The sequence below is a fragment of the Myodes glareolus genome, chromosome 19 (genome assembly GCF_982192425.1).
Source record: "Myodes glareolus chromosome 19, mMyoGla1.1, whole genome shotgun sequence".
NCBI lineage: Eukaryota > Metazoa > Chordata > Mammalia > Rodentia > Cricetidae > Myodes > Myodes glareolus.
The window spans coordinates 3,293,057-3,365,145 of NC_142044.1; the positions used below are offsets into that span (position 1 = coordinate 3,293,057).

Genomic DNA, 72,089 nt, shown 5'->3' on the forward strand with positions numbered 1-72,089 from the left:
AGAGGGCAGCCATGTCTGTGGAGAAACACTTATTCTGAGACTCAAGTTAATATTTACTCTGAGGAGTTAAAGGACCCAGGTGGTCAAGTCACATCTTTACCCTGGCATGCTCAGCATGTCCACGAGTGCTAGCACATGGGCTGTGTTCCGAAGGGTTGCTTTGTGGTGCTCCACTCAAGGGGCACATTCTAACCACCGGTGCCTAGTCAAGACCAGTTCAGAGCAGTTTGGCAGTAGAGTCTGGGCATCTGTGTTTTGCTGCTCAGGGACTTCTAACGTGTAGCCAGGGCTGAGCGGAGAAAGAGCTGAGAGAACAGGGCTGAGCAGAGACCAGGGCTGAGCGGGGACCAGGGCTGAGCACGGACCAGGGCTGAGCGGAGACCAGGGCTGAGCACGGACCAGGGCTGAGCGGGGACCAGGGCTGAGCACTAACCAGGGCTGTGCGAGGACCAGGGCTGAGCACGGACCAGGGCTGAGCGGGGACCAGGGCTGAGCACGGACCAGGGCTGAGCGGGGACCAGGGCTGAGCACGGACCAGGGCTGTGCGGGGCACGGACCAGGGCTGAGCGGGGACCAGGGCTGAGCACGGACCAGGGCTGAGCGGGGACCAGGGCTGAGCACGGACCAGGGCTGAGCGGGGACCAGGGCTGAGCACGGACCAGGGCTAAGCAGGGACCAGGGCTGAGTGCAGACCAGAGCTGAGCTGAAAACAGGGTTGAGCTGACGACTGCTGTACTAGAGCTGGCGAGGGAAAAGATGGAAGAATGCTCAGGGCAGGATTTTCACACAGGAGGTCCTTCTTATTAGGGGACATAAGAGTCTGGGCTGTGTTGATTAAGCCTTTTTTCATGGTCTCAGAAAATGCAGAATACTTTTGAAAATACTAATGATACTGATTATTAGAAAAACACAACCATCTGGTTGTTACAACCAGTTCTCTGTGCAGAAAGAGATGCACTTAGAAAGGGGGGGGGGTGTTTTTAAAACACGACTTGGAAAAGAAGAGGCCCATCCTTAGGTAGATGTGGTGGCGTATACCTTTAGTCCCAGCTATCATGAGCTCGAGGCCAGCCTGGTCTATATGTGAGTTCCAGGGCAGCCAGAGCTACATAGAAAGCCCTCGTCTATGTTCCAGGTCGTCTCGTTTCTTGTAGTACTGCTGAATGACCAGGAGAGGGAGACATGCTCCTGAAAAGAGTAGCTCCCACAGTGTTATCAACCCTGAATCAGGCTATGTTAGGTGTGAAGGTTCCTGGGTTCTCAGAACCACAGCCCGAGCAAGCTGCCGAATGCCACACTATGGCATGCATTCGTCTGCACCAAACCTGGATTCATCTCCATCCCCCAACGCTCTGAAACACTTAAACCACAAGAAAGTATATATGCCAGGCAGCATCTCTGCAAAAGTGAGGAAGATTCAAAGCCAACAGAATAACATTTTCCTCCAGGAACCAGAGCAACTAGAAAATGTCTCAAGCCAAACTTTCAAGATGAGACCTCTTTCCCTTATTAATTACAAAATAAACATCTTGGGACTTGATTTTTTTATTACAAAAATACAGCTGGAACCCTGGAAAGAGAAAAAATGTTTTTCTTTGCCACACCGGAACCAACCAGAACCACCCAGGCTTTACCACATACAAAACGATTCTATAAGAACACAGATAGTGTCTGGCACTAATTAACTTCCCTCCCACGGGTACACAACTGCCTCTAAGAGCAAGTTCCTTCTGGGAACGTTTAAGCCAACACCCTGCAAACTCCTGACAGGTGACGCCAAAGATGCTGGGCTGCGGGGGTGTGGAACTACCGTACATGTCGATAAGATAAAAAGATTTGTTCTGAGAGCTGCATTATGCAATTGTGCCAGCTGCTCAGGAAGTGAAGGTTTAGAAGGGAGTGTTGGGGGAGCAACAGCTAACTGCCAGCTGACAAAAATGCACTGACCACCAAACCTACTGACCTAAGTTCAATCCCCAGGACTCACGGGGTAGAAGGAAAGAACCAAGTCCCACAAGTTGTCTCTGAAAGCTTGTGATGCAACGACATGCATCTACCTACACACACGATAGATGATAGGTAGGTGATAGATAGATGATGGATAGATAGATAGATAGATAGATAGATAGATAGATAGATAGATAGATAAACGATGGATAAAGATAGAGAGAGAGATTATACATAGATAGATAGATAGATAGATAGATAGATAGATAGATAGATAGATAGATGGATGGATGGATGGATGGATGGATGGATGGATAGATAGATATGATAGATAGATAGATAGATAGATAGATAGATAGATAGATAGATAGATAGATAGATAGATGGATGGATGGATGGATGGATGGATGGATGGATGGATGGATGGATGGATGGATAGATAGATAGATAGATAGATAGATAGATAGATAGATAGATAGGAAAACTTGCAATGCACACATACATGCACCTGCCTACACACACAATAGGTGATAGATAGATGATAGATAGATTACAGGTAGACAGGTTATAATCTATAATTAATTACAGGTTATAATCTACTGACCTGGTCAGTACTCACCTGGGTATCTTTTCCCTTTAAGAGACAAGCCCCACCCACTCGCAACCTCCCCCTTGGATCTCCTTCCATCCCTCTCCCTTCCCTTTCCCCTCCGTAACCCTCTAAATAAACTCTATACCCAAACTCTCTCTTTACGGTGTATCTGTCTGTCAGTCTCCCACCAAGGCCTCAGGCCACCAACCAAGGGACCCTCTGAGGCCTTGGGTGACCCACCACTGCCCTGCCAACTGGCCTTGGGTCACTCACACGTCTTTATGAATGATAACACTCCCCCATCTGTGTGAGGATGGGAGCAGGTGCCCTCTGGGATGCAGAGAGCACCCTTGGGAGATGGTGAACTGTCAGCATCTTTTTAACGATCTTCCCAGCTTCCATAACTCTGGAAAAGACACATCTGTGTTTTATAAATGATCCTGTCTCAGGGATTTTGTTATATTAAAGATAAACTTGTCAGCAAAGCACAGTTGCACCTCAGTAAAGGTCAGGTCATATGGGAGACCCGAAGCCACGACCACGGACGCTAGTGTTTTCTAAGTTCGTGTGGCACATTTTAGTCTTGTGTGACAGCACACTTACCCTTTCCTTGGCACTTCTGGCTCACCGAGGACAGGCATGAGGTCATCCCCGAACAAAGGCGATCTCCACTGTGTCTCCCACAGCCGCTCTCTCTGCTTGCCCGGTTGGCACCGCACACACGGCTCACGAGGCTTCTGCCCTCGAGGTTTTTGCGGTTTTCTCCCATTTGCTATTGTAGGATCTTTCTCTTCTGTGTTTTCTCACCACAGCTTGAACCCCGTTTGGTTTTCCACAAATTTTGATCACTTAGTTTCCCTTAAACTTACTTTGGGGATGATCTTAATGTCATTTCTAACTGGGACATTTAACATAAAATTTTCCTCTCACGAGAGGATGGACGCAGGCTGCAAGCGCTCCTCCGCGTGCTAACATGGATCATGGGGGTGGGGTGGGAGGGTGGGTGGAAGGAATGGGAGGAGGGGAGGGAGTGGGAACTTGGATTGGTATGTATAATGAAAAAGATAGCTTGTTTTCTTTTTTAAAATAAATAAATAAAAAGTCTAGCTCCACACGAGCTGTTGGATGATGCAGACAGGAATGTAATTATGTCAGGAGGAAGAATGGCTGATGGGGACCTTTTCACAGGTGCGGTTGTTCTTCAGGATCCACGGGGGCTCAAGTTCACAGATGTTCATGCCCTTTGTGAAAAATGGCACGCCATTGCATGAAACCTTCATGTAGCCTCCACATATGCTAACCCCCTCTGGGTCACACATCATATTCAGTACAAAGCAAGCACAATCAGAAAACCCCTTGTACCATGTTTAGGAGACAATGTTGAACAAAGTGATGTACATACATGTTCAGGACCTGTAACCACGATGGATGAAGATGGAGAGGCAGCTAAATCCAAGCTGCATTGCTACGGATCCAGACTGCAGAAAAGGAGGGAGGCATAGGCCGCAAATGCCCAGAGCCTTCCTGAGAGTGTAAACCGTACCCACCTTATAAGGCCCTGCAGTGTCTGGGATGTCGGGTCCAGGATGGTAGGGGCTCTCTCGACGGCTCTCCTGGGCCCTGCAGCAGGACTGATCAGTCCAATAGCTGTGGTGCAGATTCACAAAGGATGACCAAGTCTTTAGATTCTGAAATCAGCTGGGGATCAGAATGCTTTGTGATGCTTCTGGTTTTGTCTTCCAGGCGGGTGCTGCATGCAGATAATGCGGTGCTCAGGGCAGAAATCGTAGACAGAGGAGGCTCGGCTCACACTGCTGGGAAGTAGTAGTGTAGCAGGTTCTGTCTCCTCTTACTATGAACTACCCTAACATAAAACCACACGGGCTTTGTTTGAGACAGGCACTTGGCTAACCTTAAACTTGTGACCTCTTGCTTCAACCTTCTGAGTGCTGGGATTACAGATGAGAACCACCGTACAGCCTTAGCTTGAAGCTCCACCAGAGAAGAGCAGCTTTGCCCATTTCCTAAGGGCCATTTTCTTGCCCATTGCTGACTCTTCTTCCCTTTTGCTAGGGGACCCCTCCCCCTCCCCACTATCTGTTCTTTCTCCAAGGTCTCTCTTGGAGCCGGCCTGAGAACCCAGCTGCCCTTGGTGCAGGGTCACTACATCTTCTCTAGGATGACTTATTCTCATATGTCAAACAGAAATGTAAAATGGGCATCAAATAATTTTTTTAACCTATAAAAGCAGTAATCACATGTGTTCAATCTAATCCAGACACAAACCCTTGGTCCCAGTGTCTGAGATGGTCCCATACACTGCACAGGTTTAGATGGATTCTGACTGTTCTTTAGCTGGTGAGAAGTTTCCATCAGACTCTGAGGGTGATTGCGACACACTAATCTACCCAGTAGGGGTGAAGCAGAATGTCTCTGCAGAGATCCCACTACAGCCTAGAACACAAATTCAAATCTTTAATGTCCAGAAAGTTATGGCTGTAGGCGTTGATTTATATATATTAAAGAACTCTTACAGATGCTACATTTCGAAATAAATACACAATTTTCATCAACAAACTTCATATTCATTAGATTTTATATTTATTTCATATTTAGCTAACTCAGAAAAGAACATTAGAATATTACACTCTTACCTAGTTATTTTTGCATATTTATCTTTCCCTTCTTACTTTGCTCTTAATCCCATACATAATTATGTTAATTACTATGAAATACTGGAAGCTGTGTAAGGAAAGGTTATTTACATTTGTAAAGCTAAGAGATTTATATTAGATGTCCATGCAGAACTTTTTTGATTTCCAAAAGAAAAATATTCAAGTTGCCATTATGATTATTGGGTAGAATTCAGTTTTGTTTGTTTTTACTTATATGTATGTATGTCACGTGTGTGTGGGTGCCCGAGGAGGCAGAAGATGTCGGTTTCTCTGGAGCTGGAGTTGCAGGTGGCTGTGAGTCACTATGTGCGCCATGGGAATTGAACCCAGGTCCTCTGCAAAAGCAGAGAGTGTTCTTAACTACTGAACCATCTTTCCAGGCCCAGAATCCAATCTAGGGGTGAATACAGTCTCTGTGAGTTTGAGGCCAGACTGGTCTACAGAGCGAGTTCCAGGACAGCCAGGGCTACACAGAGAAACACTGTCTGGAAAAAAAACAAAACAAAGCCGAGTGGACTACAGCCATGCCATGAGAGGAGTTAGGCCAGGGCAGCTGTTACTTTAGGGTCACCTGTGTTAGTAGACTCACAAGTGAATCGGAATTCTGCCACCTCTTCCTACTCTCTAACGAGGTCAGAGAAGCCATATTTTTCTGAGATGGTGACAAACGCATTAATATAGTTTAGAATAAGCTTTTTAAGCCTTCAAAATCAGAATATACAAAAGGCTTAAAGGAGCCAAATCCACATCTACCTTAGAAGGAAAACAGAACAAGCCTTCCGTTGGTGGATTTGAACCTGCCACTGCCACTTCAGCCAATGCTATAGCTCTGGTTTCTACACCGTTCAATCCTGAGAGTTACAGGGCGCTACAGTTAAAGTGACATAGGGCACCTCGACGTCAAAGAAAGTGAGGTGGGAAGGCCATCTCCCAAACTCTGGCACTGTCTTAGACAGCTGACAAGACTCCCTTCAGAGACCTCCTTCCGTGAGGGTCCCCCAAACACAGTCGTCCTCAACTTTCTTCTTCTTGCTTTTTCTCAGAAAATTAAAATAGTCTTTCGGCTGGAAAATAAACAGAGAGATCAGAAATGTAAAGGAAAGGAAGAAATTTCCCTAAGCACAAGAAAACCTTTGAAAAAGTATCAAAATAGCTACAAAAGCGACAAAAGGTTACATCTGTGTAAGCAAGGATTACTTTAACCCATACCTTAATCCTGCATTGGAGTAGGACTGAGGGTGGCGCCCCCTGCTGGCCTGTTCAGGAAGCTCTGACTCCCAGAATCAACATTCTGCCCCCCTGTTCCTCCCTGCCCGCCTGTTCCTCCCTACTTCTTTTGAATTTCAATTCTTCGTCTCATTTTCGTGCTCACAGAAGCACAGACTTTTAAAAAAAATATCATGTAAAGCATTTTAAGAACTTATTTGCTATCAGTACTTAATGAGCTCTCGATGCAAGTGCATGCGTGTGTAAGTGTGTGCGCGCGTGTGCAAGCACGTGGAGACCCGAGGATAACATCAGATGTTTTCCTCAGTTTCCACTTTATTTTTTGAATCAGGGTCTCTTATTGAATCTGAAGCAAGCCCAGCTGAAGAAACAGGTGGTTCTGGACCTGATTGAGCTTCCGCTCCGTCTGTACGGGGGCTTCTAAGAAGCAGACAGCGATCTTATGCAGGCCTGAATGCCAAGGACTTTGCTGAAAGGCGAGTGGGGGAAAGGTATCCAATGACAACTCATCCATGACGTCATTTTACTCACAGACCTGGTTCAGCTGCTTCTTACTTCTGCCTTGTTCTGGAACCTCGATCTGCTAAATGGGTTAGCAAAATGTCAGCGCAGCTCAGAGAAGCCAGCACATGAATAATCACACTAACTGACACATTTTCCCCTCAGTCATGCCCCCATGACCCCTCAACTGCCGGTCAGCAGGCACAATTGCCTGGTATCTGTACACCTGTCTGTGACCTGCACACCTGCCTGTGACCTGCACACCTGTCTGGCATCTGTACATCTGTCTGTGACCTGCACACCTGCCTGACATCTGCACACCTGCCTGTGACCTGCACACCTGTCTGGCATCTGCACACCTGTCTGGCACATGCACACTTGTCTGTGACCTGCACACCTGCCTGTGACCTGCACACCTGTCTGGCATCTGCACACCTGTCTGGCACATGCACACTTGTCTGTGACCTGCACACCTGCCTGTGACCTGCACACCTGTCTGGCATCTGCACACCTGCCTCTCATCTGCTTACCCTCCCTTCCTGTGGCAGGAATGAAGTCACTAAAGTGACAGGGAGCTTCGGGTCTAACACTGGTGGCTGCCTATGGATCCTGTAACTTAACACAGCTTTTAAAAGGATTTTACAGGAAATAAATGTACTTGGAAATCCTGAGAGCCTCCATGCAGCACAGATGCACGCCCTGAAACAAAGCCAGATAGGGCTTTGCACAGTCAAAAGGCACCATTAATCAAGACAGCATCAGACTAAACTCAACTGGGTTGGGCCTCCAGCGCATAAGGTACAGCAGTGCATTAGGGACCCAGAGGAGGCAGGTGGCAATCTGGGCTGAAGACAGGGTTTACAATAATAATAGTTATTATATCGCTTCTTGTAGATCTCACTCAGTCTTGTGCAAAGGCATATACCCTACCAGTGGGCTACGTCCCGAACTTTTAGCTGTATGTATGTATGTATGTATGTATGTATGTATGTATGTATATATATATAATTTTATTCACTTGGGGTGTGTGTGTGCGTGTGTGTGTGTGTGTGTGTGTGTCTGTGTGTCTGTGTGTTCCATGACACATCAGAGGGCAGCCCTGAGGAGTCATTTCTCTCCTTCCAACATGCTGGTCCTAGTGATAGAACTCAAGTTGCTACACTCAGCACCAAGCACCTTTACACACTGAGCCATCTTGCTGGCCTAAATCCCGGAGCTTTTCTGAGACAGGGTCCGGCCATTTAACTTAGGCTGCTCTGTACTCTGTACAGTTCATCAAGCTAAAATTTTCCAGCTTCCTGCCAGAGACCACCAGATCTAGGGTACCACCACATCTGGCACTGCAGGGGAGTATCTGATGGGGAGGAGAGGTGAGTTAAACACATGGAGGGGTGTTGGGCTCCCGAGGACTGTAGCAAGGGGTTATATAGCAGTCGTAGCCTTCACTGGAGATTTATGAAGCCCCAGAGACCTGGCGAGACCAGGTGGGAAAAGAGGTTGGGTACGTATCCCTGGCGAGGACAGGTCATGTACACACCCTCTTTCCCCATGGGAAACAAAGTCAGAGAGTATCCAGAGGACCAGGGGGGAGGCCTGGCAACCCTGGTGAGTGTAACCTAGCTAGTCAGGGGTTGGGGAGAGGCTTCTGGATGTTTCTTCCTCATGGGAAGAAAACGAACTATTAAACACCAGGGACTGTACCTCTCCCAGCAGTGCCCAGCACCCCACTCTATTGAATGTCTGAAGAGTAACGTGCATCCTGACGGAGGGCTGTCAGAAGCCTCGCAGCTCACACCTCTGCCCAGCCGCCAAGAGTCCCTCACATCACAGGACAGTGCCTGCCTTCAAGGCTCTGGTCAATGTAACTTTTAACTGGGTGTTTTGTCTCTTCAAAAAAAAAAAAAAAAAAAAAAAAACAACTGTTATTGCGTAGGACGATGGGCAGAAAGGGAAATGCCAGAGACTCCAACAGCCTCTGGGGTGACTGGCTGCTGAACCAGAGGCATGAAGTCTACGGGAGACTTCTGAGAGTCCGCCTGAAGGACAGGAGTCCTCGTTCATGCTTCCCAGGCATGCAGGCTGAGACCGTGGACATAAAGGCTGGGCCGACAGATGTTAAGTAAGAGGTGGGTGTTCACACTGACGGTAGAACAGCAGGAAAGTCTACTTACACTGCGATTCCACAACCCTGTCCTAGACTAGGCCTACCTGAGCTTCTAGACAAGAGAAAAGCACACTTCTATTCTGTTCAGATAATTGCTGTCTTGGTTGGGTTTGGTTTTTTTGGCTTTTGGTTTTTTCTTTTTTTCTTTTCTTTTTGTCAACTGGACAGGAACCTAGACAGGAACCTAGAAGGCATTGAGGAAATGCCTTCATTAGACTGTCCTGTGGGGCATTTTCTTGATTAATAACTTATGTGGGAAGGCCAGACCATTGTGGGTGGTGCCACCGGAGGCAGGTGTTCCTGGAGAGTACAGGAAAGCAAACTGAACAAGCCGTGGGGAGCGAACCAGCACGCAGTGCACTCCCATGGTCTCTGCTGCATTCCTGCCCACAGACTCTGCCTTGGCTTCCTTCCCACGTGGCTTTTGGTCAGTGCTGGCACAGCAGCAGAAGCTTAACGAGGACACTTATTTTGCTTCCTGTTACGTGCAGCTAAACTTCATCCTAATAAGCTTTCCTTTAAAATAAAACGTCTTTATAATTCTGCTCTACATCTCCTTCCCCTCCACCCCAAGCCCTCACACCCTACTTAAATATAAAAAGCAGCAAAGGATAGAGAAGCTCTCAGGCTGTGTGCAGAAGGAGAACTTTACAGAGGCTATACCACACACACACACACACACACACACACACACACACGTTACCTTTCTGGTTGCAGAAAGAGGGCTCTAAGAAGGCCATAATCCCCCCCCCCCACACACACACACACTACCCCTCTGGTTTATGATTAATATTGACTTTGAAATTCTAGTTAAGTGGGACTGGAGAGATGGTTTCAAGCACTTGTTGCTCTTGCAGAAAACCTGAGTTCAAGTCCCATCACCCACATGGTGGCTCATTGCCTCCCCCTCCTATACTAGGATGACAAGAGGGTTGCCATGCCCACCCCGCTTTTTCCGTGGGGGCTGGGGATCCAACTATCTCCAGCCTCACTTTTGAAATCATTGCACAAACTAACAAGACTAAAGAGTTTTGATTTGACACTAAATGTCTTCCCCCATTCACCCCACCTAAATGGAAAACCCAGTATTTCTGGAGACTGTCAACATTAACCGTGGGGGGCTCATTTGGCTAAAGTTCTCCAGGGTTTTCCCCTTGGCCTCAGAGTCTTCAAGATTATCAAACCTTTGGACTCAGAATCTGCCTCAGTAAATAGAGACCTGTCTGCCTTAGTCCGCAGAGTTCTGTAAGTGATATGTGTTCTTCCAAGTGTATATTTGCTTAGAAAACACGCAAATGTCACTGCCTTGCATTTCTGTCGCCACTTTAAGTCACAAAATGACTTTGGTTCCCGTCCTCAAGAGGCCCAGCGCTGAGCTGTGATTTCACCGGGCTCAGTCTGCCTCCACGTCAGGCTCCCTTTTCCACTCAAGGTTTTGTGGGGAGAATTCCGCTTGAAATGTGGTTTGTCTTCGAAGGCAATGTCTTTCCAAGAACCAGAATAACCCATAGACTTAAAAAAGCCACAAATAAATAAAGTAAGTGAAGAGTTCACGGACACAAAACCTGTTGAAACCGGTCTACGCCTGCTGGCCAATGGCGGGCTGACTCTGACGTCGTTCGCGGGGCTGAATGGAAGCGTCAAGCGGCGTGTGAGCTGCAGGCGTGTGGACGGTGGATTTTATTGAGCTGGTTCCTCGGCTATTCACTGTCCAAGGGCTTCCTGTATCAAGTGGCCGTATTATTCTTCTGCATCTGAGGGCATGTCTCTCTTCTTAAAAAGCCTCCTTCAGTTAATTACTTTTCTTTCTTCTTTTATACACACACGATAACCAAAGCCTAGGAGAGACTGCAGTGCCTGAGAGGGTGGATTTTATTACTCCTTTCACCAAGCGCCTCCTTCATGGACTGCTCCCTTGTGCAGCTTCAATAGATCAGTCACCAGGAGACAGCGGATTGGTTTGCCCTAAAAAGATATTTTTGGATCCAGAAGAGAAATGAAGAGCGAAGCACGTTTGGTTTCTTAGAGAAACAAGCTGTAACGATTAGTGTTGAAGTGAAGATGCCGCCCGTTTGCTTACAGAGAATTAAACCTAAATAAAAACGTTTGGGAAGGAGCTCCATCGTTTTCTGTTGTGATTTAAAGATGACTGCATGGGCCTGAGACAGCGCAGTGGTTAGAAGCTCTTACAGAGGACTGGGGTTCAGTTCCCAGCACCCACAAGGTGGTTCACAAGCATCTGCAACTCCAGTTCCTTAGAATTTGATGACCTGTTTTGGCCTCCGTGGGTCCCAGGCAGGCACATGATACACCTACATATATGTAGGCAAAACACTCACAAACATAAAATAAATCTTTTTTTAAAAAAAGGATCAATGTAATCCTCTGTAAAAATATTATCTTTACCAACACACATGCCCACCAACCTGTCCTATCTTATTTGGAACATGGTTATATCATAATGATAAAATAGTCAGAAAAGTCTAGAATCGTAGGTTTGTTCTTATTTTGTTTTACAGCATATAGATCAAGCCTTTCTAAGTTACTAGGCCTTTGGTGGAAATATGCAGACCAGAAAAATAAAGTTAATTCAGAGGAAAAAACAAACAAACAAACAAAAAACCGACCTCAGAGTTTCTTTCACTCTGTGGCTTCCTGTTTGGCAGACAGGAAGTATCAAGGGGCTATGGATTCCTTCTGGGGAAATTGCTGAAGATCACTCCTGCTGTGTTAAAGGATCCCCTCAAACTCCTGACTTCAACGCTAGATGGGGGTGGGGGAGAAGAGTTCTTAAAGCGGAGGGTGAAGCAGAACACACGTGATGTGAAAATCGGGAAAGCAGAACACACATGAAGTGAGAACGGGGAAAGCAGAACACACGTGAGGTGAGAACCGGGAGGTGTAGCCAGGATTCAGGGAGGAGACTGAGTGGATTAAGAAAAATGAAGAAAGTATGAAAAATATTTATGAAACTCACAACTTTTTGGTTTGGTTCTATTTTTGAGACAGAATTTCTTTGTGTAGCCTTGGCTATCCTGGAACTCACTCTGTAGAACAGATCAAGCTGGCCTCGAACTCATGGAGATCCACCTGCGTCTGCTTCCTGAATACTGGATTAAAGGCGTGTGCCACCACTACCTGGCCAAAACTCACAATTTTTTAAGCTAAGTAAAAAAAAAAAAAAATGTGTAATTCAAAGAAGAAAGGGCATTTGAGTGAATGTATCCTGCAAGGGTGGGCAAGCTTCCCTTGAAAGATCTGGGTAATGATTACATGAAAATCTCAATGAGGAATATATGGATCCCTGTGTGATTGGCCAGAAGGGAGGGTATGGCCATTGCCTCTGGATGCTCACCATATGAAGATAGTGCAACCCTATTGCTAAAGACTCAACGCACTTCCATTGTGGGACATAGAGAAATCAACCTAGAACTGACCTCAAAGCTTCCTCCCCAGCGGCTACCGTCCATGCTGTCAGGAGAAGCTATGCAGGTCACTTGCTTGCTATAAAACAGGCCTTGTGGCCACTGGTACACTGGTAACATGAAGGTTACTGCTTTCTGGTTGGATTTCAGACCCGCTCTACAGGGTGGGATAAATTCCCTTCCCCGCTTTTCGCCGCTGCTGACTGTTTAAAAATCCAGTGTGGGAGAGCATCCGGGACCCAGGCTCTCCCTAACAATCCGGTGTAAGAGAGCAGCCGGGACCCAGGCTCTCCCCTAACAATCAGGTGTGGGAGAGCTGCCGGGACCCAGGCTCTCCCCTAACAATCCGGTGTGGGAGAGCTGCCGGGACCCAGGCTCTCCCTAACAATTCCGGAAACACAATCAGATGACCACTGTGAGCTGGGGCTGCCTCCCTGGAGGACAAGACCCTCAAACTCTGGGCTTCTGGGGTGAATATGGTCTACACGCGTTAGCATACATGCAGATATATCAGAGTTCTTACCATTTCTGGGTTCTCCTCAGCGAGCTTCGCCATCTTCTCTGAGATCATCTTCTTCAGGCAGCTACTCAGGAAAAAAGCCTAGGAAACGCAGAAATAAAGATTGCTCTTAGGCCAGGCAGAGGTGGCACGCGCCTTTCATCCCAGCACTCGGGATGCAGAGGCAGAAGGATTTCTGTGAGTTTGAGATCAGCCTGGTCTACAAGAGCTAGTTTCAGGACAGCTAGGGCTGTTACACAGAGAAACCCTGTCTCGACAAAACAAAATAAATAAATAACTAATAAAAACAAGCAAATCTTTAAAGCAACAAAACCCTCCCTCAGCTCCAGGTCCTCACTCTCCTTCTCTCACTGCATATGGAGGCTAAAACTCACCAGCACATTTTAAAGAATTTTGTCTTTAATTTTCTCAGAAATGGACTTAAAATGTAATTGGCAGGAAAACGCAAGTTTCCTAAATTGCAAGAATGTAGGAGCATTTAAAGACAGAGGGATGAATAGGCCAAAATCTCATTCCTAATTGTTTCCCCTCTTAATCCCCATTTCTTCTGTACTATCAGCAGTTTGTGTTTCATTAGCAACAAGCTCCTTCCACTAAAAAATAAATCTTCCACTTAATGGTGTAATAATTATTGAGAGACCCATCATTAGACATAAGTACTAACCTGTCTATTTGGAAGAAGATATTAAAACTTTTGTTTTTTATTTGTTTCGTTTTCAAGACAGGGTTTCTCTGTGTGGCCTGGAACTCTGTAGACCAGGCTGTCCTGGGCGCATGTGCCACCATGCCTGGCTTACAGAAATACTTTCTAACTTCCTTTTATCTTTTCTTTGTGTCTGTCCCATCCGGCATCTCGATGCCTTTGTATCCCCCGCTGCCCTTGCATTCTCCCCCTCAAATAAAATAAACAAAATTTAAGAGAAAAAAAAAGGGGGAAATCTCCTCATGGACGCTGCGGTGTGACACCCCGAGTCACGCAGTGACCACTTCTCGCCTTGTCCCTTTACTTTCAAGGGCAAAGAGTCATTGGTCTGGTTTGAGGCCTCTGATTTCTGCTACTCTATTGACGCTGGGCCCTCACTGGGCTCCTCTTGGATATCCTATTGTTGCCCTTAGTCGTGGATCCTGCAACTTTAGATCTGCAGGACCGGCCCCTTCACCTGCTCCTGCAGATCATAGATGGAGTAGATGTTGAGGTGCGCCAACATATAACCCTGATTCTGGACCTGGGTAGTTGCAGCGTTGGTCATCCTGCCAGTTCTACCCCGTCCTCACCACCAGGGTGCGCTCTTCCAGCATCGCCGTGGCTGGTTCAGCTCTTGCAGCGATGAGCAAGGGGCGGGGCCAGTCCCTCTGCTATCCCGCCCTCAAAACTCATCAGTCTTCTCTCTGTTTCTCAGGATCTTTAACCTTCACCTGCACACAGGTGATTGCCACAGTCTCCCCTATGGTGTAGTCACCCATGTCCGTGACCCAGTAGGTACGCTGTGGATCCTACGGGGAAGCAAGGTCTCCTTTTTGTTACCTTGTGTGCCAAGTGTAAGGTCCCTTGTGACTCCCCAACACAGCCCTTCCCCACACATCCCTTCTCTTCCTTATCTGTTTTTAAAATCTTGGTTTGGCTCTATTAAGTTTTGAGGCACGAAAGTCAAAGCCTACAACTCTGAAGACGTATTGTAAAGAGACACCATGACCGCAGCAACTCTTAACAGGAAAACATTTAATTGGGGTGGCTTGATTACAGTTCAGAGGTTCAGTCCATTAGTGCTGTGGGACAACGGTCTATACCCTGTCAATTGTATTTTAATAAAATGATGATTGGCCAGTAGCCAGGCAGGAAGTAGAGGCAGGGTGACACAGGAAGTAGAGGCAGGACAATGAAAACAGGAGAATTCTGGGAGAAGAGAAGACTCAGTCTGCAGTCATCACCTAGACACAGAGGACACAAGATGTGACTGCCTCAGTGATAAAGGTACCAAGGCACGTGGCTAACACAGACAAGAATAATGGGTTAATGTAAGGTGTAAGAATTAATTAATAGCCAGGTGGTGGTGGTGCACAACTTTAATCCCAGCACTTGGGAGGCGGAGGCAGATGGATCTCTGTGAGTTCAAGACCAGCCTGGTCTACAAGAGCTAGTTCCAGGACAGGCTCCAAAGCCACAGAGAAAGTCTGTCTCTCCCCTCCCCCCAAAAGAATTAATTAATAAAATGCCTGAGCTACTAGGCCAACCAGTTTATAATTCATGTAGGTCTCTGTGTGTTTCTTATTGGGGCTAAATGGCTGCAGGACCAGATGGGACAGAAACCTCTGCCAACACATTCTCATCGTGGTGGGGAGCATGGTAGTGTGCAGGCAGACGTGGTGTTGGCTACATCTTGATCAGAAGGCAACAGGAAGTGGACTGAGTGTCACACTGAGTGAGTCCACCCCACAGTGACACACTTCCTCCAACAAGACCACACTTACTTCAATAAGGCTACCCTTTGGGGGCCATTTTCTTTCAAGCCACCCCAAACTCCTAGTAGTTACTCCTGCCTTGAGTTCAGCGCTGGAGAGAAAGAGACAACCAGGCTAGGGTGGCTGTGTCAGAGGGTCCCGCAGAGACAGCAGAATATCAGGAAAGCAGGTGTCTATGACTAACACCTGGCATGGCTACAGAACCTTAGAAGGATGGAATCTCCCCCAGGGGTGAGAAGAGGGAAGAGAAAAAATAATAGAACAAGAGTAACCGCTGTGGTGTGTACAGTCCTGATTTGTGAGAACCAGTCCCGTGCATCTGTACATAGATGTAACTTCTACAAAATCAAGATATGAGTTAAAACAATAAAACCCTGAGCGGATGCAGTCAACTTGGATGTTTAAATGGTGTTCCTCTAGATATGGACTGTTTCCCTTATTTTCCTATTACAGTAGTATATTATTTGTATTTTAATAAATAAAGCATGCCTGAAGATCAGAGGGCAAAGCAGCCACACTAGTCAGCCACAGAGGTCAGGGAGTGGTGGCACACACCTTTAATCCCAGGACTCAGGAGATAGAGACAGACTGAGTTCAAGGCCACCCTGGGCTACACAAGATTGAACCTGTCTAAAAGAAAAACAGAATTCACAGGAAGGTGATCTCAGGACTTGGGATCACGCGCACTAGGGAGGTGGAGACAGGAGTGATATGTCTGGGTAGAGAGAGGACTATGAAGGGAAGAGACAGGAACTCACTGGAGTGTGGAGTATGGAGTTTAAGATCTGAAGATCTGGTAGAGGTAAAGGGTCTCTCTAGTGGTTTGGCTGCTTTGCTTTCCTGATCTCCAGGTTGAACCCCAATATCTGTCTCTTTCTACCATCTCCCTAAGGATGCTTCATCCTGAAGGAGACCCACGTGCTGGACCATTTTATGTCAACCTGAAACAAGCTGGAGTCCTCAGAGAGGAGAAAATGCCTAAGATGGGACAATCCTATAGTGCATTTTCTTAATTAGTGATTGAGAGGGGAGAACCCAGGGTGTAATTTTTTTAAAAAGCGATGCATGAGAGAAGGACGCCATATGACAGAGCTCAGGTGGGGAGGGTTTTAACTGGGAGAAAGTGAATGGGGAAAAGGGGAGGGGAGAAGGGAGACCGGCATCTGGGGACAGGAGCAGCAGAAGAGAAGAGAGAGGCAGAGAAGGGGAGAGAGAGAGAGAGACAGAGAGACAGAGAGACAGAGAGACAGAGAGAGACAGAGAGACAGAGACAGAGAGAGAGAGAGAGAGAGAGAGAGAGAGAGAGAGAGAGAGGGGGCAGAGAGAGAAAGGAAGAGATGGGAGGTGGGCAGGTCCACCTTTTAAAAGGGAACGTAGCAAGCGTGCACAGAAGGTTCTCTTAGTGGCTGCAGCTGAGGCCGGATCCTGTCAGGACCTCAAGGGCAGGCCAGTGCAGATGCCTGAATACCAACCCCCAGACCATTGTAGATGGTGCTATCCCTGGGCTGTTAGTCCTGGGTTCCATGAGAAAGCAGACTGAGCAAGCCTCGAGAGCAAATACAAACAATCAGCTCCCTCACGGCCTCTGCATCAGCTCCTGCCTCCAGGATCCTGCCCTGCCTGAGTCCCTGTCCTGACTTCCTTAGACAGTGAGCAGTGATGGGGATGCGTGAGCCAAACACACCTTTTCCTCCCAGGTTGCTTCTGGTCCTGGTGCTTCATCACAGCAATGGAAACCCTAATTAGGACACCCTAAGGACCATTTCCTTCACTCAGTATTGCGGTTTAGTACTTTCTGTGTTTTAGAGGACGGACATCGTGACCATATCGGTTTTAGAGGTAGGCACTGGTGACCAGAAACCAAAATTCTCTGTGGAGCTAAGCAGGACTCAAGCTGAACACAACAACAACGTAAAGTTTACCCTGGAATTTTTATGTGCCTATTTTAAGAGTTATCTTCATCCAGGTGGTGGTGGCGCACACCTTTAATCCCAGCACTCGGGAAGCAGAGGCAGGCAGATCTCTGTGAGTTTGAGGTCAACCTGGTCTACAAGAGCTAGTTCCAGGACACACAAGGCTACAGAGAAACCCTGTCTTGAAAAACCAAAAAAAAAAAAGAGAGAGAGAGAGAAAGTTATTATTTTCTTATTTATGTACATGCGTTTTTGCCTGCATGCTGATGACCTCAAAGGCCGAGAGGGTGTTGGATATCCTGGCGCTGGAGTCACAGGTGGCTGTGAGTGCTGGGAGCTGAACCCAGGTCCTCTGCAAGAGCAGCCAGTGCTCTTAACTGCTGAGCCATCCCTCCAGTCCCTTTATTTTTTTAACTTAATTTTTTTTTTTTTAGCTGGAATGTTGATTCTAACCTGAAATAGCTAAGTTAGGGAATTTGTTGGTGATTGTTTCCTTTACTCTTGGTGGAGGGTCTCTCTATTTTTCTCGGACACGTGAGATACGGATGTTAGTGGTCTAACAGCCACTGCCTTTTTCTTCTCTAAGAGACCCTGGTTTTGTTCGGGATGCTATGTGCCTGGCCCCAGACAAAGGTTTGCATTTTCTCTAACTTGACTGTGAATTCTATGCCTCCCTTGCTGCTTGGTTCCTGGCTCCTTTGCAGCTAGGACTTGTCCTGGGCTCTGTTCTAACCAGTGAGACAAATGGAAAGTCTCCTAGAAACCGTTCACTTTTCTGGTAAGAGAGGCAATATTTTTTGAAAGATTTTATTTATTATGTACACAGTGTTCTGCCTTCTTGTATGCCTGCAGGCCAGAAGAGGGCACCAGATCTCATTGTAGATGGTTGTGAGCCACCATGTGGTTGCTGGGAATTGAACTCAGGACCTCTGGAAGAGCAGTAAGCCTTCTTAACCTCTGAGCCATCTCTCCAGCCCGGCAATATTTTATTTTCCTTTTTCTTTATTCTTCTCTCATATATTACATCCTGACTGCATTTTCCCCTCCCTCCTCTCCTCCCACTTCCTACACTACACCTCCTCTCCCCTCTCTCCTCTAGATTTCTTTCAGAATCTCCTGCTTCCCTTCAGAAAAGGGCAGGTTTCCCGGAAATAGCAACCAAATGAACCAAACGTAGCATCAAGTTACAATAAGACTAAGCACCTCCCCTCATATTCAGGCTGGATGAGGCACCCAGTAGGAGGAAAAGGGTCCCCAGAGCAGGCAAAACAGCCAGCAACAGCCCCACCCCCACTGTTAGGAGTCCCACAGAGAACCGAGCTACACGTCCATAGCATGTATGCAGAGGACCTAGGACAGAGCCATATAAATTACCTTCTTGAGAAAAGCCAAGGGGGTATCAGAGATTCAAGTCCCTACTTCCGTGTTCGGATTCAGATAACAAACACCTGTAAGATCTAAGCAAGGGATGATGGGGAAAAAATCCACCCCATTCCTCGTTTTCCTTTTATTTCTTTTTGTTTAGCCTCGGGCTAGCTTCAGACAGGAGATGGTGGGAGTTAGGAGGGCCCAGAGTGAGAAAGTCATCAAAGGGACGTGACCTTCCAGGATACATCAGCAACACACACACACACACACACACACACACACACACACACACAAACACGCTTCCTGTCGCTGGGCCCGAGACAGTTTGGTCCACCACACGTTTCTGCCTTTGCCTCGCCACAGGGGTGGTGTCAAAGCCAGCACAATCGGAAGCCTCTGGAACTGAGAGCTGAAATAAACCTTCTTTGTGTGATTTATCTCAACTCAGAGCTGGCCACCACATCAACTACATTCTTTGAATTCATGACCGTGGTGACCAGGAAAATAGAGCGAAATAAAAACAAAGCATTTCAGTCGTGTGCCAGTAGAGGACCCCCCTCTGGCTGTACTTTGTTCAGCAGGCCGGGTGCATCAGCACAACCGGCTTTCACACCCCGTCCTGAGAACTCACCTGTTTGGTGTAAACGACAAACCACTGCTGCCGACTGTCTTCACTGTACTGAAATCTCAGCTCTAGGTTCTGGTTGAGAGTTCGCTGGGGCCCATCGGTATCCAGCAGAGTTCCCTGGAGAGGAAAGAGATCACCAAGGAGCCTTGGAATAGACTGATACCAAGAAAGCATCATTTCCCAAGGCTGTCAATCTCCCAGGGACCAGGGGAGGAAGTGAGCACAGTAATGACACAGGGAGCCTTAGAAAGGAGCCAGGTGCGGGCGTATGGAAGGAGCAGAGTGCAGCCCAGGCTAGACAGGTGGAGGAAGACTTCCTGGAAGGAGGGGCGTAAGAGCAGAAGTAGACGCTGTCCAAGTTTGTCGTGGTGGCTTTATCTTGTAAGCAGGGAAGGTGAAGGGTAATTCCTGGTAGAATAAAGAATGAGGTCAGACCCTTGACTTTGCATAAGGAGGCTTGAAGGCTGGAGATGCTGTGAAGGACTGGGCATGTCTGTCGCTTGGGCTCCAAGCAAGCGGGCGGTGAGTAGGAGGCCCACAGAGTTAGGCTAGAGGGAGATTCTGAAGGATGCAGGTTGTGTAAACAGCATCTATCCCTATTTCTCCTAGTAATGGAGACTCAAGCTCCCTTAGGAAAGCCTCTTTTTCCACTGTAGGCTGTGAAGACCCCTTAGAGAATGACCTCAGAGAAAGGCACATGGCCAAGGTTTGGTCAACTGGACAAATACTCAGTTCTCATCAGACTCCAGAATTGAGACGCCCAAGTAGAAGGTTGCCTGGAAACCCCAAGTTCTTTGGCTCCCGACTTTTTCCTTTGGACATGTGAGTGGTCAACACTCACCCTTCCACCGAGTCTTTGGTCACTAGAACTGGGTGTATAGGGATCTAGTTCTGGCTAGCGAAGGGCTTGACCTGGTAGCTTTACAAACAAAGCTAAGGACTGCAGACTTCACCCCAGGACAGCGGGCATTCCTTAAGAGAGCTGGCAAAGCCAGATGATAGTGAGGCTTAATTCATGTCCTAGAGATGTTAGCCTCAGAGCATCTGCGTGGAGAGCAAACTGGGCAAGAACTGTCTGCAGAGAAAGGGAATAAATGAAGTGAGCCCCATAATTGCTCCACCCCTAGGGTGAGAGAACCCAGAAGAAGACAGAGGCCCTGCTGAGGCGAGAGGAGAGGAACATGAAGTCGAGGTTAGGGTTTGTGAGCAGATCACCACGAGGGAGAGCGTCTGTGAAGTGTCTGTCCGATCAGTGATTCGTGCACGCGCGGTGTGAAGCCCTGAGACCAGTCCTACGTCTCCAAGACGAAGCACACAGAAAAACTTTAAACGGCAGACAAAGCGAGGTGCCAGATACTCACAAGGAAAGTGACCTGCCAGCACTTTACTCCGCTCATCTGGAAAGCAAAGTCCTGGGTCTGGCCATCAGGCAGGGTCACACAGCAGCTGATCTCGTTGTTGCCGATGGAAAGTACAGCCGCGCAGCCAGGTTCCGGGTGGTTGCAGGTACAGGGGTCCAGCTGAACGTACCCATAGTGCCGTACCTCCTGTGACCGCTCCAGAAACTACGCCAAGGTGGGGCGGAGGAGAAGGAAACAAGGGAGCACGGTCTACAGGTATAGAGCTCACAGGGATCCAGCTGAACGTACCCATAGTGCCGGACCTCCTGGGACCGCTCCAGAAAGTACTCCAAGGTGCGGCGGAGAAGGAAACAGAAGAGCACGTTCCACAGACACAGAGCTCATGGTGGGGTGGGGAGATTCACAACAAATCTCATCCAAATGAGGCTCTTAATCCTGCCTTCTCCCCCGCTCTGACTCCTAACCCTACTCCTGTTTAGACCTTGGAGCCAACACACTCAGCTAATGAACGAAGAGCAGAGTTGAGAAAACAAGAGTAGATGTGATTCTATCGCAATAGGAAGGGTTCTGCCTGCGTGTAAGTTCGTGCATCTTGTGTGCGCCCATGGAGGTCAGAGGAGGACAGCAGATCTCCTGGGGTGGGGTGGGGGTGCTGTAGGTACTGTGAACCGGCATGCACGTGCAAGGACCAAACCTGGGTCTTCTGCAAGAGCGGCAAGTTCTCTTACCCGCTGAGCTATCCCCTGGCACAACTCTTGTTCCCTTTTCTAAAAATTTGAAAAAAGGGCCCGGATGGTTCAGAGGCAGAGCTCTTGCCAGTGTGTGTGAGACCCGAGTTCAATCCCCAGCACCGAAGAAAAACAAGGGGGAAGGAAGACCTTTAAAAAAAAAAACAACGATAAACTTATAGCTTTTGTGGATTAAAGGAAGTGAAAGTATTTAATTAAAAGCAAAGTCATGTCAGGAGACGTTAATGAATATTAACTGTACCCAGGGTACTTACTCCAGACGCCTGTTGGCCCTGGCAATTCGACAGGAGGCGCTAACCCGCGGAAACCAGAGGGTAGAAATCTTAAGGATGATACAGTTGAAGACGCCATTCTTTTAAGAACATTATATCTGGGGCCAGAGAGATGGCTCGGTGGTTAAAACACGTGCTGCTCTTACAGGGGAAATAGGTGTTCAGTTCCCAGCACCCACACCAGGCAACCCACCACTGTTTAACCCCAACTCCTGAATCTGATGCCCTTTTCTGGCCTCTATGAGCACCTGCACACACACACACACACACACACACACACACACACACACATGCACACACATAAAAACAAATCTTTTAAGTAACACAAAATACCTTAAAAAGCCAACTTTTTAGCTGGACACACAAAAAAGCCAACTGGACGCACATAGCCATGGATGGCATGTTTACTTATTTTCATTTGAGGTACACACACTGTTCTTTAAGGAAACACATACTAGAGACTGGGGCTGGTAGTCCAGTGTGAACACTAGCCTAGCATGTGTAAGGCCATTAGGGAGCCTACTGTCTCTATAGCAACGCCATACCTCTTTCACCGCAGCACAAACATGACTTTAGACATACATAAAAGAAAAGGTGCCACTGTGTGACAACAAAACTGTATTTATAAGAACAGTGGGCCAGAGTCCCAGTTAGCTCAGCTCTGGTTTCTATCAATTTGCTTGGGTCATTTAACACATCCTCAATTCAGCCTCCTTGCACGAGCACAAGGTCCTAGCTAACGTGTTTGTCCCATCACCGGGAGTTCACACAGGAGTAGGATGAGGCAGTATAAACTAGACGCAGCCCTGGGTCTGCATGTGGTGCTTGCTGCGGAAGAGGTTCATAGCAGAGAAAGCTGTTAACAGCTTGACTTTCAGGAAAAGGGAACCGGCTGGCTGCACGATATCTCAACCCCAAAGGAGAACACTCTACCGTTACGTAAGGATGTGGAGGAGCTATATTAATTAACTAGGCCAAAGGCTCGATATACTGTATGTTTTCAGAGTTCTTACACAGTAAACTTTTCCTAATTATAGAGCCAGAAAGATCAGGGAAGGCGTTTCCGTTTTCAGTGCTTGATGGGTTTGTGACTGATAGCAACACTCAATGCTTGCATGTGCTGGAGCTCGGCTAGCGTGTGCTGGAGCTCGGCTAGCGTGTGCTGGAGCTCGGCTAGCGTGTGTGGGAGCTCGGCTAGCATGTGCGGGAGCTCGGTTAGCGTGTGCTGGAGGCTGGAGCTCGGCTAATGTGTGCTGGAGGCTGGAGCTCAGCTAGCGTGTGCTGGAGGCTGGAGCTCGGCTAGCGTGTGCTGGAGGCTGGAGCTCAGCTAGCGTGTGTTGGAGGCTGGAGCTCGGCTAGCGTGTGCGGGAGCTCGGCTAGCGTGTGCGGGAGCTCACTTTCAAGGGACAGCTCTTGGTACAATGCATCACTCACCTCTGTTTGATTCTCTTTCTCCTGGAGTGCCTTCAGTTCCTCCCTCTGAACCTGTGTGGGTTTCACCCATTCTATTTCAATGTCCTGTACTGCCTTAAAAACAGCATAATTATATAATTAGTAACCTTAGTAAAAATTAATTAATCTATATAAAGGGCTAAAAACCTAGACCCAAATGGATCTACACAATGGTTTGACAGATTATAAAGGTTGTCTTTTTGCTGTTTTGTTTTGAGACAGGGTTTTTTAAAAAATTTACCTTTATTTTATGTTCATTGGTATTGTTTTGCCTGCATATTTGTCTGAATTAAGGTGTTGGATCCCCTGGAACTGGAGTTACAGACAGTTGTGAGCTGCCATGTGGGTGCTGGGAATTGAACCCCAGGTCCTCTGGAAGAGCAGTCAGTGCTCTTAACCCCTGGGCCATCTCTCCAGGCCTGGGATAAGGTCTTAATATTGAGCATCTTTATGTAGATCAGACCGGCCTCAAACTCCACCTCCCAAGTGCCTGGATAACTGGATGCACGGCCACAGGTGGCCTAGTGTCAATTAAATTAGCAAGGAGAAAAGATTGCTCTACAGTTAGGACAATAAGAATACTTGGCAAAGACAGTCAAAGTAACTTCGGTACCATCCAGTCAAATAACTTCCTAAGAGATGAAGGTATAAAACTCCATTAAAAGGCAGAAAAGGGGTGGGGGAGATGGCTTGGCAGTTAAGAGCATATGCCAGTCTTAAGAGTATGAGATGGTTCACAGGCACCTGTGACGTCAGATCCAGGGGACCCGACACCTCTGGCCATCGCAGCCATCTGCCCTTCCGTGCACAAACCTGTACGTGAACATGCACATGTATGATTTTAAGAAATGAATTTTTTTAAGTAGAAAATTAAAGATGAACATGTTTATCTTGATGGAAAGACCATCTTTTTAAGATACGATGGCAGAATGCAGAAATAATCATATGTAGTTATACGTAAATACAAATTTCTCTGCACAAAACACCAGAAACAAAACTAAAAAGCAAGTACTAAACCAGGCAAAGGGTTAACATTTACAGAGAACAACAGGACACACGTAAAAGCACCAAAAACGGGCCACAAATCAATACTGACAGTTGACGAAGAAGATTTCCAGATGGCAAATGCATACGTATACACAGTCTCACTGGTAATCAGAGGTTTTGCCTCTGGACTGGACAAGGCTAAAACATGCACAGTTAGAGCTGCCGGGTTGAGAGAAACAGTGTGATATACAATAGATTAAATTCATACAACTTTCTAGAAATTTGACAATACAAATCTAAAACCACATATAAGATTCATAAATATAAGGAGCTGAACACAACAACCCCAGCACTCAGGAGGCAGAGGCAGGAGGGTCTCTGTGAATTCAAAGTCAGTCTAGCCTATATAGTATCTTCCAGGCCAGCCAAAGCTATACAGTGAGTATTAAAACAAACAAAACCAAAAAGGTGTGGGGAAAAGTATATCGATAAAGCTATTGTGCTATTGTATATAAAAATGAGATAGTTTAACTGATGGTTAGCAGCAAACACACACAAAAGTCCGTACTCAGAATCTGCGGGTTCCACATCCTTGGACTGAACGTGCGGGGGTGACAGAGACGTGGAATCAAAGCGCGTCTACACAGATGTGCACCCACTGGTATGTTTCTCATCACTGTTTCCCAAACAAAGCAGGTAACAACTGCTTGTATGGAATTTTCATTAACTCAGTGTTGTACATAATCTAAAGGCTTAAAGTTCACAGGAGAATGCGTGTGACTTCTGTGGGAATGCCACCCCATTTTATAGGAGGCTCTTGACCGTCCCTGGGGTCTGGTGTCTTCTGGAGAGACGGTACCATCCCCTGTGGACACCGAAGGAGAGCTGGATAGTACTGATTAGGCATCAGGCAATATTCCTGTGTTTTCAAGTCCTCTACCCTGTGAGGTAGTACATTATGAAATACCCCCAAATAGGAAACTGAACTGGTGTACAATCAAATGTTTGGTTATGCTAGCTTTCAAAATTATCTAGGATAATTAACAACATGAGGAAAAGCAGCATGCTATTTATATATGATAAGAATACTAAGTTATAAACAAGTATAGTAACAGGCTTCAATTTCTTTAAAAAAAAAAATGGAGCCAGGCGGTGGTGGCACTTGTCTTTAATTCCAGCACTCGGGAGGCAGAGGCAGTCGAATCTCTGAGTTCGAGGCCAGCCTGCTCTACAGAGTGAGTCCCAGGAAAGCCAGAGCTACACAGAGAAACCCTGTCTTGAAAAACCAAAAGTAAATAAACAACCAAAAAAAATAAATAAAATGGATCTTAGGGTTGGAGAGATGGTTCAGCAGTTAAGCGCACTGGCGACTCTTCCAGAGGACCAGGGTTCGATTCCCAGCACCCACAACTGTCTGTGACTCCAGTTGCAGGGGACCTGAAATCCTCATGTAGACATACATGCAGGCAAAACAGCAATGCCCACAAATGAAAATACAAAAATTTTAAAAAAATTCTTTTAAGTGGGTCTCATGTATTCCAGTCTGGCCTTCAACCTCCACTTATGAAGTCAAAGATGACTTTGAGCCTCTAAGTCTCCTGCCTCTACCTTCCGGGTGCTGGAATCACAGGCATGCGCTACCATACCTACTTGGTTTGTTTTGTCCTGTGTGTGAGTGTGTGCCTCTATGTATGCATGTATGCATGTGTACATCATACATGTGCCTGGAGGTTGTCAAATCCCTGAACGTAAAATTTGAGTTGTCAGCCACCACGTGGGTCCTGGGAACAACCTGGCTCCTTGGCAGGAGCAACGAGTGCTCTTGACCCCTCAGCCGTCTCTCCAGCCCCTGCGCTAACCGTTCTTAAGTGTACAATTGAGGACCTTTATATACATTTGATGTTGTATAACCGTTCCCACTATACGCAGCAAAACCTTTCATAGCTCCCGATAAAGACTCCAAACGGGAGGGGAGAGGGACTCATGAGGCAGACAAATCAAGTTCCCCTGGGCTCCACAGCAAGGCTCCATTCCACGTAATACAAACCAAAGAAGGGTGACAAAAGAAAACAAAAACATTGCACCCCCATTAAACAATAGATGTCCTTTCACCCCCTGCTCCCAACCTCTGGAAACTTCTGTGTGGTGTCTCTGTGAGTCGCCTACTCTACACAGATCCCCAACTGCTAGGGAAATGTGCAGTTCCAGCCCCAGCGGCCTACACCAACCTCACCTGCATGTACAGCAGGTCTCCAGCCGCTCTGCAGTCCATCAGCATGGAGTCCAGGGCGGGGTCCAGGTACCTGCACGATTACATGATCCCAGATGACACACCTAGGGCTGTATCCTAGGTGTTCGATGCTCTAGAGAGCAGGGGTCCCCCACCCCGGGAACTGGGTCCCCTTCTTCCATAAACCTATACCACTGTTCTTGCCTAACCTCTGATGTATTCCTGTTTCCCTTCTCTGTCCTCGGCCTGTTTCCTCTGTATTGTGAGCTTTTACCTGGTCTAGAGTAAAGGTCACACATACACACAGAGAGAGACAGAAAGAGAGAGACAGACAGACAGAGAGAGAACTCTAAGGGAATAGTGTGTGTTCCTGTTCACACTTTATCTTGGCCACCAAGTCCCTCAGTCCATTCCCCCGTGTGAAACACCTGCCACAACCACCGCCCCACACGTGTTCATCATACTCCGGCCACCCACCCCGCACGTGTTCATCATACTCCGGCCACCCACCCCGCACGTGTTCATCATACTCCGGCCACCCACCCCGCACGTGTTCATCATACTCCGGCCACCCACCCCGCACGTGTTCATCATACTCCGGCCACCCACCCCGCACGTGTTCATCATACTCCGGCCACCCACCCCGCACGTGTTCATCATACTCCGGCCACCCGCCCCACACGTGTTCATCATACTCCGGCCACCCACCCCACACGTGTTCATCACCCACCCCACATGTGTTCATCATACTCTGGCCACCGCCCCACACATGTTCATCATACTCCATCCACCCGCCCCACACATGTTCATCATACTCCATCCACCCGCCCCACACGTGTTCATCATACTCCGGCCACCCACCCCACATGTGTTCATCATACTCCGTCCACCCGTCCCACACATGTTCATCATACTCCATCCACCTGCCCCACACGTGTTCATCATACTCCATCCACCTGCCCCACACGTGTTCATCATACTCCATCCACCTGCCCCACACGTGTTCATCATACTCCGGCCACCCGCCCCACACGTGTTCATCATACTCCATCCACCCGCCCCGCACGTGTCGCCCCCTCTGCCTTCAAGGAATATCACAGTTAACACATCTGATCTGCCTGGATTATCAACACATCCTTCCGTGACTACAGCCAGTGGCCAGTTGCTCAGCAAAGCATGGTCAGCAATTTCTCGCTGCTCTGTTTCAGGCTGCTCCACCCCTCCTGCCTCTCAAGCCCCGTGAGGCTGACAGATTCTCAGGCAGTGGCTTCTCTCTCAGGTACTCACCATTTTCTGAGTCCTATCTTCCAGTCTTCTGCCTCGGAACTCTGAAGACTACTGTAAGGTAGCTCAAAGTCAGCCAGCTTCTTCACAACTAGCGAGGGAAAGGCAGTGTGGAGGTCAGGCTACGCCCTGCTCCGAGTTACCCCACATTGTATAAAACTGTTCTTTTCAGTCCATGCCTTGCTCTTAGAAAGTCCATTTTACATCATTTTGTTGTTTGTTTGTTTTGTGGTTTACTTCATCTTGAGGGTGGATGATAACAAAGTCAAGGCAGACCACACACCACCATCTGTCTTACGTCACCCATCCAGCACAGACTGAGAAATGACTTCTTCAGAGCAGAAAGGGGTCTGCCCTATCAGGATGAACTGAGGTCATAGGGGCCCATGTGTATATTAAAATCACATTGGGGAAACAAAGCTCCAAAACTTAATAGACAGTAGAAGTCCCTCACCTGGATCCTATAGAGTGATGAATGTCTCTCAGTACTGATGCACGCCCCACACCAACCTGTCACCTGATTCCCCCAGCTAACTGTCCCTTAGTCATCAGTATGCCATGGCTCCCCGAGGCTGACGGAGTCCCCTCGGCTGCTGTCTGCCTGTCCACATGCTGTTTGCCAATCTGGACCTCCTGTCTTGGTTCTAGATCCACTTCTGCCGTTCCTTCTCTGCAGCCAACTACATCTTTACTCTCTACCCTGTCTCCTGAGGTCTGGTCTACAGCAAAGTCTCCTCCCTCTGCTGGTTCAGGTCTAATCTTAGCAACACTGACTCAACAGCATTTTTGTTACCCATTTCTTCAACCTCTGTATCTTCCTGCTTTCTCTTTAACCTGTATTCATTGTGGGACCCACACATAGAAAAACACATAGAGAGGTATTAACCGTGTTCTGTTGGGTATATGATATGAGAGTTAATATTAGTAATTAAGATAAGGAGTAAAGAAAGCCCCTGCTCACCCCTGCCCATCCTGTTTGCTCCACCTTTCCATCTTACCAGAGAGCTTGCCCTCTGGGAAACACTGGAGGAGGAACAGGCCGAAGTACCCCAAGAGCTCTGGATATAGTCCAAGTTTCTGCGCCACCACCTGCGCCAGAAGCAAGCAAAGGGGAGCATTGGGCAATGGCCATGCTTCCAGGCTGTGGTGGCAGAACTGGAAGAGACCAGTACACACCGGCAGCAAGTGCATTGCAGGCCAATAAACACTCAAAGAAACGTTCTGGAATCTAAAAGTCATTCATATTTGTTACAGCTTGAATCTGAAACGGCCTCCACAGGCTCTTGCATTTGAAGTCGTGGTACCCAAGCTGGTGGTGCTGCCTTTAGGGATCATGGGAGCTGGGACATGGAGTCATTGTCATTTGAGGGCCTGGGACCAAAAGGCTATGGGCCAGTTTTACTTTTAGCCCAGATTTTCTCTCCTGGTCTACTAGGACGTGAGAAATCACTGCTGTACATTCCAGTCACTGTGGACGTCACCGTGAGCATCACCGTGATGGACTGCACCCTACCAGACCGTGAGCCAAGACAACCCTTCCTCCCTGAAACTCTCTGTAGGGACATCGAGAGAAGTAGCTAATGACACGTTTGCTCCAGACAATCTTGGGGACCTAGGAAACAAGAGTGGATAGAATCCAAGCCAGTGCTACCTCAGGGGACACCCTGGGCCCACTGGGACTGGGCTGTCCTGAATGGATCTGGACGTATGTCCTGGGTTATTCTAGTGCTTATTGTCGGAGGGAGGACAGCGGCATTCTCCGCAAACATCCGACCCTGGGGCTTGCACTGCTGTGTACACCAAGCAAAGGGCACTTCCCACTGTTTGGTGACATTTAAATGTGCCCGTGCTGGTACCCTCCTTTGGCACCCAGGCCTGCTTCTCTGTGATGCTTCCTGCCATGGTCAAGTTTAACTCACCATGGCTTTGGTCCAGCATAAACGTCAGACACCATTATATGTAACTTACTATGGCCTTGGCTCCGTGGGCACCGGCAACTCCAGGTCCAGGGTGCTCCTCTTTGACAACAGCTGCCTTTCATTTTCAACATCGGTGGCTTCATATTTACATCCACCTCCATTTGCCTTCCCCTAGCAGGGACCAGAGACCACCCTCTCCTCCGCCTAGCTACACATTTAAGACTTGGGAAGACAGCATTCTCTCAGCAGCCCAGCTGGGCAGAGGGATACAGCCCAGAAGGCAGAGCTGCTGACAGCCACATCGGAACTGGGAGAATGTTTTTGTTATCCTCAAAATTACTCAGACTCAGGTCAAGCCCTTGGTGCCCAGCATTAGACCCTATGGAAAGCAGCTTCTGGGGGTGCCCAACATTAGACCATATGAAATGAAGCCCCTGGGGGTGCCCAGTATTAGATCCCATAAATGCAGCCCCTGGAGGTGCCCATCATTAGATCCCATGAAAAGTAGCTCCTGGGGGTGCCCAGCATTAGATCCTATGGAATATAGTTTCTGGGGGTGCCCAGCATTAGATCCTATGGAATACAGGTTCTGGGGGTGCCCAGCATTAGACCCTATGGAAAGCAGCTTCTGGGGGTGCCCAGCATTAGACCCCATGAAAAGCAGCTCCTGGGGGTGCCCAGCATTAGATCCTATGGAATGCAGTTTCTGGAGCTTCCCGGGTGTGAGAGGAGAAGTCTTCAAGAAAGACTGCCTGCCCTGTCAAAAAAAGAAGTGCCCCACCACTCCCTGCCAGGCTCGCCTGCCAATACCCACTGGGTATGCCCTGTTCCAGACTCTGCCAGGCACCACCCTCCTGCCTATTCCCATCCACACAGCATCCTGAGACAGAGCCTTCTTCATATTACCAGAACCCAGCCTGGTGAGCGCCAGGGAAGTAGCCACAACCGTAGGAGAACCTCAGAGGTCTCGAGAGGGTAAAATCAAGGAGCCCTCCCACACCGAGGATGGGCTAGACCTTGGCTTTCTCAGTCAGTTTCCCTTTGAGGATGATTTCTGTGTGTCACCTCTGCAGATAAATCATCCACAGAGTATGCGACAGACAGGAATCACATCCAAGTTTCCACCTCATAAGACCTGCTTCTGCATTCCCCGGAGCTGAAGCTAAGCAAAGTTTACCTCGAGGACCCTTTCGGCTGTATCTGATGTTAGAACCTCCACGTTAACGCTCTTTCCATTGGGCAGAAATACATCCAAAGCGGCTTTCTTGGTGGTGACGTTCAATGTGTGCTATAAGTAAAAGGGCAGCCGTCAGTTTCACATCCATCACAGAGAGAGCCAGCAGTCCTTTCCTGTCCCCACTGTGTGCAGGGAGCCAGGGCTGAGGAGAGGTTTAATGGAGTTGTCTCTCTTCATGGGACACTGCAGTGCACAGTCTGGTAAATTTCTTTCTATAACTAGAGATTTTTTCTGTCACCTCAAGTCATCAGAGTCCACGAGCCAATCTGAGCATCCTTTGCTGGTACTTCCATCTCTCTAGTGAAGTGCTGATTGACAGCAACCCCTCAATGTGTATTTGTTGAGTGTAGAACATAAAATGAGATAAGACAGGACACGTGCCTAGCAGGACCACCTTCCCGATTCGAACTTAATTTTCTTTTCAAACTTTTATACCTCTTTTAAAGACACTGCCGAGAATCTGCCCTGTTTGCCTTTTGAAGCTAAGATGAAAACAACATAAATAGAAGCCATCTTTGAAAATTAGAAAATAGTCCCAGGCCTAAACCCAGGACACACTGAGTGTCTGTTCAGCATACATAACAAAATGGGCCGGGTCACGATGCGACCAAAGGCCTCAATCCATTCTGCATAGCCTGTCTCAGGGAAGTTCATCCCAAGGGCTTAGCCAAGCATGACTCAGGGACCATCTGAAGAGATACAAGGTCACTAAAGTCTACCTTCCAGTAGAACCGGGAAGAGGGAACGGGCCTAGCATCAGACACAAGAGTGCTGACCTCTTACGAGGCAGCAATGCGCCACAATCCTCAAAGGGTTTTGGTTTAATCCTCCAAACAGCCAAAAACAGGAGCTCTGTTCCCCACTTTCCAGCTGGAGAAACTAAGATGTAAGAAGCTAAATAAACTCAGGGTTGCTGCCATGTGTAATCCTAGCAGTTGGGAGGCAGAAAACAGGAAGGTTATGAGTTCAAGGCCAGTCTGAGATACATAGTGAGCTCTGTAGAAAAGAAAGGAGAATAGGAACTGGGAAAGAGGAGGAGAAGGAGAGGAAAAAGGTCAAAGAAAAAGGAAGGGAAGGGAAAGGAAAAGGAGGAGAGAAGAGGGAAAATAAGGGGAGAGGAGGAGAGGGGAGGAGAGAGGAGAGGAGGGGAAGGGAGGGGAGAGTTTGAATGCATCATCCCAAGTCACAGAAATCAAAATATCATCGCTTGCTCCTGAGCCAGATTCACCATCACCAAGTCAGATCTGCAGCTGTTTGTCTGAATGTATAGAAACATTTAAAATACCCGCTCACTGGAAGAAGCGCTGTGGCTTAAGCATCACCGCTAGACAGAGAAGGTTGTGGGGTCTTAGGGTGGAGGATTAATGAGTTAAGGCTCAGAGACAAGACCCATGATCCAGGAATAACTCAGACTCCAGAGACTTAACGACAGCCCCTCTCCAGCCAATAACATCAGCCTATAGCTAGTCAGGAGACAAGGGCCAAGGAACTGTCAAGAACTGAATCAATCAAAAAATTGCAAAAGAAAAGAAAGCATGACCAACGCATGGACATACATGTGCAGAGGAAGCATTAGGCCCTGCAGATAAAGATGTGGTGGCGCTACTAAAGGAACATGTCTCCATATGAAGATCTCAATGAGAGAGAGAGAGAGAGAGAGAGAGAGAGAGAGAGAGAGAGAGAGAGCAGCTAAACGGTGGGAAAATGAACGCAACAGTGAGCTCGCAAAGTTCATGGGAAACAATGGAAAAGAAAAATAACGTCATTGCCAAAGTGAACACTACATCAGAACCCAGAAAAGAGACACCACAGAGCAAAACTACGAGGTAGAAAGCTTTTATACAAAGCTAAACAATCAAAATCCCAAGGCCCTAAAACTAGGCCAAAATCCTTTAAAATTGTTGGAAAAATTAATACAAAACAAAACTCTATAATACTGATAGCCCACAAGAAATATCTTCTTAAATCATGAAATCAAAAGCTGTAATGTACCCCTACAAGAACTTGTCAAACTTATCTTCATGTGTACTGGCCTTCAATAAGCCACAAGATTTATAATACCTTAAAGAATTGTTTTCTTTTTAATTCTGTGTGTGTGTGTGCATATACACACACAAACGCACGCACACACACACACATGCACGCACATGCACGCACACACATGCAGAAGCCAGCTGTGGCATTAGATCTCCCTGGAACTGGAGTTACAGGATATTATGTATCATCTGGCATGAGTGCTGCAACTCTAACTAGGGTCCTCTGCTAGAGGAACAATAAGTCTTCAACCACGGAGTCAACTCCCCAATGCCAGACTTCAAGTTTTAAAAATCAAGTTTTGGGTGAACTCCACAGGAACAGGCCTGAGGCAGCAACCTAGGCCAGAGCAAGACTGAGGCAGCAAACTCCACAGGAGCAGGTACAGGGGAGCAACTGCTGAGGGGGTGGGCCAGTGCCAGAGACCTCTGCAGGTTCAGCCATGAGTCTGGGACCTCTGAGGAACTAGGCCTGAGCCAGGACCTATGAGGGTCCAGGCGTGAGTCTGGGACCTCCAAGGGGGTGGGTAGGAACTAGAGACCTCTGCAGGTCCGGATGTGAGTCTGGAACCTCTGAGGGAGTAGGCCTGAGTCAGAACCTCTGTGAGACCAACTCCAAGCCAGGGACCTCCACAGGAGGGGATCCAAACCAGGGACATTTACAGAAACAGTTCTGAGCTGGCAAACTAGACCACAGCAGTTCTGAGAGAGAACTCCATGGTAGTGGAACAAACCCCGGTAGTGCTGAGCAACCTCCAGGAACATGGAGTGACCATGTATCTTATCAGATCATCATGCTTTAAAACTAGAAGTCAACAGGAACACTAATTCCAGAAAGCCCACAAACACATGGAAATTAAACAATGCTCACCTTAATCATCAATGGGTCAAGGAAGAAATAAAGGGAGAAATTAAAGACTTTCTAAAATTCAATGAAAATTGAAAATGACCACACAACAAACCCAAATTTATTAGACATAATGAAAGCAGTGTTAAGAGGAAAGTTCATAGCACTAAATGCCTAAATAAATAAGCTGGAAAAATCCCACACTAGTGAATTAACAGAACACTTGAAACCTTTAGAGCAAAAAGAAGCAAACTCACCTAAGAGAACTAGAAGGCAATAATCAAATTGAGAGCTGAACAAAATAGAAACAAAGAAAACAATACAAAGAATACAAAACAAAGAGTTGGTTCTTCGAAAAAATCAACAAAATAGACAAACCTTTATCCAAACTAACCAAAAGGCAGAGAGAGAATATCCAAATTAACAAAATCAGAAATGAAAAGGGGAACGTAACAACAGACACAGAGGAAATCCAAAGAATCATCAGGTCATCTTTTGAAAACCTATACTTCACAAAATTGGAAAACTTAAAGGAAATGGACAACTTTCTGGATAAATATCACTTACCAAAATTAAATCAAGACCAGATAAACAAATTAAATAGACCTATAACTGCTAAAGAAACAGAAACAGTCATCAAAAGTCTCACAACCAAAAAAAGCTCAGGGCTAGATGGTTTCAGCGAAGAATTCTACAAGACTTTAAAAGAACTAATACCAATACTCCTCAAATTGTTTCACACAATAGAAACAGAAGAAACACTGTCAAACTCTTTTTATGAGACTGCAATTACTCTGATACCCAAACCACATAAAGACATTACTAAGAAAGAGAATTACAGACCAATCTCACTCATGAACATTGATGCAAATTTACTCAATAAAATACTGGCAAATCAAATCTAAGAACATCATGATCAGATGGTGGATGATCAGAACCATCATCCACCATGATCAAGTCGGTTTCATCCCAGAGACGCAGGGATGGTTCAACATAGAAAAGTCTGTCAACGTAGTCCACCATATACACAAACTGAAAAATAAAAACCACATAATCATCTCATTAGTTGCTAAAAAAGCTTTCAACAAAATACAACGCTAAAAAAGCTTTCAACAAAATACAACATCCCGGGCTGGAGAGATGGCTCAGTGGTTAAGAGCATTGCCTGCTCTTCCAAAGGTCCTAAGTTCAATTCCCAGCAACCACAAGGAAATCAAGGAAATACAAATCAGAAAAAAAAAAGAAGTTGAACTGTCACTATTTGCCGATGATATGATAGTTTACATAAGCGGTTCCAAAAATACTACGAAGAAACTTCAACACTTTCAGTAATGTAGCAGGATACAAGATCAATTCAAAAAAAAAAAATCAGTAGCCCTCCTGTAAACAGATGATAAATGGGCCGAGAAAGAAATCAGAGAAACAGCACCCTTCACAATAGCCACAAATAACATAAAATATCCCAGAGTAACTCTAACCAAACAAGTAGAAGACTTGTATGACAAGAACTTTAAGTCTTTGAAGGAAGAAATTGTTCAGTCAAGGTCCCAAGTACAGGCACAAAATGTTTCCACGTGTGCAAACGGAATGGAAGCTGCACTGAACAACTATGGATTACCAAAGTTCCAGCCTAGGCGGTGAGTGGGTGTGGCTCCTGGTCCACAGAAATGGGGCTGCTTTATGCTACTCTGTTCGGGCTGGATGTTCTCCACGGACAGGCAGCAGCCGGCAGGGCCTGCTGTTCCGATGGCTGCCCTATGGTGCTCTCGGAGACCTCGGCTACAGCCGTTGGTCTCGTCTCAGTCTGGGGTCCCTGAGTGCTAAAACTCTAAAACTCCAGCTCTTTGCCTGCCTTTCCTGGGACCAGCACACTGGCTACAGAACAAGCGTCTGCTTAAACCGGAAGCCAATGTGAACGACATGCTTCATCTCCCGTGTAGGATCCAACAGGAAGCAGCCTCCAGCTTACTAGAAACGACTCTACTTCACCCAAGTCCAGAAAGCCTGTGCACCAGGGAAGCAGGCAGGCTCTGCAGAGGCTGATGGTGCCGCTCAGGAAGGAGGCTTACCATCTGCACCAGTGTTAAAAACTCGGTGAAGACGTCGCTTCTCATCACACGGGGGTCGGCAGTTACTGAAAAACACAGAAAGCAAGCCCGGTCAGCAAGAGCGGGGCGTGGCTCTGTCAGGAGTTCTGAGATCTTGCCCTGGTAGTGTGGCCTTCCAGGATGTAAGCGAGAGTTCTCCACGCAGGACAATTGACAGAGTCTGCCCCCTTGAGGTGGTCTGAGCAATATGAGCCCATGAAGACCACGGTGTTCCTGGGAACCTTGCTCTGCTCAGCGGGAACCTCGCTGTGCTCAAGCTTCCCACACAGCTCAGTAGCCACCTTATCTGGGATGATAATGAAACTATTACAAAAAGAACAAAAATATATTACAAATTGGGTCGAGACAGTTTGGTAAGACACTTGGTAATTGAAATTTTTAAGTCTGCCCAAAGCACCAATAAGAGTGCCTCATCACATAGGGGCTCTCAGGAGGTTAACCCCAAAGGGACAGCATGGGCCAGAAGTGTAGTTCAGTGGTAGAGTGTGCAAGGTTCTGGCTTCAGTTTCCATTATGTGCACATGTATATGAGTACGTGTGTGCGTGCACATGTATGTGTGGTGTTGTATGTATGTGTGTCGAGGTAGGGGGCTGGAGAAATGACTCAGTGGGTAAGAACACTGTTACTCTTGTAAAGTAACATATATATATATATATATATATATATATATATATATATATATATATATTAGGCAAAACGTGCATACGCAGAGAATAAAAACAAATAAATCTGAAAAAATTAGGTGACAAGCATCCAGGGAGATTTAAAGTGTCTCATTCTTGACTTACACAAAAGGTTCCTTCCTCCCCTTAGCTTTAATGCTCTAGACAGCAACAGCCATGTGGGGCCAGAGCAGAGCCAACGAAGGCTAAGGCCCCAAGTCACCAAGGGACCAGCCTGCTTCCCTCAGGCCCTCTCCTGAACCTGCCTGAGCTAAATTCACACACTCCTACATCTTTACAGCTCTCTAAACTGCCCTCCTCCGCCTCTTTTCCTTTTGTCATTCTTTCCAAAGTTTGCCCAACAACATTCCATAGCATTCAACATTAGCACAGATCTGAACTGCCCTCAGCAAGGCCATGTGTTCCATGCAAGCTAAAAGAGGCAGAGTGGATAATGTAAGAAACCTCTGTGTGTGTATGTGCTCATGTGTGTGCACATGTGATCATGCATGCAAGCATACATGCTCGAAAATATTCATTGCATGTGAGTCTGTGTGTTGTATATGTATGTTCCAGTACATGTCCACACATTTGCAGACGTTGAGTGTTGTCCTGGTTCACACTAACACAACTGTCAGTTGTGTGATAGCAGAACCTCGACTGATCAGATTGATCTATGAGCCTGACGTGGGGTAATGTCTTGGATTAATAATTGACGGAGGAGGATCAAGATCACTGCAGGTGGTGCCATGCCAAACAAGTGTTTCTAAAGGCCGTATAGGGAGAGCCCAGACTGGGCCCTGAGGGCACACTGCTTTAATCCCAACACTTTGGCAGAAGAGGCAGGAGGATCTCTGTGAGTTTGAGGCTAGCCTGGTCTACAAAGGGAGTTCCAGGACAAAAAGGAAGGAAGGAAGGAAGGAGGGAAGGAAGGAAGGAAGGAAGGAAGGAAGGAAGGAAGGAAGGAAGGAAGGAAGGAAGGAAGGGTAGCTCAGTATGGCTGTGTAAGTGAGCCAGCAAGCACCATTGCTCCATGGTTTCTGCTTCCTCTTCTTGGCCTGACCTCCCTAAATGGCAGACTGGGATCTGAGAGTGTTAGATGGAATAACCCTTTTCTGCCCTAATCCACTTTGCTCGGCATATTTCATTCCAGCAACAGAACGAAAGTAGGGCAGGTGTCCCGCTATGTCGTTCCCCTGAGACAGGGTTTCTCAGTGAACTTGGAGCTCGCCCTTTCCGCCCTCTCAGTTCCACAGGCTCACAGCCGCCAGTAGCTTCTATGTGGGTGCCGGGTATCTGAACGCGGGTGCCCGTTCTTATATGGCCAGCACTCTTACCGTCTGAACTATCCTTCCACTGAGAAACTGTTCACAAAGGGTATGACTAGCCTGGTAGGGTGGTATGAGCTAGTAATCTCAGCACCTAAAAGGCAGAGGCTGGAGGGTCATATGTTTCAGGCTAGTCTGTGCTTCATAGCAAGACTTTTCTCAAAAACAAAATCCTGAGTGACAGTATGGAGGGGGTGGCGAGGTGTAGAGACAAACTGATTTTCTATTCTATTTCTATTGGGGAAATACAAAGCTACTGAGAAGCTTATCCTCCAATCCGTCCCTAGTGTATGACGTTAGCACCAGGTGCTGGCCAGCAAGCACCTGTGTATTCGTTCATTCATCCTCACGACACACCATGGAGCCACTGAAACTCAAAGGAGGTGGGTACCATGTCTAAGGCCACACAGCAAAGACAGAATCTGATTCTAGGTCTAGCTCTGAAGTCTGAACTCTAGAGTTATGACACCGAGCTGTCAGCTTGGTCAGAGCAGCTCTCCCGGCATCCACAGCGCCACCACACGACTCTGGGAAAGACCGAGGTTGAGGTTGCAGGCATCTCTGTTAGTCAGCACTACTGATGCTGTGCCCCAAAAAACGTTTCCCAACATATGGTCCAGCCCAGCCTATCATCATGTCTTAACCCCTCAGTTCCACAGTCAAACCTATAAACAACAATCCAGAGTAAGTCTTAAACTATTTTAAATATTCTTTTGTTTGTTTGCTTGTTTGTTTTTGTTCTTTTAAGACAGAGTTTCTCCGTGTAACAGCGCTGGCTTTCCTGGAACGCGTTTAGTTGACCAGGCTGGCCTCGAACTCACAGAGATCCTCCTGCCTCTGCCTCCCAACCAAATACTCAATATAAAGAATGCCATTGTAAAGTCACGCACACGGGAAATAGCCAGAATGCACAGGTGTGGAGAGAGAAACGAGGGGTGGCTTCGTGGGCCCAGTGGGAGGAGGCTAAAACGGGAAGCAACCGTCAATGGTCATGAAGTCTCCTGTGGGGATGATGGCAATACCCTAAAACTGGAAGACGGTGACAGTTTGCGCAATTTCATAACTATGCTAACAAAGACAAATAAGGACTTTAAGACAGGTGGCTCTTATGAGGAAGAATTTACGTTGTCACACAGCTGAGAAGCAGAGTCTGCGTACATACCATTCTGCAGGTAGCGTTCCAGCTGGTCCCTCCTCTCTTCAGCCATGGCGGCCGTCATTGCCAGGTAGTGCTTTGGTGGGAAAGGCGGCAGGGAGTTTCCAAACACTCGCCTCAGCTGAAAGGTCCCAAGTCAAAGTGAGGCACCAGCTCAAGGGTGAGGAGACGCAGAGCCTTATCTTGAGCACTTTATTTAAAAGGAAAGAAAAACTGATCCCTGTTGGTGGCCAGGGAAAGGAAAAGAGGAAGGGCATTTCCTTTCCGAGGAACAGCCTTCATTATACATTCCACAGATGCTGTCCTACATCACAGCCCGCTAACTCCAGCCGTGCTCTGGTGAAGCCGGTCTGTATTTTCATTATAAGACGGTCAGAGCACCGCTCACTGCACGGTTCCTTAAGTTCATTCTCTACCGGAATGATCAGAGATTATAGCCGGAATTTTTCTTTTTAATTTTTGATTTGTCTCACTATGTAGCCCTGACTGTCCTAGAACTCACTATGTAGACCAGGCTCGCCTCAGACTCTCAGAGATCCTCCTCAGTCTGCTTTCCAAGTCAGATTAAAGGTGTGTGTGACAATTCTTGGCTCTTTTTACCCTAATTAATGTGGCCACCTAAACACAAATGTGTGTCCTTTGTGTCATTTATGGGACGGTGCTAATACAGAGGTTCTAGAAGGTTGACATGAAGGCCAATAGAATCCCAGGCAGGCCTTTCCTCCTACCTACCATAAAGAACCCAAAACTAGGGCTGGAGTGATGGCTCAGAGGTTAAGAGCACTGACTGATCTTCCAGAGGTCCTGAGTTCAATTCCCAGCAACCACATGGTGACTCACAACCATCCGTAATGAGATCTGGTGCCCTCTTCTGGCCTTCAGGCATACAAGGAGGCTGAACACTGTGTACACAATAAATAAATCTTTAAAAAAAAAAAAAAAGAATACCCGCTGCTCTTACTGAGGACTCTCCATGTCAGGCAGCTCACAACTGCCTGTAACTCCAGCTCCAAGAGGATCAGATGCCGCTGACTTCTGCAGGCACCTACATTCACACGGACTCATACACATGCATGCACACATGCACATGTACATGCAATTATAATTATTATTTTTAAATGTGAAGAAAACCAGGCAGCGTCCTGGGAGGCTGGAACCTGACTACTGGCAGAGACCTCAGCTTAATCAGTGGAACCAGTCTCAGGAGAAAGGAGAAGGCAGACAAGACCTTTCATTCCCGTTTAACTTTGGTTGCCATTGCCATAATTGCAGTGCTTCACTGGCAATTCATATGGCTGCTGCTTAAAAACACATGTTGAGGCCGATCACTTCTCTCCACCCCAGCGCCACCGTGCTGCTGCAATCCTACTAATGTTTGTTTTCTAGACTGTAAGAGCAGCCTCCTCGGCGGTCTCTCTGCTTCTCTGTGACCGCCTTTCTCCTTCTAACACAGCCCCTCGAGTAACACTTCACAACATCACACTCCCTCAGCCAGAGTCCTCTGTGGTGTCTCGCTCCCCACCCCCGGCCAGTCGAAGGCGAAATAGTTCTAATGATCCAGAACTATGACACCATTATGAACACAATTAGCCACTTGCAAGGAAAGTCACACTGAAATCGTTTAAATAAAATAAAATTGTAAAATCAGTTCCTAAGTCAAGCTAGCCACATTCCACTGTTTGATGGACAGTAACATATGTCAAGTTTCTACCAAATTGGCTGAGCACATATACAGCATCTCTGTTGGCACAGAAATTTCTACCGGCCAAATGCCGGTCTGAATATCGAGAGGTTACTAACTGTCAGGCTATGAACAAATTATGGCTTCCTGCTGTTTATTGTGTGGCATTGCTCAGTTCTTAGAGAACCACATTCAATGCCAACATTTACTTTTGTGATTTAAATTTTAAAACACATCCTGCAGAGACTACAAACTATCATAGCTGCTTCGGGAGAGAGCTTGGTGATTTCCTACAGTGTTAAGTATAGTCTCCCTGTAGACTCCAGCGGTCAATGAATCGGAACAGTTTATTGAACTGATCTCAAGACGATGTCCTCATGAACTCTGCACGTGGGGCTGGGGAGATGGGGATGGGGAGAAGAGCATGTGCTGTTCTTCCTTAGTACTGGAGCTCAGTTCCCAGCACCGCATCAGGCAGCTCACACTGCCTATAACCCCAGCAGCAAGGGCTCTGACATCCTCCTCTAGCCTCCAACGGCACCTGCACACATATCACACACACACACACATCTCTGTCACACATACACACACATCTCAGTCTCACACACACACACATCACACACACCACAAATAAAAAAGAAAACTTTAAAAACCTGCTTGAAAATGTTTATGACAGCTTTATCTGTAACGCTGTAGAGATGCCCTTCAAAACTATGAAGGGTGAGTAGTGATCTATTCCTAATATAGAAAGCTATTCATCCTTGAAAAGAAGTGAACTGTCTAGCCACAGAAAGATACAGGCGAACCTTCAATGCGTGTTGCCAGTGAAAGATGCCAGTCTGGAAAAGGTACTGCATGGTTTCAATTATATGACCATCTGAAAAAAGGTGAAAATATAAAGGTGGTAAAAAGATCACTTGTCCCTGGGCTGTGGGACGGGAGGGTCTGAGGAGCTTCAAGCGCACAGGCACGCTAGACCTGTGCAAGAGCGTCCTCATGGGGCATGTGCTCTGCGCTTGGCCATGCACGCTGAACACTTACAGCGCGAGCCTGACATCTGCAAATATTTTTAAAACCGTTTAGGTGGCTGGGAGAATCCGGATGGAATGCAGCTCTTGACAGAAGACTCGAACTGCGTTGTAAACGTTCTGCACACCTCACTGAGAGGAGGGAGAAGGAGCGACGGCCTGAGAAACTTCAGGAAAGAGAAGTCCACATGAGGGCTGCATGAAGTCAGCTGGGCGGAAGTGCTGTCCTGTTGCTGAAGTGGTTTCCCACGGCGTGTGAGTTAAATCTCATGCTACTGTGCAGCACATAAACTCAAGCCATGAAGTGAATGAGTGTCAGGCGTCGAATTTCCCACTGCTGTAGTGAGTTCTCCGCGAAGAGCATGACCTGCGCATGCGCTAAACGATGAACTCCTGACCAGTGCGATAAGCACACGGATGGCACCATGGTTGATGCGAAATGTCCCCCGTTGGCACTTGTGCTTGAGTACTCGGTCCCCAGCAGGTGACAGTCTTTGTGAGGTTATACAACATGTGGGGTCCAAGGTCTAGCCAGCAACAAGAGGTCACCAGGAATAGGCTCTGAAGGCGAGACACACGTGTGGCTCGGGTCTGTGGCCGCTCGTATAACGAGCCTCTGCTAATGCTCCCCTCGTCATGAGCGCTGCCTCACCACGATGGATTGTGTCCTTAGAAACTGAGCCAACACGAACCTCTCCTCGCTGGAGTTGTTTCTGTGAGACCTTCCTTCTCAGAGGTAAGAAAAGTTACTGATACAAATGGGTGTCCCTAGACATCCCTGAGGCAAGCCTGGGCGATTCTGCAGGGCGTCTACCTCCCAGCTCTGCACGTGAAGGCCTGGAATCGACACTAGGGGCGGTGAGCACATCTTGGTGTCTAACGCCATCCCTCCATGAAAGTCACCACAAATCCGTGGAGAACAACTCCTTCTAGGACAGAGCCTGGAGCAGCTTGGAGCACCAGCAAGGGTGGAGGTACCCAATGGTGGAGTGTAAAGGAGACACAGGAGCTATGGGAGCACTCCTGTGCCCAGAGCTCAGACAAGCTGATCAATAAATACCCATCACCCACGGTGCTCTAACTAAATCAATAAATGAACAGGAGAGGGCAGGCCAGTCTCTTGGGTGGAATTCCAGGTAATTTATGTGAACAGGGAACATGAATCTCCAGTCCTTAAGAGTGGGTTGTACATGATGATGTAGAGTACCGTAGTACTTCTCAGAATTGGGGTGGGGGCACCACTTTTCTGTGGGAAAGTCAAATGGACCCCTCCTCAGCCAAGAGATGGGCACCACCCACAATAAGAGACCGTGCTCGTGGAGGACATACGAGACAACACAGCCAGAATGTGCTTTTGCCGCAGGGCCTTCACCCTCAAAAACTGAAGCTCACTCTTCATCATGTGAAAATGTCCACAGAAGAGCTGACCAGTTCCCTCAAAGCCGACAGGGTCATTAACAACATGGAGAGTCCGAGAGAACTGTCACCGTCAGAGAGCCAAAAGGAGACATGCTTGTCCCGAACAGAAGCCGGACATTAGATCAAAGCCAATCACATCTGAATGTGTTATGGGTGCAGTTATAACAGTGTATCCCTGCTGAGTGGGTCATTGCAACAGCTGTGCACACTGAAGGTGTGCCAGACAGAGGACGCCAGGCTGGGGAGGTGTCCAGAGCACTGACAGTTTGTCCGGAGAAACTGGACTTGATTCTGCACACCCACACAGTGGCTCACAGCTGTCTATAACTCCATCTCCAGAGGACCCGACACTCATCCTAACTCCGGTACAGCGCACACGACGCACATACATGCAGGCAAAACATTCGAACACATTGAAGACATTTTTAAATAAATCTTTAAAAATATTTTGAAGAAAAGAGGAAACTGAATGCCTGATGTGGGGGAACTCTGTATAAAAATTATAAACTAGTTGTGTGGGCTCTGGGACGGGGTGGTGAGTGCAACCAGGCAGGAAGGAATTCCTTTGTTTTAATAGCCAGCCTGCAGTAAGGTAGGCCTTTAGTCAGGGAGATTTCTGGCCAGCAAGGGGCACTGATCCTGTAGCAGAAGATCCCATGGAGGGGTAAGTGTGCTCCTGACCTGCGGCAGAAGCCCGGCAAGGGAACACAGACTTTCCCGGACACCCTTACCTCCCTGGTCATTCTGTAGGGGCTGCTTCACCCTGCTAAGCCACCCAGGAACCCCTTCCCTTCCTCCCTCCCTTCCTCGGGGCCATAAAATCCCCCAGCTCAACCTGTTTGGGACAGGGTGGCTAGTGCAACCGGGCAGGAGGGAGTTCCTTTGTTTTAATAGCCTGCCTGCAACAAGGTAGGCCTTTAGTCAGCGAGATTCCTGGCCAGCAAGGGGCACTGATCCTGCAGCAGAAGATCCATCAGAGGGCAAGGTCCCTGGCCAACAAGGGAACCTGACCCTGTACCAGAAGATCCAATGGAGAGCATTTGAAGGAAGAGATGGGCAGGCGCCAAGACAAGAATTCCTCCAACAATCTGAAAAACAACATGAAAACACCAGATCCCAGTGATCTTATAACAGAAGGACTTGAACACCCTAATCCAGAAGAAGTGGGAAAAAGTGACATTATGAAAGCAATAGAGTCCCTTAAATAGGATATGAATAACCCCCTTAAAGAAATGGAAGAGAAGTGTAACAAAAAGTTTGAAGACATGAGTAAATTCGTAAATGACACCCTGGGAAACCAAGAAAAAACAATCAAACAGGTAATGGAAACAGTTCAAGAATTGAAAACTGAAATGGAGGCAATGAAGAAAACACAAACCAAGGGCCAGATGGATATGGAAAATCTAGGCAAACAAACAGAGACTACAGAAACAAGCATAACCAATAGAATACAAGAGATAGAAGAATGAATCTCAGATTCTGAAGACACCATAGAGAAAATAAACACTCTGATCAAAGAAAACAGCAAATCCAACAAATTCTCATCACAAAACATTCAAGAAATCTGGGACACAATAAAAAGACCAAATCTAAGAATAATAGGGGTAGAAGAAGGAGAAGAATTGCAGATCAAAGGCCCAGAAAATATATTCAACAAAATTATAGAAGAAAACTTTCCCAACCTAAAGAACAATATTCCTATGAAGGTTCAAGAAGCATGCAGAACACCGAATAGACTTGATCAAAAAAAAAAATCCCCTCGCCATATAATAATCAAAACACAAAACATTCAGATTAAAGAAAGAATATTAAGAGCTGCAAAGGAAAAAGGTCAAGTAACGTATAAAGGTAAACCTATCAGACTTACACCGGACTTCTCTATGGAAACCATGAAAGCCAGAAGGTTCTGGATAGAGGTACTGCAGAAACTAAGAGACCATGGATGTAAGCCCAGACTACTTTACCCAGCCAAGCTATCAACGGAGAAAACAAAATATTCCAGGATAAAAACAATTTTAAACAATACATAGCCACAAATCCAGCTTACAGAAAGTATTAGAAGGAAAATCACAACCCAAGGAATCCAACATTGCCAACACTGCCTATACTAACTCAGACATCTAGCGACCCTTCACAAACACAACTCAAAGAAGGGAAACACACAAACTCTACTACCCAAAATAAATAAATAAATAAATAACCGGAGTCAACAACCACTGGTCATTAATATCACTTAATATCAATAGACTCAATTCACCTATAAAAAGGCACAGACTAAGAGATTGGATACGAAAACAGGATCCAACATTCTGCTGTTTAAAAGAAACACACCTCAACCACAAAGACAGACATCTACTCAGAGTAAAGGGTTGGGAAAAGGTTTTCCAAGCGAACGGACCTAAGAAATAAGCAGGTGTGGCCATTCTAATTTCTAACAAAATTGACTTCAAACTAAAATCAATCAGAAGAGATGGAGACGGACATTTTCTACTCATAACTGGAACAATTCATCAGTAAGGAAGTCTCAATCCTGAATATCTATGCCCCTAATATAAAGGCACCCACTTATGTAAAAGAAACACTTCTAGAACTCAAGGCAGTCATAAAACCATACACACTAATAGTAGGAGACTTCAACACACCTCTCTCACCAATGGACAGGTCAATCAAACAGAAACCTAACAGAGAAATAAGAGAATTATTGGAGGTATTGAATCAAATGGACTTAACAGACATCTATAGAACATTCCACCCAAACAGAAAAGAATTTACCTTCTTCTCTGCAGCTCATGGAACCTTCTCGAAAATTGACCACATACTCGGTAACAAAGCAAACTTCCAAAGATACAAAAAAATATTAGTAATCACCTGTGTCTTGTCAGATCACCATGGATTAAAGTTAGAATTCAACAACAATGCCACCCCCAGGAAGCCAACAAACTCATGGAAGCTGAACAGTCAACTACTGAATCACCCCTGGATCAAGGAAAAAATAAAGAAAGAAATTAAAGTCTTCCTTGAATTTAATGAAAATAAAGACACAACATACTCAAACCTATGGGACACTATGAAAGCAGTACTAAGAGGAAAGTTCATAGCACTAAGTGCCCAATTAAAGAAAACGGAGAAAGTACACATTGGAGACTTAACAGCACACCTGAAAGCTCTAGAAAAAAAGAAGCAGATTCACCCAGGAGGAGTAGAAGACTGGAAATAATCAAACTGAGGGCTGAAATCAACAAAATAGAAATACAGAAAACAATCCAAAGAATCAATGAAACAAAAAGCTGGTTCTTGGAGAAAATCAACAAGATTGACAAACCCCTATCCAAACTAATCAAACGGCAGAGAGAGAACACGCCAATTAATAAGATCAGAAATAAAAAGGGGGACATAACCACAGACATAGAGAAAATTCAGAGAATCATTAGATCTTACTACAAAAGCCTGTATGCCACAAAATTGGAAAATGTAAAAGAAATGGACATTTTTTTAGATAAGTACCATATACCAAAGTTGAACCAAGACCAGGTGAACAATCTAAACAGACCTGTTAGTCGTGAAGAATTAGAAGCTGTTTTCAAAAATCTCCCTACCAAAAAAAGCCAAGGACCAGATGGTTTCAAAGCAGAATTCTACCAGAACTTCCAGGAAAAGCTAATACCTATACTCCTTAATGTATTTCACAATATAGAAACAGAAGAGTCATTGCCAAACTCTTTTTATGAAGCTACAGTTACCCTGATACCAAAACCACACAAAGACACAACCAAGAAAGAGAATCACAGGCCAATCTCACTCGTGTACATCGATGCAAAAATTCTCAATAAAACACTGGCAAACCGGGCTGGAGTGATGGCTCAGTGGTTAAGAGCATTGCCTGCTCTTCCAAAGGTCCTGAGTTCAACCCCCAGCAACCACATGGTGGCTCACAACCATCTGAAATGAGATCTGATGCCCTCTTCTAGCCTGCAGGCAGACACACAGACAGAATATTGTATACATAATAAAAAAAATAAATAAATATTGAAAAAAGAAAAAAGACTAAAAAAATACTGGCAATCCGAATTCAAGAACACATTAGAAAAATTATCCATTATGATCAAGTAGGCTTCATCCCAGAGATGCAGGGCTGGTTCAACATACACAAACCTATCAATGTAATACATCATATAAATAAACTGAAAGAAAAAAACCACATGATCATTTCATTGGATGCTGAAAAAGCATTTGACAAAATTCAACACCCCTTTAAGAGAAAGGTGTTGGAGAGATTAGGGATACAAGGATCATACTTAAATATAATAAAAGCTATTTACAGCAAGCCAACAGCTAACATCAAATTGAATGGAGAGAAACTCAAAGCCATTCCACTAAAATCAGGAACACGACAAGGCTGTCCACTTTCTCCATACCTCTTCAATATAGTGCTTGAAGTTCTAGCAATAGCAATAAGACAACATAAGGGGATCAAATGAATTCAAATTGAAAAGGAAGAAGTTAAACTTTCATTATTTGCAAATGATATGAGAGTGTACATAAGTGACCCCAAAAACTCTACCAAAGAACTCCTACAGCTGAGAAACACCTTTAGTAATGTGGCAGGATACAAGATCAACTCCAAAAAATCAGTTGCCCTCCTATACACAAAGGATAAAGAAGCAGAGAGGGAAATCAGAGACGCATTACCTTTCACGATAGCCACAAATAGCATAAAATATCTTGGGGTAACTCTAACCAAGGAAGTGAAAGACCTATTTGACAAGAACTTTAAGTCTTTGAAGAAAAAAAATTGAGGAGGATACCAGAAAATGGAAAGATCTCCCTTGCTCTTGGATTGGGAGGATCAACATAGTAAAAATGACAATTCTACCAAAAGCAATCTATAGATTCAATGCAATCCCCATTAAAATTCTTCACAGACCTTGAGAGAACAATAATCAACTTTAGATGGAAAAACAAAAAACCCAGGATAGCCAAAACAATCTTAAACAATAAAAGAACTTCTGGGCTGGAGAGATGGCTCAGAGGTTAAGAGCATTGCCTGCTCTTCCAAAGGTCCTGAGTTCAATTCCCGGCAACCACATGGTGGCTCACAACCATCTGTAATGAGGTCTGGTGCCCTCTTCTGGTCTGCAGACAGAATATTGTATACATAATGAGTAAATAAATAAATGTTAAAAAAAAAAGAACTTCTGGAGGCATTACCATCCCTGACTTCAAACTCTATTACAGAGCTACAGTAATGAAAACAGCTTGGTATTGGCATAAGAACAGAGAAGTCGACCTGTGGAATCGAATAGAAGACCCGGATATTAACCCACAAACCCATGAACACCTGATTTTTGACAAGGGAGCTAAACGTATACAATGGAAGAAGGAAAGCATCTTTAACAAATGGTGCTGGCATAACTGGATGTCAACCTGTAGAAGAATGAAAGTAGATCCATACCTATCACCATGCACAAAACTCAAGTCCAAATGGATTAAAGACCTCAATATTAATCTGACCACATTGAACCTGATAGAAGAGAAAGTGGGAAGTAGTCTACAAGACATGGGCACAGGAGACCACTTCCTAGGTAGAACCCCAGTAGCACAGTCAATAAGAGAAACAATGAATAAATGGGACCTACTGAAACTGAGAAGCTTCTGTAAAGCAAAGGACACTGTCACTAAGACAAAAAGGGTACCTTCTGAATGGGAGAATGTCTTCACCAACCCCTCATCAGACAAAGGTCTGATCTCCAAAATATGCAAAGAACTCAAGACACTAAATATACAAAGAAACTAGACACTAAAACTCTAATTAACCCGATTAAAAAATGGGGTACTGAGCTGAACAGAGAATTCTCAACAGAAGAACCTCAAATGGCCAAAAGACACTTAAGGTCATGCTCATCCTCCTTAGTGATCAGGGAAATGCAAATCAAAACAACTTTGAGATACCATCTTACACCTGTCAGAATAGCTAAAATCAAAAACACCAATGATAGTCTATGCTGGATAGGATGTGGAGTGAGGGGAACACTCATCCATTGTTGGTGGGAATGCAAACTTGTGCAGCCACTGTGAAAATCAGTGTGGCGGTTTCTCAGGACACTGGGAGTCAACCTCCCTCAGGACCCAGCAATTCCACTCTTGGGAATACACCCAAGAGATGCCCTATCATACTACAAAAGCATTTGTTCAACTATGTTCATAGCAGCACTATTTGTAATAGCCGGAACCTGGAAACAACCTAGGTGCCCCTCAATAGAAGAATGGTTAAAGAAGGTGTGGAACATATACACATTAGAGTTTTACTCAGCTGTAAAAAGCAATGACATCTTGAATTTTGCATGCAAATGGATGGAAATAGAAAACACTTTACTGAGTGAGGTAACCCAGACCCAAAAAGAGGAATATGGTATGTACTCACTCATAAGTGGATTCTAGCCATAATTATGGTCTTTGAACCTATAATTCGTGATCCTAGAGAAGCTAAATAAGAAGGTGAACCTGAAGAAAATCATATAGTTATCCTCCTGGATATTGGAAGTAGACAAGATTGCCAGGCAAACTTGGGTGCACGGGGGGGGAGGGCGATGGATGTAAGGGGAGGTGGGTAGAGAGAAGGGAGAAGGGGAAAATTTGGGATAGCTTGGGGGAATGGGATGGGTGGGATGGAGGAAGGATGAATATGGGAGCAGGGAAGTAAATATCTCAACTAAGAGAGCCATTTTAGGGTTTGTAAGAGTCTTGATTCTAGAGGGGTTTCCAGGTCCAAGGAGAGATCCCCAGATTGTTCCCTGGGCAGCAGAGGAGAGGGTGCCTGAACTGGCCTTGTCCCATAGCCATACTGATGAATATTTTGCATATCACCATAGAACCTTCATCTGGCGATGGATGGAGATAGAGACAGAGACCCACATTGGAGCACTGGACTTAGCTCCCTAGGTCCAAATGAGGAGCAGAAGGAGGGAGAACATGAGCATGGAAGTCAGGATCACGAGGTGTGTGTCCACCCACTTGAGACAGTGGGACTGATCTAATGAGAGCTCACCAAGGCCAGCTGGACTGGGAGTGATGGAGCATGTGATCAAAATGGACACTCTGAACGTGGCTGGCAATGAAGGCTGACTGAGAAGCCAAGGACAATGGCAATTACTGCATGGACTGACTTTGTGGGAGTCTGTTTTGTTTGGATGCTCACCTTCATAGACCTGTATGGAGGGGGGGAACCTTGGACTTCCCACAGGGCAGGGAACCCTGACTGCTCTGAAAACTAGAGAGGGAGGGGGAGGGGGGGAGCGGGAGGTGAAAGGGAGGCGGGGAAGAGGTGGAATTTTTTAATAAATAAATAAATAAATTACAAAAAAATTATAAACTAAAACTGTTGCTACAAAAATTAAGCTTATGAAAAAAAAAACCGGAAAACCCAATGTTCTGGATTCTCTTCAGAAAGTGAGAAGATCGGGAAGTGACAGGTTCGCACCCTCAGGCCATCATCTCCCGCCATGCTGCGTCGCCTCCTGCCTGCCTGACCCCTGCATTCGTGCTGGTATCAAACACTGTGCAGCAATTACGTTTCCTTTAAACCCAAGGATATGTCCCTGCCGTGCTCAAGAGTCAAAGGGTCCAGCGGCAGCTCCATCATCCAGGCTGCTCCACCAGTCTGGATGTTCTGATCTTCGTCTCTCTTACTCCATTCAGTGGAAGCAGAGTCTGTCTTCTCTGCACGCAAGCATTTCTAGGCTAGATGATGGCTGGTTAAGTGATGCCCAAAAGGGAACTGTCTTCACTGATATGTGTTCATAGATGTCACAGGCATTCCCTAGCTGACTGCAGTCACAACAGCCTTGAGACAACCTGAATCACCTGCACTGAGTCTAGGGGAGCCCCGCCCTGAGGCCATGAAGTGGGAAAAGTCAACAGGACTGAGAATCTGTGCCCTGACACAGAGCAGAATTCCTCCCAGCAGGTTTTACAGCAAGAACTGGTTCCTCAAGAAATCTCTGACCTTTCAGGCTGAATGCAGTCCAAGAGGGGGTGTGAGATGTGGGCTGGGGACCAGAAATATGCAGGGAGCTGAGTAAATTCTGCCAAAAGTCAACCATTGTCTCTCTCTCTGGTCCAGTTCTTCCAACAAAGACCTCCTGCCTGGGTTCAGAGGAGTTTGGCTGTTGCAGCCACTAGCATAGCAAGACTTCCAGATTTCAGCTCAGCCTCCATCAAAAACCCCATGAAAGACATCAGAAAGGGAAACTCAGCTCTCCTGATGTGATTAGGCCAAGCATTTCTGTTTGAGTTGTTCTTTTTGCTTTGTTGTTGTTTGTTTGTTTGTTTGGTGTCCTGGACTGGTCTTGAACTCAGTACGTAGTTCAAGATGATCTTAAACTTCTCATCCTCCTGCCTCTGCTTCCCAAGTGCTGGCATGCCTGGTTTACAAAATACTAATCAAACCCAAGGCTTCAAATGTACTGGGCAAGCACTCTGTCAGTTGAACCATATCCTCAGCCTGGTGTGTGAATTTGAGTGTGAATTTGTGTGTGTACATGTGTGTGTGAGCACGCGTGTGTGCGTATCTGTCTATGTATGTCTGTGTGTATGTGCGCGTGTGTCTTCTCCATGACTGGCATCAAAAAGTTGAAGGGTTTTCCTAGATCCTTCTCTGTTAGTTTTTATTTTTTTTTAATGTTTGGGAAATGGCTCCAAAATCTTTTATAATTTTTTTATGTCATTTATTCAACTTTGGGGGAGGAACACCCGTGCGAGGTCGAGGACAACAGGCAGGAGCTGGTGGTCTTCTTGCACCATGGGAGTCCTTGGATTTGAACTCAGGTCAGCAGGCTTTGCAGCAGGTGCCGCTGAGCCATTTTGCTGGCTCCAATTCTTAATCTGACCGAATACAGAGCACCATGAAAAAGGAAATACCTTGTACATGTGTGTAGATTCCTTTCAGGTTTACTTCTGTAAGAGCTCTGTATAAAGCTTTTATTCTATGTGTATTATGTTAAATCAAGTTTATAACTTGTGCAACATGGTTTTGGCTGTAAGAACTGAATTTAGCTAGGCATAGTGATGCACACCTTTAATCCCAGCACTCAGAAGGCAGAGGCTGACGGGTCCCTCATCCTGGTCTACACAGTGAGTTCCAGGACAGCCAGGAGTACCTGTGCAGGTACATAGTGAGACAGGGTACCTGTGCAGGTACATAGTGAGACAGGGCACCTGTGCAGGTGCATAGTGAGACAGGGCACCTGTGCAGGTGCATAGTGAGACAGGGCACCTGTGCAGGTGCATAGTGAGACAGGGCACCTGTGCAGGTGCATAGTGAGACAGGGCACCTGTGCAGGTGCATAGTGAGACAGGGCACCTGTGCAGGTGCATAGTGAGACAGGGCACCTGTGCAGGTGCATAGTGAGACAGGGTACCTGTGCAGGTGCATAGTGAGACAGGGCACCTGTGCAGGTGCATAGTGAGACAGGGCACCTGTGCAGGTGCATAGTGAGACAGGGCACCTGTGCAGGTACATAGTGAGACAGGGCACCTGTGCAGGTGATGTGGCCATGAGCTCTTGTCAGCTGGAGCATGTGCAGGGCTAGTCTAGGAAAAAGAAGGGTGTGTCTCTGAGGTGAGATGTGACCCGTGTTCTCTGATGTCAGCTGTGTGGTCAGCTGCACCTCTGTCCCTCAGTGGCTGGCAGCCTCCCCTCTGCTGCTGAGCCCTGCTGATGTCTGCTGTGTGAATGCCCTGGCCAGCTCTCTGTGCCATTAGAGAAGTACCACCAGTCTGGTGGATGCCTCTGGAGCCAGTCCCTTCTCAAGCCCCCTGCCTTCCTCCTCCCAGAAGTCCCCTTGGATAGCATGAGATGCTTTTGAGTCTTGTGACCCTGTCTGCTTAGGTGCCACAATTCAATCTGCTTTGAGTGTGGACCCTTAGCTGTTGAGCCTTGGGTTTGCTAGCAGAGGGACCTGGAGAGGAGTGATTCTGATGAGTCAACACTGGAAACAGAGACTGCACAAAGGACACCCTTCACAATTCTTCTTGTCCCGGTTGACGCCACCCTGGGAGGCTTGAGTCAGCCAGAGGAAGGGGTGACTTTCGCAGCAGGCCGGTAGGATCCTGTTTCTGGTATAAGCTGATTTTGAAGATGTTGGTATAGGAGATTGCTTTGGGTTGTTTGTTCGTTTGCTTGCTTTGTTGTTTTTTTGTTTTTTTGAGACAGGGTTTCTCTGTCTGGAAACTTTGGAGCCTGTCCTGGAACTCACTCTAGACCAGACTGGCTTTGAACTCAAAGAGATCTGCCTGATTCTGCCTCTGCTGGGATTAAAGGCGTGTGCCACCACCACCCTGATGTTCTGGGTTTTAAAGAGTGTTTATAGTTCACACAGGCCACCTACCCCCACTACACACACAGTCCGATGTCTTTCAGAGTGACACCACCTAAGTCCTCGGGCACACTTTTCCAACCAGGCTTACCTGTTCATTCCAACGGTGCAGCTGACTATAGCGTACCTTGCAGAAGAGGAACCCATCCAGGTACACGGAGTACAGCTGAAAGCACAGACACACGCCGGGGGTTATCCAAGGCAACGATAATGATGCGGGGGTGGGGGTGGGGGTGAGGGAGTTCGAAGGGTCACCCAACTGCTCCCTATCCTGTCAGTCCCGGGCCCCAGACTCACCACGTAGCGTCCCCCCAGCCCGTCTGGTCGCTGCTGGGACACCGGGATGCAGAAATGCATCTTCATGGCCCTAACGATGACCGGGGACAGCGAGGCGAACTGGACCTGTTGCTCTAGAGTCTGGGCTGCGTCCTGAGCTCCGGCTGCTAAAGGTCTGCGGGTGGGCGGAGTCCGAAGCCTGGTCCCGCCCCGGCCTCGCCCCCTTCCCTGTCCCAGGTGCCAGGTTGGACTAGAGAGGCCATCAGGGTATAGAGAAACCCCGAGAAGCGCCAGAGCCTCTCTGGCCAGGGTCACCCTGGAAACCAGAGGCCAGAATTTTAGAGACTTTTTAAAGAGGAAAGCCTGCCTCTGTGGGGCGGGGAGGAAGAGCGTCGAATTCTTTTCTAGAGGGCTTCTTGAACCCACAAGTGAAGAACCGTGGCTCTGGCTGCCTGAACATTCTATACAGTTGCCAAAAAGGCATGCTACACCCTGCCCTGCCCCAAATCATTGGAGCCAGGTAGTTTGCCTAGGAAAACAGTTTCCCCGAGGCCCGGGTCTAGTGTCTGTGGCTGACAGAGTGTGCACTTCCAGCGCTGGGCGGAGGAGGTGACATTCAGGTGCAGGGGGTGCTTTGACGATTTGAGAGCTTCGCATCACCCCAGCACTGGCCACAGTATAGTGTTGATTAAGATTAGAAAGAAAAAAAAAAGATCTTGGAAGCACCCTATGGGCATAACAATTATATTAGGCTCGGGGATTTTGTTTATTTTGGGTGTTTTTTGTTTGCTTGATGTTTTTGTCTTCATCTAGTTAAAGTATATAATGCTATGCCACCATATATATAGCACTGCTTCGGTCTTTTGCTTTGCTTTTGAAGTCTTCTTTTTCCCTAATGTATTAGGAACGTCAAAAACACGGAGGTGGCCCGGCTCTCTCTTACTGGGAGAAGCCCTGATCTTGCGTAGCTACCTCTCCCTGTAGCTGGATTCATATAAATCTTTGTTCCTAGGGTTTTTCAACGACTTCTCAGTTCTTCCTTGGTGTTCATTCATGTTAACTATGAATATGTTTACTAGTTATTGCCTATAGACGGGATTTAGAATGACCTAGGAGCCAAATCTCTGAATACATCTGCAAAGGGTCTTCTGTCAATGGATTGTCTTAACTGAGCTGGGAAGACACAATCACCATGGTCTTGGTGGCACCATCCCACTGACTGGGTCCTGGAGCGAACCGGAAGAGCCGGCTTCGCGTCACCATTACCAATCCCTCGCCACCTCCTGACCGCAGAATTTAGAAGGGAGCAAGTCCGAGAGGCCTCTTCAAGGACCACATTCGGAAATAGCGAAAGATGGCTCGGCCAAAAAGCATTGGCTGCCCTTGTGGAGGACCTGGGTTGATTCCCAGCATCCACACGGCAGCTCCCAACTCTCTGTAACTCCAGTTCTAGGGGATCTGACACCCTCTTCTGGATTCCTTGGGCTCCAGACAAGCACATGGTGCACAAACAGATTTGCAGCCAAAACACCATATACATAAAATAAAATAATTTTTAAAAATTAAAACCAATAATTTTTAAAAATTAAAAACAATCAAATTTGAATATTTGTTGGCATGCCTTTGACACCTCGCGTTTTCTAAGATTACACTTAGAAGATACTACTCAGTTTGTGATAGGATTAACTCCTAATGAATCTGTGGTAAGCTGGGAGCACAGTAAGTGGTTAATGCATTTAAAGTGTGTTCCTTAGCTCAGAGAGATAGCATGTGGTAGGGTGTCAGATCCAACAGCCAACTGCAAGCTTCCACTGCCCACAGTCTCACAGGATGCCTGGACTATGTACTGATTAGTGTTAGTTGTCAAGTTGACAGAATCTAAACTCATCTGGGAGAGAGACCTCTGAGCACACCTGTGGGGTGCCATCTCAACGGAATGGACTGAGGTGGGAGACCTGCCTACTCTGGGTGTCGCCATTCCCCCAGAAAATGTAGGAAGCAAGCCGCAAGCCGCAGAGACGGCACGCATCGTCCTCTGCTTCCTGATTATGGATGTGCGTGTTGAGCTGCGTCACGCCGTCCTGCCTTGGCTTCCCCATCAGGACGACTGGCCCACCTCCTTTCTGTAGCTATCCTCCAAGTGGTTTTACCACAGCAAATGGGGGGGGGGGGGGACTAAAACACTGAAAAATAATCAAAAAGAAATTTTATCACCGCGCATTTCTATTGAATGTATATCGCTTTCACGTCACTGTGAACTTCTAAAAAAAAAAAAAAAAGCTAGGCCCAACTATTGTAAGCATCTATATCTCAGGTCTTCTGCCACTCCAGCCGGCGAGGGGGGCTTTCTTCTGCCCCCTTCTGTGGAGCAGCCGAGGTACCGTGCAGTTCAGGAACCTGAAGAGGATCGGCGCTGTTCAGGTGCAGAGGAGAATGAGAACCAAACTCGGCCACTCCACATGATGTGCAGGGGTGGGGGTGGGTGCTGTGCCTGGTGGGTCTGCAGCCCCCCCACACACACCCGCCATCTTTCTGTCTCTGTCCCTCCAGGTGTCTGGCTCCACTCCACAGTATCCAGCTACTGACAGTGTTTCTGGGTTGAGTCTGGTTTCTGTCCTAACAATATGTGAGAACATAATTGGCCTAATTTTTTTAAAAAATCAAAAATGGAACATTGTTGGCTTTTAAAAAGAAATTAGTGAAAATCAGGAACATGTGATTTGCTGTGAATAGCGTGCACGTTTAGGGGTGGAGGGCGGAAATAGCTCTCCCTCCACAGGGCTCCTGCCAAAGGCCCAGGGCTTTCTCAGAAGCCTTCCTTGCTTCGGAGATCACTGCTCTGTCTGTCTCCTCTTCCTGGGTTAGGAGACCCCAGCATCCTGAGAAACAGGAGGAGCGGCCCTTCCTGCCCATGAGCACCCCTTCCTGCCCGTGAGCACCCCTTCCTGCCCGTGAGCACCCCTTCCTGCCCGTGAGCACCCCTTCCTGCCTGTGAGCACACCTTCCTGCCCGTGAGCACCCCTTCCAACATTTAAGGGATCCCATGAAGAGAATTTTGATTCTTCAACAGAAGAGTCAGCGCTCCATGTCTGAGGATGGGACCAGTCTCTTCAGCCATGCCAGGGTACACCTGTGCGCCATTCAGTGTGGCATTCCTGGATTTGGTTAAATATACACCGACTGTGTACAACTGGCCCCTCTGCATCTTCAGGCAGGGAGTGGTGGGGCAAAGGGAAGGGCTGCTGCTCAGTGAGGGGCAGTGAAGGTGACCTGGCCTTCAGCCAGGAAGGGAGGAGTGGTAGATACAGCAGATATTTATCTGCTATTTGTCTGGAATCTGGCCTGGGCTGTAGGCCTACAGCTGACCTGCCAGACATTGTCCAAGCATCCAGTCTTACAAGGAAAGCAGAGCAGTTGTGTCCAGGGACAAGGAGGGTCACCAGAGCCAGGAACACTGAATTCAGAAGTTGAAGTGTGAGCCAAGATTGGCTGCCAAAATGTGGATGGTGAAGGGACACAGAGATGAGGTTCGAGGTTGAGCTGGACCTGGCCTGTCATCCTAGCACTAAAAAGGCTGAGACAGGTGCCTTACCTCCAGTTCCTGGACAGATTGGGTGCATAAAGAAACCCTGTCTCAAAAATAATCTAGAAAATTGAAATACTGTGTAAATAACTGACTTGAGTTTCATTTTAAAAGTCATTAAAGGAGACAGTAGCATCAAGGAGGCAGGGTCAGTCTCTGATACACACAAGTTCACAGCCAGTTCTGTCCCTGTGTTGATGCATACTCCAGGTGAACTGGCCCACCGGCTTCCAGGCCCCCATCTCTGCTTCCCAGCTTGCTGGAGGAGTTCTAGAATTACTAGAACTACAGATGCCATTAAACATTGGTTCTGGGGGTCAAACTCAGCTCATCAGGACGAGCAGCGAGTATGTTTATCTGCCGAGCCATCTCGCTGGCCCTAACGTTGAAACTGTGTCACCTTGGCCTCTTGAGTCTACACAGCCAAGCCCCGCTCACTAACTGTCACCCACAGATCCATTTTCAGGTAAAAGGTGCAGTTATAAAGATCTTCGATGTCTTTGTTTGTGTTACCCCACCAGCGACAGCAACCCTTCCATTCCGGGCCACCTGACTCGGATGCTCAGGACTCTCACCCAGTCTGCCATGGATTCCATGGACGGCTCCTCCTCTGTGAAGGGTGAAGGGATGGTCTAAGCTTGTATCTGCCATCAGCCCACTGGGTAACTTTGGACAAATCCTCATCCCGTGGACCTAGCCTTTGTCTTCTCAGTCTCGACCAATCACCTGCCTTAGGGGAGCTGCTCCAGAGAACCCAGAAAAAGGAGTTGGTTCAGAGGACACGAAGAATCCGACTGGTCAGCCACTTGGGAGCAGGACCGTGTCTCCAGGTAATTGAGCCCCACACTTGCAATTGCACAGGCTGTGCCGAGCGCTCTGTAACTCCCCCGTAGCCCAAGATCCTATGTTGAAAAGCTCTACGCAAGTGGTCAGCCTCAGACTCTGCCAATTCTGAGGAAGCATGAATGAGTCTGACTTCTTTGGAGAGGTTCTTGAAAGTAAAAACAGCTGTTATTTTTATCTGGGGGTGGGGTCAGAGGTTAAGTTTCATGAATCAGTTCTTGCCTTCCACCATGGGGACCTTATCCTGCCAAGCTTGCCAAGAGAAGCTTTTCCTCGCTGCTCTGTCTCCCCCAGCCCAAGAAGTGTGAGATTATGTAGATCAGTTCCAGTGAAGACCCAGGGAGCCTTCCACCCTCGCGGTGGCGTGCCTGATCCCTGAAGGCGGAAACTCTCCTTCTGTGTTAGCTGTGTTCACAGGACACTTGGGTGGCTTCCTCAGGCACTTGGTAATATTTAGCCGCTCCCAGACTCTACCTGAGTGCCACCAGCAGCGTCTGTCCTCCAGATGGGACAACCAAAATGTGCCCCCACACTGCCAAATGTCCATGGGAGGGAAAAATAATATCTAAAAAATAATATCTAAAAACCAGTCATTTAGAAGAACACTTCAAAAATCGATCTTGTTGGACTGGGGAGGTCACTGTCAGCAAAGTGCTTGCCGGCAAGCGTGAGGACCTGGGTTCTGATCCCCGGAGCCTACATGAAGAGCAGGGCATAGTGACACATTTCTGTAACCCCAGTTCTGCTGGTGCAGAGAGAGGCAGGGGCCTCCAAAGCTCTTGCCAGTCGGTGATGCAGCGGTCCTGGGCTGGGAGTTCACTGAGAGACCATCTCAAAGAAGTGAAGGTGGTCAGGGGAAGACATTGGACGGCAACCTTTGGTTTACACACACACACACACACACACACACACACACACACACACACACACAATAAGTCAATAAATCCTGTCCCCACAAGAATGTGCATATAAATGGGCTGCTGAGGTCATTCAGTGGGTGACAGGACTTGCTGCTCAGGTCTGGAGACCTGAGTTCAGTAACTGGAGCCCACAGAAAGGTAGAAGGAAAGAACAGATCTGCGGGGCCCCTACACCATGCAGAATAATAAATAAAATACTTCTTTCAACAAGGACATCATAGCAGCAGCATTCATCATACGTTCGAACACAGAAAAACCCGAACCCACAAATGAACCAAAAGGCAGAACATGGATGCTCACACAGTGAAAGAACATTCTCCATTGAACACACTGAAGGAGCCGGGTGGTGGTGGCGAACGCCTTTAATCCCAGCACTCCCGAGGGAGAGGCAGGTGAATCTCTGTGAGTTCGAGGCCAGCCTGGTCTACAAGAGCCAGTTCTAGGACAGGTTCTAAAACTACAGCGAAACCCTGTCTCGAAAAACAAAAACAAACAAACAGAAAAACCAACACTGAAATAAGTGTGCTACAGACTAGGTGGGGATCACAGGCTCAGAGGGTTTTCTGAGGGGTGCTAAATGTTCTGAAATTGTCTGGGGCGGTGGTTACATAACCACACATAGGTACACTATAAACTGTACGCTTTTAACTGTACGCTTTAAACGGGTGAATAGTAACATATGTAAACAGCACTCAGTAAAATGTCATCGGAAAGGAAGGAAAAGGTCATTAACTCTAGCTGCTCTGCCCCCATAACCTACTCCATGCCTTCCAACCCAGGACCTCCATGAGGCTGGCCCTGAAGACCGGGCAAGGTGTCAGCACTTCCTGCAAGGTCTTGATGCAGCTGCATCGTGCGGCTGGACTCTGTGACTAAGACAGGGTGAGGGTCCTCCTCACCTGATCGGAAAGCCCGGCAGGGCTCCCCACTGCGGCAAGCGGCAGCAAACCGGTCTCTGCCGCGCAGAGAACCTCTGCCTCGGAACAGAACGCAGTACTTTGCAGTTACGGACTGGCACACGGTGCCCCCTTGCGGACTAGTGCGGAAGGTTTGCTCTTACATTGTTTTCAGGCTTTCCGCCAGCACATCGGAGGCCCCGGGGAAGTATGGGAGAGAACACATCTTAAAAGGGGCATTTACATAACTGGGGAGCATTCCGAATGGGCTTCCTTAGGGTGAGTGAGGTCTGGCACCACCCTCCTCTTTTGGGTTCCAAGGCGCAGCACCCAGCTAGATCGCTGGCCTGTCCAGATGCTGGAGCGGCACTCCCACCAGTGTTCTAGAGCAGCCTCAGGACACCCGAGCCCTTCGGGGTTCTTCCTTCCAGCGTGGGCCCTGGCTGTGAGCCAGACAAGCCCGGACTCTGTCCAGCTTGCTCAGGCGGCGATCCTTTGCACACACCGCGTTTGCTAACTGCCCAAGCTGGGTCACACTGTCATTCGCTGTGTTCTTCAAGTCTACACTCTGCTGATCAATTGATTTTTTTTTTTTTCCAGTATTGGGGATTGAACCGAGGCCTAATCAAATGCCACACTAGTGAGCGTACATCCAGGCTGTGTGTGTGTGTGTGTGTGGTGTTCGTGTGTGTATGAGTCCGGGTGGGAAGGACAAAGTTCCACTTCAGATATCTCCCTCCGCAGAGAAGGGGTCTTTTACTGAGTCTGGAAGTCCCTGACGGCTAGAATAACTGTCACAGAAGACCCCGCAGGGCTTGGATTACAGGCACACGCCAGCACACCCAGAAGTTTACATCAATGCTGGGGATTCGAACTCAGGTCTTCACATGGGCGCAATAAGCACTTCATATCTGAGCCACCTCCCAACCACTCCAGGCTCCCCCTCTTAATTTATTTTGAGACAGGGGCCCAATAGGCTGTCCAAACTGGCCTTGGACTTTCTATCCTCCTGTCTCTGTTTTCTGAGTAGCTGGAAGGACAGACCCGTGGCACCAGGCCCACCTGGACCGGACCAGGCTTTGGGAATGGTTCACTGTACTTCTAAGTGGTGCGTTTGCCCTTTGACTCGGATCTTCTAGAAATCAAAACATAAATCCTAGAACCGATCCCTAATGTTGAATGTTGGCCATTTAAGTACAATAGCTTCCACGGAGGTAAGAGGCGGTTGATTTAGGCAAGGATCCCTCAGGTAGTCCTCATAGCTCCACACGGATCACATTAACGACATTTAGTTCTAGCTACCGCAAGCCTCTCTACTGTGCAGTTTATGTATGTGCCCAGTAACCCACAGTGTCTGATGTTCCTCACTCTGCAGCATAGGATACTAAGTGGGGCTGAGTGGCGTGGGCAGTGAAGCCGGAGTCCACGCTCGGGTCTTTAAGGACCAAGGCAGTGTTCCTGTTCTCTTGCTGCCTCAACTCCTGTCCAGCCTGTCTGACTTTAGCTCCCTGAGAGAGTTCTGAGCATGTTCTGTCCATTTATGTCCACGCAACACTTCCCAGCAAACCATCCTGTAGGCCTATATGGGGCCTGAGTCTCACTCATCGGGGAACCCTGTGGGGTGAGAGTTGCACATGGTTGGTGCACGGAGCACATGAGGCACATGGATGTCAGGCTGGCTACAAATAGAACTGGTTGTGAATGGTGTATTCAGTATTCTAGTGAAATCCGGACCCATACCCCAAATGCCTACCGGCGGTAATCAATGCAAACACTTCCCGAAGCTCGACAGTTGCGGCTGTTTTAGCGGCCTAACCTGGTGCCTGTCCAGTCGTGAGCCTCCAGCCCAGGTCACGGGGTTAATCACCCTAGCTGAGGAGTTCTGTTGTAACGGACAAAGCCCCAGCTCACACAAGTAACAGACACAAGATGTCTTGGCTTTTGCCACCAGGAACAGCTTTTGGGGGAGCAGATAGGAGTTGGGAGAATTGGGGGAAAAGCCACAGTGCTGGGGAAGTAAGGGGCCCCACCAGCAGGGCCTTCTTTGCCCTACCCAGGCTTCACTGTACAAAGGGTACGTATGTACAAAGGGTACACCCCGGCACAGGCAGAAAAACAGCCGGTTTCTCCTCCAGGTTGGATTTGGGAAATGAGGGAAAGATGCTGGGGCCAAGTCATTCACTGCCCATCATTTAACACATACTTTATATTTTTGGGCCTAGCCATTAACAATCGAGCCATCTCTCCAGCACATTTAACCCACAATTGGAACAAAAAATAATTACTGCACTGTGGTGGTTTGAATGGCAAAGCCTCCCATAGGTTTATATGCTTAGATACTTGGTCCCCAGGGTGGAACTGTTTAGGAAGGATTAGGAGGTGTGGTCTTGTTAAAGGAGCTGTGTCATAGGGGTGGGCTTTGAGGTTTCAAAAGCCATTCCTAGTGTGCCCTCTCTGCCTCTGACCTGGATCAAGATGTGAGCATTCAGCTGTTCCCGCTGTCATGCCTATGCGCCACCATCATGAACTCTAGTTCTCCGAAGTGGTCAGTGCAGTTGAAGGCTTTCTTCTGGGAGTTTACAAGGCCATGGTGCTTTGTGACAGCGATAGGAAAGTATGTACAACACATGTCCAGCCTCATGGAGCTCATAGCCACAAGTCGATTGAGCAGCAAGTGTGAGCTGCCCTGTGACAGCCTGGACACGGGAGTCAGGGAAATGAGAGATGACATCAAAGTGTCCCCAGGCAAAGAGCTGGGGACAGTCTTCCGTATGGGGGAGACCGTATGGATAAAGCAGTGGGCCGGGTCTGTGACCTGGGCCTGCAAAGGACTCGAATGGGGAGATCCAGAAGAAGGTGGCACAGAGGAGAGCAGAGGAGAGCGGAGGAGAGCGGAGAGTGGCCCATGGAGCTTGGGAGGAGTCCTGTCTCCGTTCACGTGGCCACACTTGTCCTCTAACGCTAGCTGAGGCTGAACAGAGGAGTCTGAACCATTCTGGAGGAAAATGTCAGTACCTGGATCCCAGGCTGATGGGGAGGCAAACAGGACAAAAGTCCAAGAAGTCTAGAACAGATGGGCCTTGACGCTTGGCTGGGACTGTCACCAGGGATGCTCTTTGACTCTCTGACTTGCTAGTGCCTCCCAGAGGGATGTGGGACTGATATGGCCTGGGTGGGTCACGCTGTCACCCCCAGGGAAATATCCAGGCCCTCTGACTTATCAAATTCATGAGATTCTCTTGGAATTGGGGAACTTGTCCTGAAGAGAAGGGGGTTACAGAGCTCAGCTTCAGATACCACAGTCCACTGCAGAGATAGAGAGGGGACCAGTCTCCAGCTCCCAAGAAGACCAGCAAGATGCCATTTACCACAATCTTGAGTGTCATCAGGCAAGATGCCAAGACAGGCAATCCTGCTGCTTCCGGAGACCCTACGTGAGGTGTTTCACTGTTGAGTTCACTGATGTGGGCATACAGCTGTGCAGGCACCGCCAAGATTCTCAGCCTGGGCTCCGAGATGGCCTATCAAGTGTTATCTTGGCTCCAGTTAAAACAGAAGTTGAAAAGGTAGAGGGATTGTTGCCAAGACCGTTGGCCAAGCTGGCGAGGGGCAGAGGAGCAGGGCAGTCTGGAGCATGTTGTATCCATCAACACAAGCATGCACACACTCTTGGCACCCTGAAAGTGTTTCAATCTTTTTAAGAGTCCTGGATCTTAAAAAGAAAAATGATTCTTTGTGTCTCTTAGATATTTCTCCTCAGCGGTACCTAGAAGCTTTTGGCAAGTATGCTAACATTTTAAGGGAAATGCTAAGCCGGGGAGAAAGTTAGCACAAGAACTGGTCTTTCTGGATCCCCTGGGTAGTCAGGCCAACAGGTTGTGTAAAAGTAGCCAAATCACCCGGATGTTTGTCTAAGCCAACCTAGTAAGTGTTGCTTTGTGTGCAGCGGTAATGGGGTGGCGTGTGGGCTTGTCAACGGACCATGTTCCCTGAAGGTTTTTATCTCAGAGATGATGGGAATGAAGGCAAGTGCCTTAAAGATCACGGCAGTTTCGTGGGGTTTTGGTTTGGGCTGTTTGTTTTGTTTTGTTTTTTTTTTCTGCTCTCAAAATAAAATGTTTTGTATTTTTAAAGTCGTCGAGAAGTGGAGGTGATCTCAGGTAATGAAAGACACCGCCCACAAAAGCCCAGCGAATCAGGAACCCCGGAAACTGGCCCCACGGAGGTGCAAAGCGCCAATAGCCACTGTGCCCCTCGCTGCGCTGGAGAAACAGTGGGCTTAGAGCGCTAAACTGGTGACACTTCAAGTCCATGACTGTCACACTTCCTGTAGAACAGGGCACTGGCCCAAGCCCCACATCAGAGCTGGCAGCCAGCTCCAGGAGGAGGGTCTGCCCCTGCTGGCTCCAGGAGGAGGGTCTGCCGCTGCCGGCTCCAGGAGGCGGGTCTGCCCCTGCTGGCGGAGCTCCACTCTGCTGAGGAAATGGTGTTCAACTCTCAAAGTTTGGTATAATAGTTATTTCCATTACATTATGGTGCCAATCTGGGAGGTTACTCTAGATGACTCCCTGGCATTGAACAGACGCATTTCCAGCAACGCTGCAGCTATAAGCAGTGGTTGGTGCAGGGACTTGACCCTGAGTTATGATGCTTTACTATCTTTCCAAATGATCTTGCCGCTCTCTGAATTCTGGCCCTAGCTCCACATTGGGGCTAAGGTGTGGTTGGCAGAAAGTCTACATGAAAGGGGGCGCTTGACTAGGGATTTTTCTCCTGAATTCTGATGGTCTCCTGGTGCAGAGATGGCTGCTGCGACCAGCAATTTGCCAGTCTACTGAGAAGATACACGGGCCGCTACCGAATTCTTGTGAAGCACCAGGTAGCTGTCACCCATGCTGTCGACCCACGGGGCAAAGGGCCCAGCCAAGAAATCAGGTTGCCACCAATTACTCAGCCCTACCGTCCCAGAATCTGACTGAGGCAGGAGGATCACCAGAAGTTCAAAACCAGCCCAGGCTATGTAGTGAGTTCCAGGCCAGGCTGGGTTACACAGCGAGCTGTCTCCAGCCCCTCCACTCTCAAAGCCGGTCTAGATCCCCTGCCTTCCAGGTACAGTCATTGCCAGGACTGTCCCGAGACTCAGGATTCAAAGGAAGACCCAAACAGAAGGAGGCTAACCCTTCAGCTTCCATCTTCCTTGTCAGTACCTGCAGTCCACTGAAAAATCTGGGGCTCCTGTGGCTGCAAGGTCCTCTCGGTTGGAGAGCGGGGCTTCTCAGGCTGCCTGCGACACACTGGGAAGCTAGCTAAAACTGCAGACTGATTCAGAAGGTTCTAGATGCGCTCCCCCTCCTCTCTAGTCTGCCTGACAGGGACTGGGTGCAGGTCCTCACTGCACAATACACGACGGTCAGACCTGGGATTCTGAATGACATTTTTCGCTAAAAGAAAAATTGTTTAGTAACAGATGATAACTTATTGGGAAAAATAAAACGGGGAAGCATGACTCCTCACAGATATGCCAATGAATAAAATGGTTATTTGAACCAGATATATTTCACTGTTTCAAATATGTCCCAAGAAACATCCATTGATGACAGAGAAAAAAAATCCCAATTTTTACCTCCGCAGGTGACAGTTTCAGTATAAATGTCCTCAACAATGGAGAAAAATAAAATTGTGAGAGAAACTGATGACTTAATGCGGAGCAATAACATAGAGTTTGTGATGCTCTCGCCAGCACACCTGTAAACTCAGTGAGCAATGAGGAAACACCAGAAGCCCAAAGGAGGGCTCTTCCACAGATGGCTGGTCTTCAGTGTTCAGGAGTGTCACAGAAGAATAGAGAACTGTTCCAGACAAGAGACAGACGAGAGCCACAGCAGCCCAACGTGTGTCCGTTCTGACCAGGCCTCTCACTCCAGGGGACATTACCAGGACAGCTGGACACAGAGGGATTATGGGTACCTGGGAGACTGTCCTTCCCCAGGGTTAGAGCACGAAGCATTGGGCTGGCGACTCACACTCAAATGGTTTAAAAAATAAATTCAGGGGGGCTGGAGAGATGGCTCAGCAGTTAAGAGCATTGCCTGCCCTTCCAGAGGCCCTGAGTTCAACTCCCAGTACCACACGGTGGCTCACAGCCATCTGTAATGAGGTCTGGCGCCCTCTTCTGGCCTGCAGACATATGTGCAGAGCACTCTTACATAAGGAAGAAAGAAAGGAAGGGAGGAGAATAAATTCTTTATGTTAGATTTTTAAATTTCTTTTACATCTTTGTGACAGCTTCAAATAAAAAAATTAAATTCAACTTTAAAAAAGCCACTGCTCTCTTCACAGACCTCGAAAGAATGGTACTCAACTTCACATGGAAAAGCAAAACACCCAGGATAGTCAAAACAATCCTGTACAATAAAAGAACTTCTGGAGGCATCACAATCCCTGACTTCAAACTCTACTACAGAGCTACAGTACTGATAATAGCCTGGTATTGACATAAGAACAGACAGGAGGACCAATGGAACCGAATAAGTAAGATTTCTACAAGTTCAAGGCTAACCTAGGATGCATAGTGAGACTTTATCTCATAAAACTAACAACAAACAAATGACCCTCCTACCCCCTCACCCCTCCCCCACCAAAATCAATCTTTTTCATTTAGTTTTTTGAGACAGAGTTTCTCTGTGTAGCCCTGGCTGTCCTGGAACTCACTGTGTAGACCATGGTGGCCTTGAACTCCCAAAGATCTGCCTGCCTCTGCCTCTGAAGAGCTGGGATTAAAGGCATGCACCGTGTCTGAATTTGCTTCCCCACCGTAGGTTGTGGGATAAGAAAACTAACCCTTGGTAGCTACTGAAAGTGGCCGAGGGAATATTTCAGAGTCCTGTACGACTTCCTAGACTTTTGTGTATTTTCAAATATCAAATTAAAATGAAGAAACAACAAAAATAAAAATTGGGAGAAGGGGAAGCAGGTACAGAGAAAGCTCAGCAGTTAAGAGCACTGGCTGTTCTTCCAGAGGACCAGATACCTTCTTCAGGCCTCATCATACACTGCATGTATGTGGTGTACAGGCATACATGAAGCCCCCCCTCCCCCCACACACACTCTAAGAGAAGGAAGAGACCAAAGAGAAGTAGAATAAGATTCAGTAACTGCTGGATGGTTGCCATACAGACTTCAGAAGGCATGGTTAAGATCTGGGCATGCCGGAGACGGTGTCCATTTTCCTGTAAACAAACTCCTAATGAAACTCTCATAGGGTCTTAAAAAAAAACGAAATCGAGACTTAAAAATCAGAAGTGACTAGTGGGGAAGGAGGGTCAGTGGGAAGGGGATGGATTTAGCTAAAATACACCGTGCACATGTATGAAAATGTCGTGATAAAGCCTATCATTATATTATGCATAATTAACATATTCTAATTACAATGTCTAAAGAAAAAAATAAAGGTTAATTGGATTATTATACTTTTCAAGATAAAATGCCTGCCAAGAATCATATCATATTAATAAAACCGTTCCGTGTGGGGAGAGGTGGGGAGAGCTGGACATGGCAACACACGCCTGTAATTCCAGTGCTTGGGAGTGGAAGCACGATCAGAAACTCAAAGTCAGCCTTGGCTACACAGCCAACGTGCGGCCAGCCTAGGCTACATGAGACCTACAAAACAAACAAAAGTTGCTATTTAAAATGGACAGACCAGCCAGGCCTTTAAAGACCAGCCTTTAATCCCAGCACTCGGAAGGCAGAGACAGATGGATCTCTGTGAGTTTCAGGCCAGCCTGAGCTACAAGAGCTAGTTCCACCCAGGCTCCAAAGCTACAGAGAAACCCTGTCTCGAAAAACCAAAAAAAATTTAAAAAAAAATAAAAAAATAAAATGGACAGACCAAGCCAGGTTTATTGGTCCAGGCCTGTACTTTTTGTTTGTTTTTGTTTTTGTTTGTTTTTCGACAGGGTTTCTTTGTAGTTTGCCCTGGAACTAGCTCTTGTAGACCAGGCTGGCCTCAAACTCAGAGAGATCCACCTGCCTCTGCCTCCCAAGTGCTGGGATTAAAGGTGTGCACCACCACCTCCCTGCTCCAGGCCTGTACTTTAAGCCCCTGGGAGGCTGGAGTAGGTAGGACTGCGAGTTCAAGACTGGCCTGGCTCTCAGAATGAGCTCACAGTCTGGGGTACACAGCAAACCAACCATCAAAAACACAAGAAGTGGCAAACAAGGAGAAAAGAGTTTCAACAATAAAAACTGCATAAAGAATCAAAGCATATGCTTCTTCAAATAGCAAAAGAATGCTTTAATGTGGTGAAGATGTCATTCATTTAAAAAATGCCACATTCCATTTTGTTCCAGTGACTGTAACAAATCTTAGTATCTGTGAAAGGACCTCACTTGACAACAAAGGATCTATTTTTTAATTGACTCACGAAGATTCAAGTGAATTAAAAGAGCATAGCTCACGGTGGACATATACGCACACACAGATACATACAACACTATTTTCCTTAATGCACATATTATGTCTGAACACAAATCCTACACGAATTGCGTGTGCTGCGGGGAGCTGTCCATCTCTACCCTGCAGCAGCCTCGTTCTTATCTAGGGCAGGAGCAGCACGGAGCTCTAGCACGTTCACCACTTATTGCACGGGAGGGTTCTACCAGCACAGTCCCACAAAACAAGTGAGAACCTGGAGGCAAGCCACAGCTGCCTTCCTGCTGCGACTCTCACGCTGTGGTGAACCCCAACCATGAAGTTACTTCATTACTACGTCATAGCTGCAATTTTGCTGTCCTGAATAATAATGTAAATATCTGATATGCAGGATGTTTGATATACGACCCCTATGAAAGGGTTGTTCAACCCCAAGAGGTTGTGACCCTTAGGTTGAGACCCGCTGCTATAATCCAAGCACTCGGGAAGCTGAGAAAGCAAGTTCAGGGCTGGCCTGGGCTATATACTGAGTTCAAGGTCAGCCTGGGCTACATTGTGAGGCCCTGTCTCAAAAGAGCAGTCTTTACACCAAAGCGGGTGGGAGTTAGCGCAATGGTTGAGAGGAAAGGGGGCTTGCCAGCAAAGTCACCTACCCGGATTCAACCCCTGAAAGCTGTCCTCTGACAGATACATGTGCACACTCCCCCTCTCACACCATACACACACACACACACACACACTAGCACACTCTCCCCACACCACACACACGCATGCACACTCCCCCTCTCACACTACACACTCCCTCTCACACCACACACACACACACACACAATTTGAAATGTGTAAGACAGATATAATGGAATAATGTCTGGTTCTAGGATTAGGGTTAATCACGGAAACTCTTGGTAAGCCAAGGAATTCAAGGTAAGCTCATTGTGCACTCACAGGACACCAGGGCGCCTACACAGAGTCTGATAAAGATATAACAGATTGAAAGCGAGGTTTAAAAGGGGAAACTGCGGGTTTGAATGGGCAATTAATCAGTACTGTGGATATACCCTTCCTTACAGCAACCAACGTGAAGACTTGTGAAACTGGGAAAATCACCACATCCAAACAGCTGATTCAAGTAAGACTCACGTCGGTGTTTTGTTTTGGTGGGGGAGCTGGGAGGGATGGGGAGGGTTTGATAATCCTGTACTAACACTTTTCAGTTCCTCCACAAACTGCTGATGTGGGGGGGGGGGTAGTTACTTAGCAAATAACAGTCCCGTTGGTAAACCCAGCTGCATCTTGGCCAAACAGTCACTAGTGAGGACCAGAGGAAAGCAGTCTGAGCCTGGCCGTGGCACCCAGGTGTGGACACAGCCACCGTGTAAACTGTGAATGTATTACCTGAAATCTAATTTAAGGACGTAACAATGAACCCAAACTGAAGAACATTTATAAAATGTCAACCACATAAGAGCCAAGAACAAGCCGAGGAGCAGCAAGAGAAGACGGTCTAATGGAAAAGTAGTCAGCCTGGCAAGGAAAAGATGCCAACAGGCACAGGACAGCAAAACCGGGCATTATCCTGGCTTTGTTAGCAAAGCTCAATCCCTCCCTCAACACACAAACTGTGCTGTGTAAGAGAATTCACCTTCTCCAAAGGAAACACAGATGTGAGCAGACGTGGCACAGACCAGCCATTTTACAATTGTGCAAAACCAACTGCTGAGTTCGTGGTGAGCATCTGCAGTCATAGCAGTTGGGAGACTGAGGCAGGAGGAGCAAGAGTGAGGCCAGTGTCTCAGAATAAAAACAGATGCACGTTGGCCCTATTAGTTCCACAAAAAAGGAGAAAGGAAAAAAGATGCAAGTGAAAGAGCAAATATGGCCAAAATGGTAAACATTTTTAAATTTGTAAAAATTTCAGCACTATCCCTAAAACTTTAAGTCCAAACCAAGCGTGCACCTACAATAAACAGCATGGACTTGCAAGGTGCTCAGCACTAAAGCCACAGGCCTTGGTCCTGTGTTGTGGCGCCAACACAGAGATGGATGCGGTGGAGACATGCATGTATGTAAAACATTCACACGAATATTAAAACACAAAATTAAATTTTCAGAAAGTGTGGGTTTAAATTCACAAACTAGCAGGAATCCTTTTACAACCTTTAACTTTATAATCCATGAAGAACCCACGCTTTAAGACTGATTTTGCAGACATTCTGAAATCGTGTCTCCTTTCTTTGGAAATCAATATGAAAACATTAATTGTCCTGCAGTAATCAATGTTACATTGTCCCAGGAGTTCTGGACCTCCTCTCCGTGCAATAAATCAAGTTGCAGTCTGCTAGCGGTCACAGCAGCAATTATCACTGCAGCACAACACCCCAACTCTGCCTGCCTTATTGTGATGCATGTCTAGGCACAAGCTTGTGTTCTTTACAGCCAAGAACTAAAACCCAAGTTTCCCCCCATAAGACATGGCTCAACTTTGATATATTCATATATGGTCTCGACAGAGCAAAAGCACGACTCCCGTACTTGATAAAGCATAGACATCACACTGGCCCACAAAAACCAAGTACAAAAACTGTGAGCTCATTCAAAGCTCAAGGGCAGCACAGATGTAGGGTAGGGTGAGAAGGATTTTCATTTGGGGTGGGTGGGTGGGTGGGTGGGTGTGGATAAACTGAGGGGAGGCACAGGGGAGTCTTTCGAGGTTTTTTACAGGTGATTACGTGGGTATAAACATTGGTCATACGTGGTGGCATATGCCTGTAACCCTCCCACTCTGGAAGCCAAAACAGGGCCTAGTGATGATTTCAGTCTCCATTTGCTGCCGACTTTCTCTTGGGCCGCAACCCAACTGGCTAAATTACCGCACATTCTGATAAACTTTAAAATGTGCTATTTGTGGTCCAGCCCAAATCCCTGGGATTTCTGGAGTGGTCCTTCTTTTGAGGTCAAATTTAGCTCCATTCCCAGTCACTTAGGACAAGTTTCTTCTTAAAGGCTCCATACATAGTACTGTCATGGAACAGGTCCCAAAGGGGCTTTAAGAACTACACAAGCAGAGTGTGGCGGAGCACGCCTTTAATCCCAGTCCTTGGGAGGCAGACGGACCTGAGTTTGAGGCCAGGCTGGTCTACACAGTGATAGTGAGTTCCAGGACAGCAAGAGTATGTAGAGTACCTGTCTCAAAAATAAATGGGTGTGGAGACATTACAAAGCCAGGGGTTGGTGTGGGAGGTCCTTCTGTCTATGTGTTGCTTCTATTGGTTAATGAATAAAGAACTGCTTTGAGCCTATGGCAGGGAAGAACAGAACTAGGCGGGGAAAGCCAGGCTGTATGCTGGGAGGAAGGGTGGAGTCAGAGATGTCATGGATCCCCTCCAGAGTCAGACATGCCCAATCTTTGCTGGTAAGCCACTGACACATGGTGATATACAGATTAATAGAAATGGGTTAAATTAATGTAAGAGTTGGTCAATAAGAAGCTAGAGTTAGTGGGCCAAGCAGTGATTTAAATAATACAATTTCTGTGTTGTTATTTTGGTTCTGGGCAGCTGGGACAAACAAGTAGCCTCTCCTCCTACAAC

The 72,089-nt window shown here is 47.2% G+C and overlaps 1 protein-coding gene across 6 annotated transcripts; it reads right to left on the reverse strand.

Annotated features, from left to right (window-relative positions):
* Window positions 1–5,117: 5,117 nt before the first annotated feature.
* On the reverse strand, window positions 5,118–54,004 carry Snx31 (sorting nexin 31). Of its 6 annotated transcripts, none has more exons than XM_085679099.2 (14): window positions 53,845–54,004; window positions 53,639–53,713; window positions 39,053–39,167; window positions 35,861–35,925; window positions 30,852–30,962; window positions 28,754–28,844; window positions 27,759–27,846; window positions 26,475–26,544; window positions 23,237–23,329; window positions 20,782–20,985; window positions 19,424–19,537; window positions 13,055–13,132; window positions 6,977–7,021; window positions 5,118–6,278 (listed from the first exon to the last, which is right to left on the reverse strand). In XM_085679099.2, exons 1-14 carry the CDS (start codon window positions 53,908–53,910, stop codon window positions 6,186–6,188), a joined length of 1,308 nt encoding a protein of 435 aa, XP_085535225.2. In that variant the 5' UTR covers window positions 53,911–54,004; the 3' UTR covers window positions 5,118–6,185. The 6 variants fall into 6 exon arrangements, with proteins under 6 accessions (XP_085535225.2, XP_048313303.3, XP_085535226.2 ...); XM_048457346.3 differs by having other exon boundaries at window positions 6,977–7,024; XM_085679100.2 differs by lacking the exon at window positions 6,977–7,021.
* Between the last annotated feature and the right edge of the window lie 18,085 nt (window positions 54,005–72,089).

Coding starts and splice junctions, on each gene's coding strand:
- Snx31 (XM_048457346.3), bottom strand. CDS start 53,910: ATGAAGATGCATTTCTGCATCCCGGTGTCCCAGCAGCGACCAGACGGG. Junction 35,926..39,052: donor GGAACGCTACCTGCAGAATG/GTATGTACGCAG, acceptor TGTGTTTTTCAG/TAACTGCCGACCCCCGTGTG. Junction 30,963..35,860: donor TTTTAACACTGGTGCAGATG/GTAAGCCTCCTT, acceptor TTTTACTTATAG/CACACATTGAACGTCACCAC.